We start from the raw sequence: 72,089 nt of genomic DNA, 5'->3' as shown, positions 1-72,089 counted from the left end.
AAGGAAAACTTTGAGATGCAAAGAGCAGAGTTTTGAGATCTGTGAACACAATGTTCTGAAGGCTTTCAGTGAAGTGATTTATATTAGATTTCTATCCAAAAGCATTAAATTTGCAAAATAATGTTCTAGAGTTCATGCCTGTATTTCCATTATTAATGATGAGTCACATTTTCTTCTAGCATAAACTGGCACACCTCCCTTGAAATCAGTGAATCTACACCCTTTTGCTGTGACTGGGAACTGAACTCATTGCAGCAGCTTCTGCTTGTTGATATTGTGTGAAATAAAAGGGTTTTGGCTTGGGACTCAGCCCTCAGGACTGTACCAAATAATCCAGCAATTTTTAATGCCAAAAGTGTGGGTTGGTGGTGTGTAGAGCAAATTGACAGATGATACATGGAGAACCTGGAAACAGTAAAGTTTGCTGCCTGAACTATTTCACTCTCCACATGCTTTGCAACTTTACTCAACAAAACCAGTTTTTTCAATATGTATTTTTCTCTTTTCTCTTTGTTCCACTATCTAGAGATTATATGTTTTATTTGGGATATAGCCACACTGAAAATGTTGTTTTAGTTAATTTTCTTGGTAAAGTGCCCAGAAGTTTTTGCTCTGAAGGAAGAAAGCTTCATAGTGTAAAAATGTTAGTGTTTAAATTTAAGTTTCAGTCTTACAAACATTTACAAACATGCTCAATTCAGAGGTAGGCAGCCTAAAGTTTCTGAACTATAAATGTTTTGCAAGCATATGGTATGAACAGATGATGTAGAACAGGATAATAAGAGTTTATAAGAGCAGACTAGCATTACCATGGCTGAGTTCTAAAGTTATCCAGCTACTGAATCCAAGAAACTGCTATAATTTGCTTGGCCATGTAGAGTGACTCTATGTAACCACTACAACTGAGGTAAATATTTTGCATTTTAAATACCACAACTATATTTTTACAGTTAGTGATGTTTCTTAAAATATGTTCAGGTAGCTGGGGCAGATACAACCATCCTTAAAAACACAAAGGTTCTGACAGATACCATACAAAGGGCTAGGAGCTGATAAAGATCAACCTCCAGTCATTAACTAGCCCCTCCAGGCCCAGAAGCTGTTATATTTCTGGGAAGACTTGTCCTCCAACTAATTAAGAAGTTGACCACAGCACACACTCAGGGATCCTGAGTGGAGAGAGTGGGTTCTCCACACGGCAAGCAGCCTGGCAGTTGGATCCTCTCCCCTTTGACTGGGACCTTCTCTAAGAGGTCCTCAACCCCTCTTTGGGTGGAGAGATTTTCCTACTGAGTGCACATTGTGGTTCATCTCTTCCTAGACAGTTTAACTGGTTGTGTTTCAGTATATTCCAAACTGACATCTGAAGCTGGAGCTTTATTGTGCCAGAAAGAGTACAGAGTAATTGCATTAAATCCACACTTTTCTGGTGGTTGTTGCTAAATGTTTTGTGGATGACTCCACAACAGTAATAAAGACTAAGAAAAATTCTTTATTTGAAGTTGTTTATCACTAACATTAATGGAGTAAATAATACTTTCATTTTATTGAGATGTCAAAAAATGAAATATTTTTGTCCAAGGAGTTCACTCTGCAAAATAAGTCTGTTACATACATTTTTACAGCTGGTCACGTGAAAACTGATTTCCAGAGAATAAGGGAAATATTATGGTCAGTTTTTATTCTTCTGAAATTTTCATGCCAAAGATAATTCAAAAAAGAGCATCATTTTACACTGAAATATAACACATGGTAAAGGAATGACTATTAAAATGGAAGAAACTGTTGCATATAGAGGAAGATGGGAGAAAACTTAAAATAGAAGAAAATGCTAGGAAAGACAGATGTAATTGAGCAGAGTAAAAAAAAGAATTCTATGTCTGAGTACAGTTTGAGAATGGAACAAGGAAAACTAAGAAATTAATGTGATACCACAGGCATGAAAGAAGAAATAAATGAGGAAGTGAATAGGTTACTACTAAACCAAAAAGTGATTCCCACATTTCAGATAAGAAAAAGATCCTAGGAAGAAAGAAGCAAGCCAAAGATGATTCGGCGTGATCTAATTTTTCAACAGGATTGCTGGAGAAATTATGTACTATTAGATTTCAAGACCAGAAGAGATCACTATAGTTATTAATTCTAAACTCTTGCATCATAAACCAAATAATTTATCCTACGATTTCTCAGCGTGAACAGAATATTTGATTGAACCAATATGCATCTTTCAGTGAGATAACCTAGAAAAGTGAACATGCTAAAGATGTATACTTAGGTTATTCAAGTCACTAATAAACTACCATATTAAGCTATTACACTGCTTTGCTTTCAGTTTCAGCCTTTGGGTCTAATTACATTTCCCATTGGATCAAAGACTCTCCTACAATCTTAGCAATGTCATGGACCAATAACATTTTACAATAACCTGAGTATAAGAGAAAACGAACCAGGACATTGGAAAAAAAGATAATGTGGAATAACAGATTTAAGCAAATAGGATCTGAGACAGATCTGAAGGGAAATATGTGATGTCAGTTTTGTGAAATAAATTCTCATCACAGGAGAAACATGGAAAAAGAAATCACATTTTTGCCAGATGCATGAAAAGCAAAACATATGGCTTGTTTGTCTCACATTTTTTGCATATCTTTTCTGTGTTGACAGCAAGTTTTCAAAGATGGAAAGTGCCTTTCATTTCAGTGAAATGTCCATATAATTTTTATCATTCTTATTATTATTTTACCAGATTGAAAAAAAGACTACTTCAAACAGTTAAAAATGATTCAAAATAAAATTAAAACCAAGAATACATTGGAGAAATTCAAGAACAAGCCAGAAAGCCAACAATTCTTTTAATGGAGGTCTACAATTTTATAAAAGGTATCATTTTGGAGGAGAAGCAGTTTTTACAAATTCCTGGCAAAGGAGTTTCATCATTGGAAGAAAACAGTATTTATACATCCCCTTTTATGTCAGGATAAAGGAAAACCTATACAGACTTTGCTTTTATTTCCCCATTTTTTACTACTAATTTTTTTTTTTAAGACAATGAAGAAAACAAATTCAGGGAAGTAGCTTTTTATATTTTAAGACATTTTCAATTTTAAAACAGGGAAAAAAACCAACAAAAACAATTTTCTGTCCTCATATAGCACAATATATCTAGAAAGCAATACACTAATGCTCGTGAAAGGACTACGGTGAAGTCATGACCAACATGACCCAGAGAAGAAAAAAAAAAGAAAAAGAAGTTAAATACTACTTTTTCTGCAGCATGGCCGTGCCTAACCATAGATGCCTGGACTTTGCATATGGGCTCCCAAGTTTGTCTGAGTCAACGGAGGCAGGTTGGCAGCTGAGAATGGGCTCTGCAATACACAGTGTATTGGGCAATAAGTCAGTAAGATACAATGAAGAAATTGGCCATTTTCAAGGCCTGAAATAGTTGTGTCCCTTGAGCAGAAGCCTTATTTTATAGAAGCTAAACATGCATCAGGACATTTTGGGAACATGTCAGCAGGACATCTGAAGTTTCTCCAAACTCAAAGCACCTCCATTTGGATATAAAGCATAGATATATATAGTTCTTCCAAGAACTTTCATCTCAGTGAAATCGCCTTAGCAGCTCAGAACCATTGGATTGCCTCTTCATTTTATCTGGATCTAGGTAATGGAAACAAGGAAAGTAGATGCAATGCTTTCCACAGAGAAACAGTTAAAGGGAAGATTTTCTTTACAAATTTAAATTTCATGACCTGTTCTTTCCTTTTTAATCTTTTACAATTTGTTTTCCTACTGTTCCTTTTTTTGAAATGCATATTTTTTTGTTTACACTTATGTGAAACATCAGCTCTCAAAACCAGGACAACACTTATGAGTAACTGCCACTGTGCCGATACTTCAGCATCCAAATTTAGAACGTCTTTGAAAAAGATTTCAAAGTGATGACACTAATGATTTTTATTAAGTGGAGAAGAGAAATTATAATTAGTAACTAATCTCCAACATATAAATGGGAGACAACACAAAAGAATTGTTATGGATTAAAAATCAAATCAACTACTCAATTCATGTAACAAGGATAGAATTAGGCTGTACATCAGGAAGGTGTTTAAACAGACTTCTAACTTAAGTAAGAAGATTCCCACTGAAATGCATTATTTAAAACCAGGGATGGTCAGTCAGATAAAATAGAAATCAATAGGGCTATTCATGTTTATATGTATATAAATACCTATGAGGTAACTGCAAGAAGGAGTAACATCAAATTAATTCATGAAAATACTTTCAGCCAAATATTTTAACAATGTGCAACAACTATAATAAGAACCTGTTCTGAGAGCAAGTTGTGTAAAAATTGAATAAGGGTTCTGAGATATGTGCTCTTGCATGATGCCTTTATAAATCACTTCTGCAGAACCAAGGAGTCAGCATTCTGCTATGCACAGCTACTTGCCCAGAGAACTTCAAATGAAAAATAAATAAAGAAGAAATAGGGGAAAAAACAAATGTGGAAAAACTCTATACAGCTGAGAAATTAGACAGGCACAGTTTGCACCGGATCATTAGTTATGTATTGGCAAGTCCTGATTACCAAGGGTGTCACCAGCTCAGAAGTCATTGGTCATTCTAATTTAGCCTATAAATATCTAGTCAGATGCTAAATAAAACAGCTATTTTTGCCAATGTTATTTTAGCATCAGATTCTTCAGCTATTTAGAAACTCCTGTGAATATTTTGAAATTTCAGTGTGCAGAAAAACCGGAGAAGCAAGCCCTCAAATAATTCAATTATAAACTGCTATGTTCTTGCAAGAAGGGTTATCTATGTGCAGTAGTTCAATTCTGTGACAACTGGTCACACTTTCTTAATTGGAGCCAAAAAAAAAAAAAGGCAGGTAAGATGCAGAAAGTTAATGGCAACTAAAACACAGTTCATTTGGATTGCAGTAAGAGGTTAATATTGATTAAAAAAGCTTCCACAAATAGAAGTGAGTCATGGAGCTTTGGCTATAAACAATGCCTATTTCAGAGAGCATGGAAGGAAAAGTCCTGCCCCATGGAAATGAACAGAAATGGTATTATTGGACTGAGCAAAGGAGCTTTACAAATAGGGCAGATCATAATACTATTCAAATAGTTAAATGTATTTTTGAGCTTAGGAATTTCCAGAATGTTGAATTGAAAGGAACAAAGTTTACTCAAATACACACAGTCAGAAGATGGGTAAGGAATTCTTTATCCATTCACAAAATAAATGAATAAAGTTTTTTACCATTTCTCCAGATGCATTAGATTAAAAGGAGATCAAGCTGAGGTGACTGTTTCACATTGCTAAAAGCAAATACTCCATTAAAAGCAGATCAACACAGAACACCATTTTCTACACATTTTTCTTAAAGATTTTGTTGTCACCTACTAGGGTGCCAAATACAGATGATGACTGGAAAATCTATGTCAGAAACTAAAGGTGAATTCAAGGTGAGAAGTGTCTTAAGAAAAGAAAGAGGGAAAGAAACACTGAGTATACCCATCCAGGAAATCCATAAGATGAACTGGTATGATGATGCAAACTGATACCAATTTATGCTTTTCCTTTTAGGATAGTTTACTCATTAATAATGAAAAGTTGTGCAATGGGAAAAGTGTTGCATGGTTTGTTGCCAAGTGTTTGACATTCCTAAGTATTTATTAGTTTTCCCTCAAATATTTAGAGAATAGTTAAGAACTATTGAGATTTCATTTTATTGCCAATCCAAGATTTATTTCTAGAAGATTGGAATGTACTCTGCATACAGGAGAGCAAGAAATCTCATTGACAAAAGGTTTTTATGACAACTGAAACAGTATTTTAGATTGAGTGGGATTTGTAAAGGCTCTTAACTATCTCTGTATCAAAGCATGTTACATCTTTACGAATACAGGGAGGATGAAAATGAGGAATAATAGTTAGAAATAAATATCTACTTTAATTATTCATGAATGGTCATTCGAATCAGAGGTCAGAGTTTTGTTCTTTATCCACCAATCCTAATTGGTCAAATAACATCAGCACATTGCAATCAAAGAGTAATATATCAGTAAAAAGAAAGCACATTGTCACTCAACAATAGCTTGGAATAGTGAAGTGGTACAGTGATATAATAAGTGAGGTCAGTTTCTAGCTAGGAGCTGTAATTGTTTACAAGCCCTTCTGGAAAAGCGGGGGTTGATATTTGCACTCAGTTCTTGGTGAGCAGAGATTTGGCCAGATCAGTGGGGAAAAAAAGAAAGTGTTTTTTAAAAAAAGATTTGGCTTCTAGAATGGTTTCCATCCACTACATCAGTGGTGAATGTTCATTAGAACTGAATGCAGTCTTTGGTGCTTATGATTATTGAGAAAAATCTCGATGTAACTGCAGATTCAGTGCTAGTGATTTTAGTCTACAAATGAAATTTTTTATTCTGAAAGGTACTCAAACATAGTTTTGTGGCCAGCCATTTAGTCAGATTCATTAGAAAGACATACTTATTTTTCTCCCTTTACCACCTGGTCACAATATTATTTGCTGGAAGAAGTTAAAAAAAAAAAAAGATTTGAACAACAATGCTGATTATTTCTGTCAGCTGTGGCTCCATAGATGAGCTTAAGCAGTTCATGAATGTAAACTTGGAACTCAGACAAAATCTCAGTGGAACTGTGTAACTAAAACTAGACTTTCAACAGTCCATGCTGTGTTATGTAGTGTTTTCTTATACTTTACATGTAATTGTATTTAGAGTCTGCCTGCCCTCTACTTACCTGCTTCTATTTGTGTCTTCCCTAGTCAATATTTTAAACATTAAAAAAAAAGAAACAGTAGAAATCTTTTTATTTCTGTCTGGTTTATGCATCTTAGGAGCTGAATTTACTAGTGGGCCAGACAGGGATGTACAAAGATGAATGTAGATTTCAGATCTGTTATGTAATTCAGGAAGTATCTATCGGTGGGGAAAATTAAACAATGTCATCTACTCTGAGCTTTATGGGACTTGAGATTCCTTTACCTCTTCTATAGAGAAAGCTGAAGAAATCATGATTAGTCTAAACCTCAGGCCTTGTTTTTAGAAGAAGATGACTCTAAAAATAAAATTTTATTATCAAATCCATATTTGCACCAAAGTTCAGAGGTTTTAGACATGTGGTTATATTGCTTGCACCAGAATCCAAGCTTCTTATAAAAGTGTTGCACAAATCCAGATCCTTGTTTTGCTGAAGTATGAGGACATGCAGGTCCATTCCTCATGCTAACAAATGTGAAATAATGACATTGTCTTGTTTTTCCTCAACTACATACAATTTGGCTGCGCTTCTGGCACTCATCTGCCAGAACAAATTGTTTAAATCAAATCTTCATATGTATACCAATAGAAGTGGTAAAGCTACTTCAAAGTACGTGCAGAAGAATATCTGGCCTTCTGCCTTTTCCCCAGAGAAGATGGGGAACAGCTGTTTGGCCAGTGTACTCTGTTCAACTAAGTCAAACAGTCAACTGCCGAGGTGACAGATGCTGATACGGTTGCTGCAAACTGGTTCAACTGAATTCTTGCTCTGTGGTGGCCTTCTCTATTCAGAAAGTGCAGATACATGGAAAGACACCTTTTTGGATATTGTTTTTACACCAAAATATGCCTCCAGATTCAGTACTCTGTAGTTTAGGTACAAATATCTCTGTCCTCTTCACAGAATCATAGAATGGCTTAGTTCGGAAGGGGCCTTAGAGATCATCTGCTCTAGCCTCCCTGCTATGGGGAGTGATGACTCTCAACTAGACTTGGCTGTCCATGGCTGCATCCAGCCTGGCCTTGAACACCCCAGGGAGGAGGCATCCACAACCTCCCTGTACAACATATTCCAGAGTCTCACCACCTTTGTACTGAACATCTTCCAGTCTAAACCTCCTTTCCCTCAAATTAAAACCATTTTCCCCTTGCCCTATTGCTAGACACCTTTATGTAAAGTTCCTGTAGGATTGCTTCAGGTATTGTAAGGCAGCTCTAAGGTCCTCCTGGAGTCTTCTCTAGGCTGAACACCCCCAGCTACCTCAGTGTATCCTCATAGCAAAGGTCTTGTGAGAACCCACTCTATACTCTTCTAATTTATTTTTGAGGTACTTATCTTTAGATTCTATTTTGCTGAAAAAGGAGAAGTAGAAACTTGTAAAGTGTGAGTCACCTTTTGGTAGTAAATTCTTTTAAGTAGGTCAGATAAATCACTTTCTAGAAGTATTTATTTTTTGTCAGTCTACAGAAGGAGTCTTAAGACTGGTTAATATGTGTGTCCACACTGCAAGCATTTAAAGTTAGGCGGGAATCCCAATATTTGTGCAGAAAATTCTCACAGTAGCTTAGAATAATTTGCTGGAAATAAGATTGACTGGAAATAAGATAAATTAAAGATGATTAGAATTCTTCTTTCAAAAAGTTACATAAAGTACTCATAGAAATCTTAAGCCTGAAAGGTTAGAGAATCTAGTTATTACCACCAGTGTGTGACTGTGTGTGCATGTTCAAATGACAAATTTCTTTTTTATGGTTTCATGTGTTTTATATGGGACCAAATGTTAGTATGCTGCTTTAAATAAATATCCAGCATGTGATATTGACCAGGGGAAGATATTTAGAAACAAGTGTATGAAGTTTTCAGTAGACAATCATACAAGAAATGTACTATGGGAAATTCCTCCTTATCCTGTGCCAGAAAGTGGAGAGTTGAACTGTACAATAACAGATCAGGAAAAAAAAAGAACTAAGTGTATGAGAATCTCATTTAGCTGAGGAAGTTCACATTAATTTCTACTAGAGTTCTTATTTACTCAACTCTCAGAGGAGAATAGAGCATAAAAAATAAACTACTAGCCTATATTTTTGTCTTGCTTTTGTCTGGCTTTTGTTAATTCTCCCATGCAAATGTACATATCAATACCCAGGTTTTGTATTGCCATGCTGGTATTTTAGGATTTCTGTAGGACTGATTTAAATGGATAAAATACTTAATTGAAAAAGTAGTTGGATGTTGGGAGCAGTGACATATTATTAAATAACATTTGCCTTTTTTGGTTGGAAGAATGGCAGAGTTTGTAGCTCCTAGTTTGGGTGAGGTGACAGTATTGCAACCAAGTTAGGGAGAAAAGCTTAACTGTACTCTGCATAAAGACTGAAGCTGATAAACAAATCCCACTTGGATAACAAGCAGACAACAGAGTTTTGGCAGCCTTGCTTTTGTATTATTTTAGCCTTGTGTTGCCTTTTTTTAATTAAATGAAGCAAGGCCGAGAATTCAGATCATGACTCAAGTTATTGCTAAAAGTACTAAATTAGATTAGTTTGGCATTTAAGTTTGACTCAATTTTGAGCAATTTTGACTCAAATACTTGAACTGTAAAGAAGGGAAGCCTTGAGAAATGAGGCTGAGGTTATTCCTTCTGAAAAGTCAAGTCCACATACCAAGCATCAACACAGAAGATTCTTAATGTGGCTTCTGTGTCATTCCTGTGTCTTAGTAAGATAATTTCTTAGTTGTTGCTACAGATAATTTGGGAGTGGGCACGAGAAAGGGAATTAAACCTGGAGGAAATGACAATGGATTATCCATGAGGTATGTGTAGGGCAAAGGCACTATGTAGTTTCAATTCAGTGTGCTACCATGACATTAAGAGTTTGTGTTGTATCTGTTCTTATTCTACACAGCACAGACCATATCAACAAAGGTTTCCCTAAATGGGGAAATTCTCTTTATCACAGGGCTGAGAGGGACACCCAGATTAACAACTTTATAAAATAATTTTCATTTCTTTATGGGCTATGTTGCCAGAACTACAGAGAACTAGAGATCCTAAATTGCAAAGATCCTCTTTTTCTTGTGAATAGATTTCTTTATTTTTTTTATTTTTAATTTTTTTTCTTAATTTGCCTATTTTTCTGAAGATTGGTAGCTATAGAACTGTGGTCTTAATATAAGGTGAATAGGTAGAACATTTAGGGAAAAAAAGACAATGACATAAGGTTTAAAATCTAAGCAGGATCTTTCTGACTTTAGCCTCCCCAATTAAAAAAAAAAAATCATACACTTTATACAGGAACATAATGACCTTTCATTTATTTACCACTATCTGACTACAAGCCTTCTCTGCCTCCAGTTGTTTGCAGAGTGCCCAGCAATGTCTGACCTCACTTCTTACTGAGTCTTTCCTGCTACTATAATACCAATATTTACCAGCCATGATTGTTAAAGCTTGCATGGCCATATGCTTTTTCTGCAAGAAAGTCTGTCTAACTTTGGATGAAAATCATATTTTAACTAATGATTTTCACTTAACTGAATAAATCTAAGGATGTATATTAAAGATTTTGTATCAGGAAGAGAAGTGCCTTATGCTTATGATATATTTTTGACCTTATTGTATGTCATGTTGCTCTTTATGTAAATGACCTTCAAATGGGCATGCAGTTTTACATTCTAGGTTTCTGACAACATGGTATTAATTTGTTACATGCCAGTTATAAAGCCTGGGTCATTACCAGACAGTAAGTAACTGACATTAAGTTGTCCAGTAATAGGATTTTGCCATAGTGGATAAATTTTGCATGTGTCCAAAAGACCAAAGCATTATTATTAGACTCGTTGTATTAGTGGCAGAAGAAAAATTTCAGCCTTCATACACTGGTACTGGTGTAAAAAGAAAAAGAAAAAGAAAAAGCTACCTATCATCTTCTCTTCTTTAAAAGTTCTTAGGGAAAAAAGAAAAAAAAAATGGTGTTTCCTTAGTACTCCCTCCATAACAAAGGTCAATGCTGAGTCTTAAGTCACTAACTTGAAAGATGCAATCTACATGCAAAGGCTGTAACATTTTTACACGACAGGTTCTAAACTTCCTGGATGTAACATATAAAACCATAACTGCTTAAGCACTGATGACTGCATCAGTGGAGCAGATGTTTATTGTTGCAACAATTTCTTTCTTTTAATAGCCTTCTGGTGACGCAAATAAAGCAGTAATGAAAATCCAATCTGTGGAGTTCAGTTTTGTAGGAGAAAAGTAAACAAAAAACATTATTTTTTTCTCTAATTAAGAAATTTTTGTAATAACCAAGATTTCTAAACACAGTAAACAAAAAAGGGAAAACAAATTCAATTTTCAGTATCTGTGGCTTGTGAGGGGGAAAACTGTTCTGTGTAACAACTGATTCTTCGCTCATATTGGCACATTAATGTTCAGCACGACACTTTGAAGCCTGTTGGTTTTTATGCCCAATATACTATTGTAGCTCTTTTCACCTTTCCAAATTATGCCAAAGTTAACCTACTCCAAACAATACTGTTGATTGATAATATGAAAGACAGGATCACACAAAAATTACTTATTTGACTTTAAATCCATCTCTGCAGAGCTGTTTTGGCTTGTGTAGGGAGCAAGTGCTCTAAGAAACAGAAAGCAATTCTAAAGACTTAGCAGGTAAGAATTTGCTTCAATTAAAAGATTCCCCACTTAACAATGAGAACAAAACCAATGAAACAGCCCCCAAAATCCAAACAAAAAACCCCAGAAAAACAATGACATCTACAATTGAACCTAATAGTAGACCATTGGTACACTGTTTTCCTTTATGGTTGGATTCTTAAAATAACTAATTAACTAACTGCATGCATACATACATGCATACATAAACACCTAAAATTGCATGGCAGCAGAAAGGTTCTACTTGTCTGAGTAATATCTACTTCAAAGTGTGTGTTTTGAATTTTCAATGCTATGATAATGGTTGACTAATAAGTAGCATTTTCCATACTTTTTAAACACAAAACTCTGTGCAAATTTCTACTCTCTCTTCAAAAATACAATTATTTTTGTTCACAGACTTGTGCATTTTGGCACTTTTTTCAATTAAAAAAACAAAGAGAGAAAATATTAATGTCCTTTGCCATGTTACAAATGAATGGCAGATGAAATTATTTTTTGGGAGTTTAATTTGGACGGCATTGTGGAAAAAAAATAAAAATAAGTGACAAGTAACTGTCAAAATCTGCAATTACTTTTTAATGCTTAGAATTGTTTCTAAAAAGTTTTTTTAAAAATATACGTATTTGAGAAATTAAGTTATATTCTAACTTATATGATGACAATTAATTCTGTCAGTGTTCTAAAGATAACTTTGGCTTCCTTTTAATAGCTTTGCCAGAAAAAAAAAAAAAGGTATTTAAAAATCCTGTTATATGAATTGCTAGAAATATGAACTCTAGTTTGAGCTGAACATATATCTAGACAGCTGTCCATCTCCTGTTTGAGGCTGGGATTCAGAGGTTAGTTATAGCTGCCTAACCTATAGACCCATACACAAGACCATGAGTGCCATGGATATACTGTGAGTACAGTATACATAGCGTGTTGAGCGTGGGAAAATAGAGGCTGCCTTTTCCAGTAGCAGCCTCATGGTTACAACTCTGATTTTCAGCATGGATACTTGGATGCAAATATTTGTTATCCTAAAGTTTGAAATCTGTTTATCAGAGAAGAAGATGCTAAGATGGTCTGAGGAAGAGGAAAGAACCCTTTATCCCTTTTGGTGATGTTACTCACCATGCTGTCAATCAAATAAGGTATGAAGGTCTAACAGAATGCTAATGTCAGTGATTTATAATTACAGCATCAGGAGAAAAGAAACTCAGCCAGTTTCCCAGTTAAAGGATCAACCCTACCTTGGTAGCCTAGCAGTTGATGTGGGTAGTAGCTATTAGATTTACCTTTTTCCTGCTCCTGGAATATACTAGAGGGATAGTGACTGTGCTAATGTTCCAGTTTGAAGCTGCATCCTAGCTGCAGAGCTCTGGTATGCATCAGACAGTGGTTACAAGACACCATTCTTTGCACTGCCACAGTTAGTGAAAGACACAGCCCAGATCAAATGAGAAATCCTGACAGTACATACAGCAGGCACAGTGGTGGTGGGACACTGCCTTACACTAGATCAGTGCTTGTGGAGGTCACAACCTGGCTCAAACAAGAACTGCCTGATCATCTAACTGCTGCCAAGAGGCAGCTAAACTAACGTTACTGTTGTTTAGAAAACGGTAATCATGAAATTATCCAGCCACTGAGATTCAAAAGTACTCAGTTAATAGAAGCAGCATTGGTGTAGAGCAGGTAGTCTGAGTACCTCCAGTTATGTTCTCTATGTGCCATGTACTATTAAAAATGTGATACTGCATTGTGCACAAAAAGAAAACAAGTTTCAATAGCTTGAGAGAGAGTTTTATACAGAAAATTTCCTTTAAAGACTTTATGACAAGTAGAACTTCAAATGTTTAAATCAAAGGTAGCAACTGAAAAAAAAAAAAAGAAAAGGTTAAAGACAAGCTAATAGTAGTACTAAATCACCTGCATTACTTTCATTATGATAAATCTTCAGCTTGTTCCTGGAGAGACCTAGTGGCTCTGAATGCTCCAGAGTAGAAACTACCTCCACCTACTCAAGAAACTATGTAATGTGTCTTGTGTGCAGGGCCCTGCTGGGTGCTGACCCATGGTGCAAGTTTGCTACCCACATCATCAATCAGGAAGGTTACTCAAACACCAAGGTGTATGGAGAGTCCTGTTAACTCTCTCTCCAACAGAAAAAAATTACTAAATATAGAAGTGTATCACTTTTTTTTTTTTTTTTTGACAATTGTAAACAGAGAAACATGAAAGCCACAAAAACTGTAAATATTTTAATTCTAAATTTGTGTGATTTTTGTATGGCTATTTTTGTGTCAGGACTTGATTTCTGAAGGTGAGGAAAAGGGAATCAGTATAAAAAGCCACTTTCTTATTCATATCAACTTAGAACAATTTCATTGACATTATTTTGCTTCTATAATGTTAGTGCACTCAAATAAAGGATTTGATTCAGGAATTGAAGTTCACATTGAGCTAAGAAAGCTTTCCTTGTTTAACCTTTTATGCTTCATCTGGTTCAGAGAATGTGGGGGGTGTTTTTATTAGCTAAGTGAGCTGGATATAGATATGGTTATGTATGTATCAAGTCTCAAGTCCAAATACAGTCATTTAATAACACCACAGGCAACTTTTATTCAGGCAGTTCAACAGCACAGAAAGAAGTCAGAAAGTCTAAGGCTTTGATGTACTTTCAGGTATTTTAAAAAGAAAGGGATGTTGTGTCTTCTACCATTTTTAAAGATGCATTCTATTATATGGAATGGATTTTGCTGTCCTATGCATCAGTATTACACATACATAATTCCAAAGCTGTGTTGGACTTCCACTGATGCTGACAAGACATTCAGGCCCCAACTTTAAATCCAGTACCTTCCCAACACAGAAGAACTTCCATGTGATGTGTGACTGTAGCTCTCTTTAAATGAATTGTGTACTGATGTGTGGTGTAACATCATTGTAGTCTGTAGAAGATCTGAGCTTCTTTTGCACTTGATCAAAGATGAAACTAGTTGACCAACACATAAGAAATAGATTGGGATATACCAATGATTTTTGGCTAACTAAAGTGAGCTAAATTAATTTTGCAACTATAAAGTCTATATAAAGTCTAAATACTAGGACTTAGTACAAGTGATGGTGTGAGTATTTAAGGATTCTAAGTATTAGTCTGAATAAACAGAATCTTAAAATCTGGATGGCAAACCCAATTCTTTCTCATACAGGGCGTTGTCTGAAAAACACTGAGGAGGAATCCCTCCTCTGGGACATATAACTACTGCACAGACATTTTCCCAAGGGCAGGGTACAGACAGATGGTTGTAAATCCTCTGGCTTTTTTCCCCATGAGTCTTACTCTAGACTCCAGAAGACTCTTCTCATGAAGGTGGATTGAGCAACCTCAGAGCTACAATTTTCTCTACAAGTAGCTGTGAAGTACAGCTCCTGCTCCAAGCAGAAGGGAAGCACATGGTTCTGATGTATTCCCATCTGTCCATCAATTTGTTTCAGAACGGAGAATTTGACTTTGAGGAAATGTGTTTAAATTCATGCTATCCTCTGGTGGATTACAACAGCCATGCCTGTGTTACCTTGTGTAGTAGAGTAAATAATCACTGGAAAGCTGGCAATTATAGTTAAATGGAGGGCAAGATTTTTAGAGAGAAGTAAAAGCTGATGGCTTCCTGGCTCGGAGTTTTGTATATTTCTATACGTTTATTAGTCTGTTGAAATGCTTCCTCAAACCAGAATGATGCAACACATCATCTCTTGTTCAGTGAAACTGTAGATGGCAGAGAATACAGAGAATACAGCTCTAATCAAAGAAAATAAGAATAGACATTGGATCAGATCAAGCAGTCTGGTTATTTTATAGCCATCCTAGTCCTTAAGGAAACAGATCTTTTTCAAACAGATTCTGTTGAAGTGCAGCCATTTTTTGACATCCTAAAAGTCTGCATTTGTTTGATCTTGACCAACAATCTGAATGTATATCAGGAGAAGGAAAGCATACATCTGCCACAACAGGCATGTTTGCAATCATTTTAATGACACCATTAGATTCCGTTTGCCAGTGTTCACTTCTTTCAGGCTTTTATATAAAAAACATGTGAGATAAGTTTACCACCTGTGCACAATGTAACAGCCCATTTAAATGAATAATTTTAATGGCAATACATAGCTCAATAGTTTTTCTCTGTTCACCAGCATAATTGTGGGAGAACAATTATGTTTACCCAGAATACTCTGAGGTTTTCTGGTCCTGTAGAAGGTTTCTTTTTGATTGAGTCTAGGCTATGAATTACTCCACACAGAACTTTATATGTTTGCAGAATACCCAAACACGTTTCAAAGATACGTCACTTTAGAAAGTTTTGCAGTGACAGGTGGGATTAGTTTTAAATGAGAAATCCAGTCTTAAAAGGCATCTGAAAACATCTACACACTATGTTAAGCTTCTGTGGATTTAAATGTTTTAAGAAAATTGAAGAGCTTTGAGAGCTTGTTGTTGTTCCCAGTGATGCCACTGGGAATACCAATAATAGTTTCCTGAGAGCAGAATTTAAATTGACATGGAATATAAGACAGAGATTCTGAAGATATGGTAACAGTCTTCCACGCAGATGTGATAAAATTCCTGTTGTTGTACTGGTTAAGATACATCATGTGTCTTCCTCACTCATATCGTCATTGTACTGCTACTAAATCTCCCAGAACCTGAGGCATTGTCTGTGCTGTATCATGCAAGATAAATGAAGAAGGAATAAAAAGGCTGTCTCAGACACAAAGAGTTTAGCATCAAATCCATGAGGGTGTTTAAACCTCATAGACTGGATATTTATAGTCTAATTATATAACATGTAATTAGTGCTCCTTCTGGAGACAGAACAGAACAGGAGATTGCATGTGATGTTGTTAAAATGTTATAAGAGGTTGTGTGCTACACAATCCATCTTTTTATGTAAAGGAAAAACTGTGATACTAATTCACTGCTTAGATCAGCCCCATTGCTTTGTACAAGGGCACCTATGAAAACTGCATCCAGCTCTGGGATCTCCAGTTCAAGAAGGACAAGGAATTATTGGACAGAGCCCAGTAGAGAGACACTAAGATAATATGGGGACTGAAAGACCTACCTTAAGGGCAAAGGCTGCTTATAAATGTTTAAAGGGCAAGTGCCAGGAGGTTGGAGCCAGGCTCTTCTTAGTGGTAACAGGACAAGGGGTAATTGACATAATCTTGAACTCAGGAGGTTCCATGTAAACATAAGGAAAATATTTTTCACTTTGAGGCTGGCAGAGCTCTGGAACAGTCTGCCCAGAAAAGTTGCTGACTGTCCTTCTCTGGAGGCATTCAAAATCCACCTGGATGTATTCCTGTGTGATTTACTCTAGGTGATCTCGCTCTAGCACGGGGGTTGGACTAGATGTTCTTCCTAGATCCCTTCCAACCCCTACAATTCTGTAATTCTGTGATTCTGTGAAAGCACTGCTCTGCAGACAGCAGTGGTGGATGTGTGAAATGCACACAGGTCACCTGCGCAAATCAACATTCATCTATGTAAGAAAACTTGTCTGGAATCAGCACTGTGCTAACACCTGTTTTCTGTTTGCAAACTGTACAAGATTTTAGCAACATTTTCTAAGGGAACTCTATTATCTACAAATATGGTACACAAAATGCATGTAAAATAGTCATGGACTGGCACCTACACATAAAAACTGTGGGGTTTAAAACCACAACACAACAGGAAAAAAAAAATCAACATCATCATCATCATTTAAAACACAGCTTTTAATATTTTACAGTTTTAATAAATGAAGTTGTTTTTTGTTATTTTAAAATTTGCTTGGTTTCTTTAATTACTAAAAAATGGTAGTTTTTAGTTTCCATTGGAACATTCCTAAGGAAAAAAAAATCCTTTTCCTTACAAACATTATGTTTATTATAGCTAGGCTAAAAAACCAAACCAACCAAGCAAAAAAACCCAAACCAAACACCTAACCAGAGCCTTTTTCATGCCATTCAGTGTTATTTCCTTTCTATCTCATGTTGCCTTACATTCCTAGCAGATAATACCACTTCAGTGTCCTGGAAAAGAAAATGTTACCATATCAATTTTTAAAATTTATTTATTTCCCTGAAATAGTGGCCATGCAGAATGCCAAATGGTGTTTTGTAACTTTCTTACGAGTCTTAATGAAAACTGACTCTCAGCCTTAAAGTAGTAAAAATAAATTGTGGCCAGTAGGACTAGACAAGTGATTGTCCCACTGTACTCAGCAATGTGTGGCTGCACCTTGAATACTGAGTCTAGTTTTGAGCCTCTCATTACAAGAAGGACATTGATGTGCTGGAGCTTGTCCAAAGAAGAGCAGAGAAGCTGATGAACACTCTACAGCACAAGTGCTATAACTAACAGCTGAGGAAACTGGGATTGGTTAGAAAAGGAGGCTGAAGGAAGACATTGCTCTCTACAGCTACTTGAAAGGAGGCTGTATTGAGGGGAGTTAATCTGCTTTCCCAAACTGCAAGTGATAGGACACGAGGAAATGGCTTCAATCTGTGCCAGAGGAAGAGATACCAACCACTGGAACAGATTGCTCAGGGAAGGGTTAAGTCATGGAAGTGACTCAGCTCTTTAAATACCTCCCTGGAGGTATTTGAAAGATGTGGAGATGTGGTGCTTAGGTTAACTAGAGACCTGGCAGAGCTGAGTTAACAGTTGGACTTGATGATCTTAAAGGTCTCTTTCAAACAAAATGGCTCTATTATTTGAATTTAAAAAAAAATTCAAATAAAGAATAATTTAAAGAAGTACAGAGAGCTGTTAGTGGTTACATTTGCAAAGAGAACTGTAAATCATAGCATTATTCAGCATCTTGGGCTGTATGGTGTCTCAGAAATGTCAGGGGCACCGTTTCAGCAAAGCACTTAATTACACAGTTCCACATGTATCTAAGTACCACTGAGCTATTTGAAAATGAATTAAAATAGAGTTTGAACATGTACTTACATTTAAGCACAGTGTTAAGCATAGTACTGAGCTAGGCTTTATAGCATTTCTGTTTTCCAATCAGTAAACCACTCTAAGGATGTTCTTTAATATTTCACAGGTGGGTCGTTAAATAAAACTAGGTTTTTTTTCTTCTTCAGGCAGCTTTAAGTTGTTTTTATAAGGAGAATTTTATATGCACTTCACTGAGGAAGTTCAGCAAGCTCTGCTTTGACTTGTGCAGTGTGTAAACCAGGTGCTCTTCTTTGCCTGCTTACTGTGAATGTATGTTTCATTAAGAAGCTGGATTGCACATCACCACCTCATGTGCAGTAAATGTTACAGTGCAAGTAAATTAAAGTTAATCTCTCTATAAACCATGTTGGCTGGGAGGTTCTCAGTTATCACAGAACCACCAAGTTGGGAAGGCATTTCTGGAGATTATTTAGTCTATCCCATTGCTCTGTCCTGGTTAATGAGAGCAGGTTGTCCAGAACCATGTCCAGTCAAGATGTTAATATTTTCAAGCATGGAGAATGGCCCATCACTGGGGCAACCTGTTGCAGAGTTCATCTAATCTCACAGTGAAAATTTGTGTCCTTATTTTTAGATGGAATTTCTTGTGTTTCAGCTAACTCCTGTGCCCTCCTGTTCCATTACCAGATCCTGATACCACCATCACTCCCACCATCAGGTATTCAGACACCCTCTGAGCCTTCTTTTCTCCAGGTTGAGCAACCTCAGCTCTCTCAGTGTCATTGAATGACAGATGCCCCTGTGTCTTAATCATCTTCATAACCCTTCACTGGATTTGCTCTGTACTGGAGAGGCCAGCAGCAGACCTATTACTCCAGATGGGTTTCACCAGTGTTAAGCAGAGGGGAAGAATCACCACCCTGGTCCTGATGACAATGCTATGCCTAGTGCACACCAAGAGGCTTTTGATTTTTTTTCTACTGTAGGGTTCATTATAAGCTTATGCTCAATTTGCTGTCTGCCAGAACCACCAGGTCCTTCTTATAAAGCTGATATCCACACAGCTGGTCATCAGTGTGTACTGGTAGATGGGCATACTTTTCCCCATAGGCAGGACTTGGTATTACCCATTGTTGAATTTCATGAAGTTTCTGTTGGCCCATTTCTGCAGTTCCATCAAAGTCCCCCAAACACCACAAACCTGGTATATAAGGAACTCCTACAAGTTTTAATCATCTGCAGTCTTGCTGAGGATACACTTGGTGTTACCATCAATTACCTTAAGGAGCAGTTAACAGTTCAACAGTATTTGCCCTAGTACATCATTTGTGACTGGGCTTTAGCTAGAGTTCATGCTGTGTCTCAGTGGATTTACTACTTCTGTTTCTTTCAGTTATACCAGCTACTTATTTTCTTACTTATTTTCTTTCCAGCAGTTTATTATAAAAAGAGAAAAAGATCTTGGAGTCCTCCCCACTCTGATTCAGTGTGCCCCAGGCATGTTTGTCTGCCTGTTTGTTTTTTCGATGAAATCAGTAAACCTTAGTATCCAGCATATGAATACAGAAGAGTTCTGATCCTCCCTGTTCACAGTGTACCAGTTTCAAGGTCCTGTACAAACACACCTGGTACAGCAAAACCCTTTTTCCATAGTCAGTATGAATCATAAAAGTTCTGTGCTTGGTATGAGTTTAGACTCAAAGATCCAGATTCGGGTAAAGCATCTTGGCACATCTCTCTGTATATTGAGGAAGTCTGGGAGATGTGAGGCTGAGTCTGTTCCACATAGTGCTATCTAAAGGCCACATAAAACTTTCACTGGAAAAATCATAAACCAAAATTTTCCTGAAGAAACTGAGATATACATTCTTTCCAGTCATGTGTTTTCTTCTGAGGCAGCAGATAGCAGCTGGATTATACCAGATAACTCTTTGATAATGTATTCTGACTTTTTTTAAAGAAAAGAATATCAGGAGCAAGTTAGTGGGAGACGAAGTCACATAACCTGACCTACCACAGAAGATGAAAAGGAATTTATAGGGGGAAAGAAACCTATTAAAACTATAGTCAATGCAGCTTGTCTCCACTCTATGTAATGCAGCCATATTTTCTTGTGTCCTTTTATTCTATGCTAACTTCTTTCAAACTTTCCATATTTTACAAAATATCTGCACCATTTCACCCTGAGGTGTTGGTTTTTTTCTCTTTTTGCTCCTGCTTTAAAGAACCATAATGATCTTTTTCTTTTTAACTGTGCTTGGCATATGTTGAAAGGTATCTTCTAAGATTTCATTTATGATAGCTCAAAAATGTATGTCTTGCTAAGACTACAAAGCAAGCTAAATGGTTTTAAAAGCACCGCGATGAAAAGCCTGGCAGGGGAGTCTGTGCTAACTACATACACGGATCACAGAAGAAGGTACAAGAGGTCATTTTTCTCTCCTTTTTTTTTTCTTTCTTTCTTTATTTTTTTTTTTTCCCAAGATACAGGATTAGTTCAGGTTGCATTGGATGGAGCCAATTGTACAGTGGCATTCTTTACCATTCATCCTCATCCAAACCCTTAATTAAAGTCTACACAATCAGAACTGGAGCGAGAAGTTGTAGTCCTGTATTGCTCCATGGCAAGGGCTTAGCAAAAGGGCAGGAATCCGATACTTGTTCATAGTTTGCAAACACTATTGCTGAACCACCTGAGAAGGTCACATTTTTACATTCTAAGAGTATTTATTAGTAATGGTGCTTGTCACTTGGAAATCCCCCTAAAGCTTCTTCCTTTGCGTAGGCTATCTGAAGGCAGCTTTCATCCAGCAGTGGTTTAGTGAGAGGCAGACAAAATAACCAACCCACTCACTTGAAGTAACTTACAAGAAAGCAGAGAATCCTCATCCTTTCCTTAGAAAATATCTCAGGACTTTAAAACATAGCAACAGACTCCTGAAAGTCTTGTCTGAGAGATTCTTTCACGTCTAGAACCAGATGAACTTGACTGGAGTTTACATATCTATTTTAATAAACCTCCTATTAGACTTGAAGGGGGAAAACAGAAGTCAGATATTTTTCTTATATCATTTATGTGCAAAACACAATCCCTTTGCAATTGCTGTAGAAGCTGCAGACAAATGTAGAAATGCCAGTCCTGCACCAGAGACCTATTTCAACTTTTATTTTCCTTTCATTTTTAAAAAAGCAAATAAAAGAACTACAAAAACTACCAAACAGTGACACTGTGTTAAAATGCAGTTCATTTAATAAACACAAGCCATCAAAAATGTCAAGAAAGTTTAAACTTATGGATGTCTCTTGAACTTTTAAATACACCAAAGCAAGCAGAGAGGTAAAAGACTCTGACATTGTTATAAATACACCAGGGATTTCAAAGTTTAAGATCTAGAAATGAGTTTGAAAGCTGTTATTGAGTGTGTGCTAAGGTACTCCTTCTGATATGCAACAGTTACTCAGTAAACGTAGCCTTATTAAGGTGAACAGGTCTGCTAAAAATGATTTTCCAAACCTCCAATGCCTAACCTCCAATGCCAAGTCTTCTCATTTAAGGAAGCATTTGTCCACCTAACTAAAGGTTACTCTGCTCATGCAGTTATTTTCCAAAAGAGCCTTCCAGTCCTAAAAAAGAGGTATTCAAATATGTTGTGGTCAACTTTTTTTTTAAAATTGTTACAAAAAAAATAAGGAAATAAAATTCACTTCTCTTTAAAGAGCATAACAATAGAAAGACAGAGATACTTATCTTATATAATTTTGGTCAGATTCTATCTTAGAAATATTATGCAGTCTTATACCTAATTTTTAAATCAGGCCTTTTTTTCTGGCTACCATTCAGGAATTTACCATTTTATAACTTGTGTTTTTTATGTGTATCACCATCTAGGCAACATAACATTGGTCTTCCCCTTAACCACGTTGTTTGACACAGATTTTTAAGCTTGTAGCCTTCACTGATTTGAAAGCTGTGAATAAGGGAATTTCAGGTAAAAACTGAAGCACACAAATTCCCACACCCTCCCCCCTTGCCCCACCTCTAACAGGCAGGAACACCTTCCATTAGACCAGGTTGCTCAAGGCCTCATCCATCCTGACCTTGAACACCTCTGAGGAAGGGGGCATCCACAATCTCCCTGGGCAAACCCTTTCCTGTGTCTCAGCACTCTCGTTGTAAAGAATTTCATCCTAATATCCAGTCTAAATCTCCCTTCCTCAAGCTTAAATTAATTCCCTCTCATCCTACAAACTCTTGTAAAAAGCCTAAACCAACCAAACAAAACTCCCAAATGACAACAGCAGCCAAAGAAAAGCAAACAAAAAAATCACCACCTCACTCTAAAAACAAAGGAACATTATTTGTATAGATAATTCTACAGAGATTCTATTTCTACAGCTCAGGTATAGGTAGCATTCAATGCCTTTAGTGTTGTATAATAAATTGTCCACACATTTGAATGTATTCTGTTATAGAGAAATTTTAAACACAAACTTGAGTATTAAGGAGTATTCAGATACCAGAACGAATGCTTTCGGTGTTTAGAGCAATAATATGCTCATAATAAAAAAAAAAATATTGAAAATTACACTTATTCTCCCATTTATTCTCAGTTAATTCCAGATAAAATTAGTCCAGGTTGTATAGACAAATCTATTTGGTATTTTTCAAGAACAAAATCTTTGTTTGGAACATAATATTACACTTTCTAAGTTTTAATTCATATTTTAGTTGCTAGTAAGACAAATATTATTCAGTAAGGTGGTAACAGTACTGGGATGGAATGTATGGATGAATCCTGTTCATGTGATACTAAAAACGTATATGTCTGCATAAAACAGACCCCAAAAAAGACAAGCTGAATGCCACTACATGGACATATTTTTGTTAATACCCTTACTTTTAAACCAAAGCCGACATACTCATAAGTTAAAGAGTCTTGGTAAGATATTGTCTCTTCATTTCCTGGTCTCATATTCAACAGTCACCATTTCAGATTCATTTATCTGTCTGACCTTTTTAGTATTTTAGAAGTTCAGTGATCAGCATGGTAATGTGTTTTTCCATTGGTGGTGGTGGTAATCTTATGTAAATAAAACTTACTCAGACATTAATATTTACATATAAAAGGAGTCAGTTCAGGAAACACAGAATCAATAATATTTAATGTAGAGTGTCACTTAAGCTTGATTTGGTTTTATGAAGAGAAGAAAGGTAACAATTAATTTGAAATATGTAATTTATCTATTTAGTCAAACCTGATGTAAAAACTCTCCTTATACCATATTGACACCAGTGCTTTAAATGGTAAATATACCATTAGACAAATGTTCCTAGTTTGTTTTATTATTAAAATGTTAATTAGAGCATGTCACGTGTTGTAAGTACATTTCTCACATACTATTGCATAGGCCAGACTATTTATTAATCTAAGAACATATGGGACTACCATTTCCACTGCTTCATGGTAATGTCTTGAATAGACATGACTCTAGCTTCTCCAAGAGGGTTTGACCACAGACTCACTTCCATGCCATAGCGTGTCTTTTCAATTACATCAGAAATTAATCCAACTTATTTTAAAAATATCTAATTTTTGCTCCCTTGTTTAGAAAATTAAGTCTGCAGAATGTTTTATGATGCATTAAGACTTTGGCTGTGATAATTATTGACACTCTTTCTCAGAAGAGTGATTAGAGCAAATGCAATAATAGAGTGGTTTAGAAGCAAAGTTGCCATGCTTGCAGATTAGTAAGTGAAGCTGAACTCTGAATATTACTACCAATTTCTTCATATTCCTTTTACATTGAAACTTAATAATGGCTGTTGTAACACAATCAGTGTTCCTTTTTAGTTTTCTGGCAACTGTTTGGTTTATAAAATAAATTTAATTCTCTATATTATGCTTGAAAAATGTGCTTAATTTCAGCTATATTTATTTTTATTTTTTTAATACCAGTCTAATTTTCTTTTGTTAGACCAAAGTACAGAAGTGACGACTCTTAGATGATGAAATACTTTAGAACAACTCTCCCAGCACTGAAGTTGTTATTCAAGGTTCTCAGCACTACAGTGTTAGCAAGATGAGGCTCTGTGTTATTCACTAAGAGGCATACTCAGAGTGACAGAGTGGCTACATGCGTGGTTCATACACGAACACACCGGTGGTTTATACATCACCAAACAAATTTCTAGTCATGAATGATTTATCTTGCTCTCAAATTGCAAAGTAACATTATGCTTATGTCTGAAAAAATAATGTTTTCTTTGGTATTGTTTGATTGGTAACTTTATTCTCTTACCAACATATTTCCTTCCTCTCATTTATCCCTCATTTTTTCTTCATTTCCTCCCTCCAATAAGGCAAGAATCATGTGTGTGGGATGGATTATCATGGAGAAATAGCATTTTTCAGTAAGTCAGTCAGTTTCATCAGCTTTCAATTATACAAAAAGAGATACTATGCAGTATTCTAATACCATAATTGTTTATAATAAAAAGAAATATTAAACTCTTATCTAGTCTTACGCATAATATCTTTTTGCTGTTAGTGAAAAGGAACTGAAAGACAATGGATCTTCAAGATCAGAAAGGGAGCTTCAAGATCAAAAGTCACCACTGAAGAAGAAACTGAGTCGACTTTCATTTTAGTTGAAGCCACATTTAGATTAGATGTCTAAGAAAATATTTCCTCTACTGGCAAATATTTCTCATGGGCTTAAAGAAAAGAAAGCTCAGAAACATTCCCTTATGTTGACAGATAAAGATATTAATATGGAGCTTGATGCTTTCCATGAAAGTTTGTTATTTTCAGGTCCAAAGTTATGATAGTGGAGGGAAAGAAAACAAACATGATGGGGAGAATGTAGATTAGAGTTTTGAATTGAAAGTCAGAATTGACAAGACAGACTGGCACAATATTACTTGAGCTAACATAGATACTTCAAGTTGAAATCACAGCAGTTTTCAGAAACATATATTCTTTGTAAAAATAAGCTGTCTTCATAGAAATAAAGAAAACAAGACAGGATCTAACTTCACCTTACATCTCAGCAAATGGTTAGTCATTTAGATGTACAGATTTGTAAGATTTTTTTGCATCAGAAAAAACAACAAATCACAGGGCTGACCTTGGAAATCCCAACTTTCCAAATACCACAGAGGTGCCAAATATAAAGAAAGGTAATATGTGTTTTGTTAAGTGTAACCTCAAAAACACTCACAGAAAGCCAGAATAAGGCTACAATTTATTTTTCAGTGGAAATGACATAACTGTGCTTATGTTATTCTTTTATTAGGAAGAAATTTTCTATGTTCAGTGAAGTCGCAAAAGTGCTTTGATCAACCTCTCCAACTTTTAATACTGGACTGCACGTAACATTATTCACCTCATTAGGTCCACTGTATTGAGAATGAATGTATTTCAGTTTTTCACAGAATCACAGAGTTACACAATGTGTAGAGCTTGGATTCCAAACCCTCGCCAAATCAGGATCACCTAGGGCAGGCACAGGAACGCATCCAAAAGGTTTTTGAAAGTCTCCGGAGAAGGAGACCACAACCTCTCTGGACAGCCTGTTCCAGTGCACCATCACCTTCACTATAAAGTGTCTCCTTCTGTTGAGCTGGAACCTCCCGTGTTCTAGATTGTACCCTTTGTTCCTTGTCCTATCACTGGGCACCACCAAGACTGGCGCCTTTATCTTGACACCTACCCCTCAGATATTTATAGACATTGATAAGATCTCCTAGCTGTTAGATTTAATTTCCTTCCTCACCAGTTTCATCCCATATTTCTTATCCTCTTTGTCTTGTTGAGCCCAAAACCTGCATAACTTCATTTAATTTTACGCTGTTTTTCTTTTTACCTAAATATCACATGAAAAATCATACAGATGGACAATATCAACTGCCAAGATGTTCTTACTGCTTATGTGGTGACACTGATTACATTTAGTCTAGCCTGCCAGCTGTCTGATTCAAAGCAATAAAGCTATTGTAGTGGAGATGCTTCTCTTTTGGTCAACTGGTAGCATTGTGATCAAAAAAAAAACCAAACCAAAACAAACAACCCACTCTGATTCAGAAAACCACTTGTATATTAATTTAAGCACCTACTTACCTTCTGAAATTAAATCTGAAAACTTATGAATCAAAACTCATATCAAATAAATTAAGTCTGTAAAGCAAGCACGTGCTTATGTGCTCTCTAGACTAGAATATGTGAATTTCTGTGATGCAGGGATATATGTTAGAATATTATTTTCTTTACTTGTTATTAGATTTAAAATAACTGGAATGTAAGCCACAAGGCAGACATTTCATTAATCAAAAGATACAAGAACACTTGAAAGGTAATTAGGCAAAATGTTTATACAAACCAGGCCTAGAAGAAAGTTTAGATTCGTAAAGTATTTATACTGAAATGTCACTGAATTCTCAGACTGCAATGATTAACATAGATATTTGTAAACAGGATGGATGATAAAACCCTTGTGAAAATAAAATGAAGCAAACTTTTTTTTAAATTCATACACATTTGTTTTTTTAAAATGCTATTTACTCAGAATACACAACAGCTATTCACAAATTTCAGAGATTTGGCACAGCCAAATTGCCTTGTCTAGTGTCCTTCCCTTTCTGTCTATTTACAAAGTGATCATGAAAGTTTCATGCTTTCCATGATTCAAAAGTGGGTTTTTTTTTTGTTTTGTTTGTTTGTTGTTTTGATTTTGTTGTTGTTGATATCGTTTTGTTTTTCCCTCAGGAAATATGCCATGGTCTGCAGGTCATTTATGAACAGTTCATTTTGCAGATCTTCAGTTCACTATGTGGTATTGTTTCTGTCCTAGGTGATTTATGGTTTGTACCTAACAAATACAGTGTGAAATATGAATGCTATGCATCTTGTATATCATTGGAAGTAAGTTCTTGATAAATAGGAGAATTCTCAAACCTAGGGCAAGATTTCAACTGTTTTATATAGACTGCCAAATTCCAAACTACAAGTGAGAAAAATCATCCTCCTTAAAGCATCCAACGTAATGTTATTTGTGCACACATGAGAATGCAGGTTACCTCCTCTGTACACATTTAGGCACAAATAACATTCTGAGGAAGCAAGTAGAACTCTATCTTTCTCTTTGTGACTAGGGCCATCAGGCTGCCAATGTTGTCCAAAGCTCTGCATTACTGCTTTTGTGGCCGGCTTGGAGAAGGTACAGTACTAATCAGCCCCAGCCAGTATTGTGTCAAAAGAAAGAAAACAAGAAATATATGGATGGAAGAAAGAAGGAAAATAATAAAGAAAAAGAAAACAAAATAGGAATGTGTTTTTAATAAGAATAATGCAACACAAATACTGAAAGTCGAATTTATTCATTTTGGAATTGACCCACAGCCCACAGATACCAGTGGTATTCTTTAACTTCAGTGAAAACATCTGGAACTGTGGAAGAGAGGAAGAACGACCCACATCAGAGCACCAGGCTGTGGGTCAGGACCGCTAGCTGCGTCACTTTCTTTGTCCCATACCTTTTAGATCCTGAGGAAACATCTATATGTAAACAGCATAGTACAGTATAGAAACAAATGACCTGCTTGAGCATGTGGCAGCTCTCAAACATAGTAATAGCATCAGGCTGGCACTTAGCATGGCGTGAGGCTGACACAGTACGGTTCTGCTCTCAGAGCTGAGATTTTTCTCTCCACATAAACACTGCTATGCTTCACATGGACATACCACCTTGTCTGGTGATCTCAGATACGCCTAGATTATTGGTTCAATTTGAGCATGTCCACAGGATCATCCTAGAAACCATCACAGAGGTAAAAGTGGTAAAGTAAATCAGAATTCACAGGTATATTTATGAAGGCCATTGGAAAAGATATACTGTGTAAAAAGAGTGCAATATAATTTTCAGTCATGGAGGAAGGATGAAAAGATTCCTAATATTATGTGCAGGGCAAATTTACAGCTGGCTTGGTGGCATTACAGACAGATTTGTGTCACATATTATTGCATGCAAAGCTGGCTGGATTCAAAGAAAGATTATGTTCCCTTATCAGACTTCTCTTTCAAGCTCAGAGAGGGAAGCAAAAGTTTCTACAGAGATCTACAAAATATTTTTAAAAACGTGCATTTCTCAAATTCTTTATATGAATATTTTTTATTCTTTGATTTGAAATACAAATCAGTTGTATCTTGTTTTGTTTTCTCCTGCAGTGTCATTTTTACATATTATGAGTATGCAGCATCAGTGAGGTAACAATCCTGCCAGTTTTCCATCTTTGAATTGAATGTGCTGAGCTTGAAAGTTAAATTCTGAGCTGTTTTGTGTCCAAAAATAGATCCAAGGATCACGGTGTATTTAGAGGAGTGGACAGGTCTGATATGAGGCTATACACAAAGGTCAAAAAGGCTATCAAAGATTAGCCATAAAGAAGGCTTAGATTAAGGCTATCAAATGAAGACATTTCCTTCCTGGATTGACTTTACAGTGGTGTGAAAAGAATTATATGCACTAAAAAAAGAGAGCTCTTTAAGAGAATCTGACCATCTTCGCATGGCTTTGAAGTTTATCATATATCAAAAAATGGCTGTTTTTTTAGCAAGTCTACAATACTTTGTCATTTAAAAATCATTAAAAATAAAACACATCAAAATGGCACAAGCAAGAAGAAAATAAGAAAGGAATCTACTATCTACTCACTGAGAAGATAATGGAGTATGCGTATAAGTATTGAATAAACATTCAGAGGTTTAAAGATTTTTGGATGAAAAAGTAAAACTACACACAACTACTACTAATTTTTTACTTATTAATATTAATCAAAACAATATGGATAAATATATTTGATGTCTAGACAAAGACACCTGGTTTGGGGCAAAAAATAAAAAAAAGTACAGTAATATATGTGATTGCTCTCCTAGAAAACTGTTAAAAGTTGTACCTTCTTCTGCCCTGTTGTGCACATTTATCTTCTGTGGTAAATACATGACACATTTTAGTGGGTCACCAACTCATGCTTTGTAGCTGCAAGGCTTGCAGCTAGTCAAGAAGCATTCACAACACAGTGCTGCCTGACAACATTTCTCCCTTACCCACTACATCAAGTGACAAGGTCGTGCCCCATATTGTGGGACTATCAAAGCTAAGATAAGCATGTACACTTCAGCATTGCCTAGCACCACAGCTTCTCTTCACCTTTCCATACGCAGTACACAAGGTCAGGAAGCTGAAGAGACTTGAAATAGTGGGAATTTGCAAGTCTTCAGTAAGGATAGATCCCTCAGCTAGGGATTAATAGGAGAAACAAAATATAAATTTAAGTTGAATACTGTCACTCTGTATTAGCACTACAACGCTTACATGAAGCTTTGTTTGCTTCAGTACTGTTCAGTGTTGTTTTAGACTCCCAGAGTACTGGAGATGCTGATAATGAAGGGATAATATCTTGCCCCCACTCAAGCAACAAACAGACTGAGGACAGGAAAAGAGTCTTGTGCACTTTTATGGCTAGAGGCATGTATGTGAGGGGTATTGAATTCTACTCTAGCAGTGAGGTGTGAAGCGCTCATGATTTAACATTATATCTTAATGTATTCTTCTATCTGCTCTTTAAATTTGATAGTAGAACAAAAAGTTAATGTGTTCAACTCTCAGTATCCTGAGGATTTTGTAGTCTTTCCTTATTATTTCTGAGGCAAGACCTCTTCAGAGGTCTTAGGTGTTCTTCAGTCTCTTTGCATATCTTGACTTTGGATCTTAGAGCAAACCCTTTCACTGCTTTACCTTGCCAGTTGTACCTCTAGGGCAAAGACTGAAGGAAAATATATATATAACAAGTCTCCTACCTTTTTCACTCTGTTCATTCCTTGGATCCCACTTTCATCACTGAGCTCTGCCCCTTCACAGCCTATGGTAGGGGCTGGGGAATTAACCTGTATTGGTGGGCTGGGACTTACTCTCTACATAGTACTCAATCTCCTAAAAACAGTCTGTGGCTTTCCCACAACAGTCCTCATGGGTACAATTTGAATTTTTACAATTTCATCCTTCTCATAATTTTTGATACCATGATGCTTTGAAAACCCACAAGACTCAGAAAAACTCAAAACAACAACAAAACCAAACCAACCAACCAAACAACAAAAAACCAACCAAATAACCCCCAACAAAACCCCCAAAACCAAACTATAAAAATCATAAGAATAGCAAGTGTTAAAGTCAAGTTAGAAGAGTGCAAGCTAAAACTGATCTAAGAGCAAGGACTCCCTGCAAAATACCTAGTTGTTTCGTCTAGACTGTATCTTTGCTTTAGTAACTCACACTAATTGTGCTTGTTTAACTCCTATAAAAAGTTAAAGCTTTTATAAAACCTTCTTCCCCCAGTTTGGTGTGGGAGTTTCTAAAGCTTTTGCAAAGCCAGGAAAGTAAAAGTGATTGTAAAACACATGACACTGGAGCAGTACACTGCAATCATTGTCATAAGTGTGTCATTCAAAGTGATGGATTGTGTATATATCCAGTGGAAAAGAGATTAAAACCAGTAACATTACCAGAGTTCCAGTTATGGATGCATATTTTTTAATTCTTTCTTTTTTCTGACCCAGGCAATAAAATTTCTTTTGCTAGACAATGGCAAGAAGCAGAATATGTCAGTACACTACATCATTAAAAGAAATAGTTACATGTCATGTCAAGAGATGGAAGAGATGCTGAAGGGTGAGGTTTAACCTGAGAAGTGAGGTTTCCTAGTTGTCTCAGTAGGCTCAGAAACAAAGAACATCTGATCAGCTTCATGTGCTGCTAAAGGTGTAAAATACATTGAGAGAAGTATCAGGCAAAGGTAACGTGAACATGTCTCATGTAAAATTGTGAAACAAGCCTTCTGCTTATGGTACTGATCCAGAACATAGCCATATAGTCCCTGATACATAGAAAGAACCCAAATCCATTTCCACAGAAGCAAAGATCATGCTGATGGGATGGATCTGTTGCCATCTGGACTGGAAGTGGAAGTCATTATTCTGAAGAAATAGCCTACAATATTAGACCTCACTCTTTCTTTGCCATGACATGTATCACTGCATACAAAAGAACTGTAGGACTAATTCTGAGGGTTTCAGAGTGTTGTAAAAACTTCACTAGTGAAGAGTGGACAACTATCTTGGACAGGTGACATTAATGGATTGTAAACAGGCTTAGGAGTAACTGTTGTTGAATCAGTTCCACTCTTGACCTATGTCCTCAGAGCTTTTCTAGTCTAACACTGGAAAGAATCGAGGATGTATGGACTGAATTCATCAAGGATGCGTGAAAGAACTAGAAGGCTTGGAAAGGAGGGTAGTGGGAAAAATTGGTAGGAAAAAACTGATTCTTTCCTCCCAATTTGCCAGTCATAACAGAGATGCAAGTGGCTTTGTCAGCCAGCTGAATGAAATTTACAATATATTAATTTGTAGTAACTTTTCTAATTAATCTGACAATCTGGATTTTAAACTACAGTAAGAAAATTGACATAAACAAAGTTGTTGAATCTCTTAGTTTGCTCTAACTATCAGACTGATTTGATACTTTGAGACTTAGTTCTACAGTTGAGATATAAAGTATTAGCTCTCACTATATTATTTCATTATTGTTCTTTGGCTGTTTCATCCTTCTTTGTCAATACTGTATTTGGCAGTTCATCAGTAGTTTATGATAATCTGTTGACTATTTATGAAATTATCTCTGGTCTCATTTCTATAGCAATTCTAAACAAAGCACAGCTGCTGTGGCCAAAACAGATGTAGAAGTTTCTCAGTGATGCTAGCAAGGCTATTACCTGCTTTTTCAGTGAAGCTATATTGACAAATGGAGAGTTCATCAGTCAGTGACCAGCCATACCATTTCTCTTTGCCTTTTGTAACTTGCTTGAACTCAGAGCAAGAGGTCACTCATCACTCTCTCTGACCATTTGTGCAAGCAAACAAGAAGTATGATTTTTGGAAGTAAATCTTTAGCAACTGTCACATATTTCCCTTCTTTTGTTGATGTTAGTGGAAGAACATGTATAGACACTTGATCACATTAAGCTAACGCAGCTATGAAGCTGGACTTACAGAACATATTATTAGGGCTGAAGAATATTCAGACAATTTGAAGGTTGGGGTTTGTCTGATTCTTGCTTGTTTTGATTTAAATATCAGGTAGGAGGGATCAGATATTACCAGGTGGAACACACTTTAAATGTAAGAATGAAACAATTTTTCCACACACAAATTTATTTTCAGCTACTGGTATATACATGTAATGCTTTTGGATGGGGGAGAAGAGAAGTGCTCCTGCATTTGGTTTTACTGTGATTTAATACTTGTCATAATAAAGTTCATTTCTAACTATGGATGAAACTCACTGAAGAAAGTCAGTTTTGCCCTATTCTATGAATGTCATGTCTTTATATTCCAGTAACCACCTGAGACCTCCTGATCACAGCACACCTACACATATTTGTAAAATTATGATCTCTGCTTAGAGTTTGAAGGCAAAATTAAGTGCTGCAAATGACTGCAAATTAATTGACTTCCTTGCAGGCTTCCTCATACAACATTTGTCTTGTTATATACACCGAAGGAGAATTTGTCCCAGTGCAGGTATATGGCAAAATGACTTCTTAGATATTTAAATATGTGCTAGGGGATGATGTAATCTAAGATATACCATAAATTAAATGAATTATGTTTACAATATATTATACTATATAGAAGAGAAGCAATCACTTGAAAATAGATACCAATGTTTTTTTAAATAAAATAGTCATGTAGCAGTGGATAAAGCCTCAGTCATTGACAAAAACAGTCCTCTGTTACTGCAGAGAATATATGTAATCCCTGTATCTTGATCAAACTTTTATTAAGCACTGTCTTTAAATAAAGAACTTGTTATTTTTCCTGCCATTACTGTTGCTGTATAAAAATTTGACTTTTAGGTGTTAGAAGGTATTGTTTTCTGAGCTGGTTCTAGATTAGGCCTGTATCAAAGTTTAGAGAATATTCAGGCAGTTTTCTCAGCTTTTAGAGAACAAAAGATTCTGCCAACAAAAGATTCTGAGTTGAATATACCATATGTGAGATTAAGAAACCACAGTGCTGGAATTCATTTAGTGTTTCAATGAGCTTTGTTAAAAAGTCCTCACACTACAGTGCTAATGTTACATATAGACTTCTAAATATATGCAGGTTGCATGTCATGTTCAGAGACTCCTTATTTCATCTGTAACTTAAAATATTTTATTTTGATTTAAGAAAAATAATTTTGAAAAATTTGAAGACCTCTTCTCCCTGGAATTCATATTTTCCATGGAGTGAAATTTACCATATGAAAACAATCTACACATCCAGGCTTTTGAATCCAATTAAAAACACTGAAGATTTTTTTTTTTTTTAACATCTAATAGGGGATGCACAGATCAGGGGAGCATCCAGATTTTCAGAAGCTGTTGTACTTTTTACACAAGTAGGGGAAGTGTGCTTTCCTTGAACACATTTAAAATTTTTGTCATTAAAATTATTTGGCTGGCGTCAGAATAAGTCCTAGAAATGAAACCTACAGACAGCTGCCAAAAGCACCATTTCTTCTTGCACACCTATCTTACTCAACTTGGGGAGCCTGGGATTAATTAGAAGAACAGGAATTCTGTTAAACAGAGATTTGTAAAGTAGATCTGTGTTCTTCCTGGATTTAAAACTCATCGGTTCTACTCTCTGGATAAGTATAAAGGAAGTATTCACCTCTTAGTGTATTAATTTCATCTCACCATTGACATACAAGCAACTCAAGCACAGTAACAAGTCAGCCCTTCGTGATGAAAGGATAGTGAATCATTAAAAGGATTGTTGGTGTAATACCATGCTGATGGGATAGTGAGCTATTTATTTTTCTTTTCTACTTATAAACATGTTGACTGATAGAATACTTCTTTGGATTCCTTTGGAATTTGTGGGTTTTTTTCGTGCTGAATTTTGAGGTTTAATTTATTGTTCATTTTAATTAGCAAAATACTTCCTGGCAACAATAAGGAAAATTCAAATGGTTTGGTACAAAAAATAGATGAAGCAGCACTAATTTTGATAAAAATGGACAAATTAAGCAAGTAAACAAAATTTTCCATGAGTCGCCTCATCTGTATCACCAAGATGTTTCCATTTACTGTAAAACTTTAAGCATAAATTCCCACTGAAAATTAATTTCAATTTCTGAACACACAATTCTGTTCTATGTCAATGGCTCTTCCAATCCTTTTCTCAGAGAAGAATAATCTTTACTACCAAGAAAAGTTGAGCTAAGAGGAATTTTTTTTTTTAATAATAATTTCACCTTTTCTTCAGTAGTAAATTGGATGTAAAAAATTGTTGCATACGTCAGTTTCTGCTTTGCTCCTCAGTCGTATTTTATGGAAGTTTTACTGATGTCCTGCCTAGGATCTCCTTGAACAAATTACTGTATACTTTGTTTTAGAAGACGATCAAAATATGTTTCTAGTTTGGAAAGGTTAAGATTCTGAAAGTAGATATCGTAAATCCATACAGGATAATAAGATGCTATAGTGGGTGTTTACATATGTAGAAAGTCTCCAGTTTTCAACATGCAGTTACTCTAATATCAGTGTGCAGTAGCTAAATGGAGGCTAAAACAATGTGCAGCAACAAAGGCACACAGATTCAAAGGTATTTAGGCAAACAAATTGTACTGACAGATTGATTTTTTTAGTGGTATCCAACTGTCTGGCTTTGGACGCTTGGAGAAATCAGAACCGTTCTCAAAAATCAGCACCTAGACTGCTTCCAAAGACAATTTAATGGCTATGAAATTACATTTATGAAATATAAATTAAAACCAGGATATGTGCTCAACAAATGCTTACCCAAATATGAACTATGTTTTTTGAAGATTTTGTGTATGAAAGACCATGTAATTAGGAAAGATTCATGGTGTTCAGGGTTTTTTTGTTTGTTTGTTTTTTACAAAAATAAAAAAAGAAAGAAAGGAAGAAAAAAATTTTAATTACCTAATAACTTCCAGTCATATTTTCAAGATTTTTGGAATCAATACAAAGACAAGGTAAAATAATTGGGTACACAAATAAAAGTCTTTTGGAGGTTTGGACAACTGGAATCCCTTTACCAACTGAGTAGTCACGTGAGAGAACACACAGCTGGACACCATAACAAAATATTCCTAATCCTTTCACATTCATAATTCTATTCGTGTCTTTGTTCTGCAAGCAATCTCTTCTCATGTGTGATCATATTAGTGTGTGTGATCATATTAGTCAGAAAATGTTTATCTTTTTTTTGAGCAATAGTTTTACCTTTTCTTTGTTTTTAAGTTTCAGAGGAATTAACAAAGAGAGGACAGATGATATGCCACACCAGAATGGGAATAAGAATTATTTGGAGCTGTGTTTGTTTCCATTAAATTTCAGGGAAAGGATTTCCTTACACAGAAGAAAGCAAACTCTATACCCTTCCTACATCAGATACATAGCAATCTGGTCTTTAAGACCAGAAACTACAGGAGAAGAGTACTTACAACCTCTTTTAACTTGTCCTTGTTCCAGAATAGTGCAGTACTCCTAACTATCATAATTTCTTAGAAGGCAGCAGTGTGCAGGAAGGCCTTCAAAGAATTTGAAGCTGCTTTTGGTCACCCCAGTGGGGCTGGGGTAGAGGAATAGAAGGTGACAAAAATTATGGATACATATTTAGCTTCCATCATCCATTACATCCCTATCATGCAGTGCAGGTGAAGATTGCACAGCAACATTCTTCAAACCACTGGCATGTTTTAGCCCATTTGTTTGAGGTTCTTAAAAATATTTTTTTTTTCAAGTCTACACCTACAGATGACTTGGAGTGTATATCAGATATAACTGTTTATGCTTCTGCTGCAGTTTATGACACATACTAACCATGACTTGCCTAGATTCTAAAGAAGTACAGACTTCTGCCTAAAGATTGGAGTATCTTCCACAGCATGGAAGTCTTGCTTCTTTCTCTTGCTTGTAATAGGATTTCAGACTTTCAAGGTTTATCTGGCTAAGATGAGCAATGCTTTTTTTCACAGATTAATTGATTGAAAAGTCATTACAAAATTATAATAAGTGAAAGTAATGCATGATTTGCCCCAACTTTTCTAAACAGATACACTCTATAATCTACTTGTTATACTTTGTGAGTGACTTCCACTAAAATATTGTCACTGCAGGCAGAATTCTTTCCATACTGATGTTAATATGTTTAGAATGTTCTTCTAGGTAGCTGTAGCAAGAAAATCTTTCAGCAAAGAAGCTAGACACCATTGCTAGCACATATGAACATAAAAGCTGATTTACATGCTTCATGCACAACTGCAGCATACATTAAAACCAACAGTCAGCAAACTTGTTTGTTTTTCTAACAATTCACAGCCCTTTGGACTATTTAATAGTTGTAAATACTTCACAGAATGTTGGGCTTTAAAGCATACCATGAAATTATATGAAATGTAAATTATACATGCTGTGCAACGTGACTTGACACCCTGAGAAAAAAAGGATGAAAATGGGAGAAAAATCCTTACTGCATGTAGAAATGATGAATCAGACTCCCCTCCACAGCCTAGTGGGATAGTCTGAAAATTCTGTTTTAGCAGATTTAAAAAATGTTTCTCTCCCTTTCCAATCCCCCTTTCTTAAATGTCTTACTACATGGGGACCTAAAGCTGATAAATGCATATTGTGTCCAGTGAGAGATGTTCTTGCATTAGAATTGCTTGATCAGTTCTTAAAAAATGGAACTAAAGAAGTGATTTGTGTTTCTTACATATCAATCTGTTTTTTTTTTCCCCAGTTTTATAAATGGATGCATCATTTGCAATAACTGTGCAGATCAGTATGTGTATAAACAATTTCATAAAGCAAAATACTGCCATATTTTTTTCATCATAAACATGCGTTTTGAAGTATTAAAGCACACAAGTTCCCAATTTAATTTTTATTTCACTTCATCCTTTTTTGCATTAAAACAACTGTTGGAATAGATGTATAAATCATCAGGTATGTATGAAGAAGCACTATTTTTCATTTAGTGAACAAGCAAATAATAGTGTAAATAGGGAAGACCTTACTGGCTATGTAAATAATGTAAATTACTTATGGGAAAAGGAAGAAAAAAAGTAATTTGATGAAGTTGGGTTATGATTGACTTCAAAATGACCAATCTATTTAAGTCTTACCAACTCAAATATTGCACATTATATCTGATTCAGTTGGGAAAAATCAATTAATTTCCCAATGCTTATGCTTCATAACAGTTGCAGAATTTCAGCAATGATTCTGTACTTCTAATCTCTTGATCATTTCAAACACCACTCCAATGAGCTTTTAACTGCAAAGACAAAACTTGGATCAACGTGGATGTTTAAAGAATTCTCCCACCTCATCATTATTGTTATTTGGAGTGAGGAGGCTGCCCTCTTGCAAGAAATTTCTTTGACTAGCCTGACCTTTCTCAGCATTTATGTTTCTGCTATGCTTTTGTTTGGAAAGCCTTTTTCACAATATTCTTTATCTGATCCATTCATGAACAGGGAAAAATATCCAGTTTAAGATTTGGTTATGGAGACACATAACAAAAGAACATTTACATTCAAGTTTATTGGAAACTACATGTGAAAGTAATGGCTACTGAATAACAGTTGTTAAAATAGAGTTATTTCTTAAATCTCTAATATCTGGTTATTTAAATATATGTAAAAACACATTGTTTAGATTAAGATGATTCATTAAGTGAATTAGTAACTTCAAGATACATGGAATCTTGATGAACATTACAAAGGATAGCAGATAGTTTAATAATATTTTCTTTGTTGTTTTAGGAGACTTTGAAAGAACCTGAAAGGAACTGTTATCCCAAGATTTATAATAACTTCAAATGAAATAATTTTGTTTGCTTTGTGAGTTATGCATGGTTCACTATTTCTGTTTTATCTGATATAAATTATTAAGAAAATTAAATTGCAATACTGAAACACTTAGATTAAGGGGTTTTCATATATATATGTGTAAGGTTACATGTATTTATACATATACATATGCATATTTTGTTCTGATCATGGTTAGGTGCAACTATGATTGTTTTCTGATAAACTCTGGAGTCACACATCTTCATTTATCTAAGAAATTAAGACACTGTTATATTCTGAAGAGGTGTAGCAAATAGCCCAAATAAACAAAATACATATTTTAGATTATCATCTCATTATTAAGGTAACTCTTTGGACCAGTAACATTACTGGACCTGGTATACCAGTGAAGATATAAAAATTTGCCTGTCAATGGCCTCTCTGTTTTTTGGTGGTTTGTTTATTTATTTATTTATATTGTATTTTAAACTTTTTTTCCCTGAAGAAATTGCATACCTAGTTTCAATATACATTCCCATTCTTTTGTGCTTAACTTCTGAATTTACTCAGGGTTCGCTTCCTTTGCATGAAAGGAAGAATAATTTACTTTCATATTTTAATCTCTTCTGATCTTCACAGCTGATTAGGCAGTAATTATTCAACTTTTAGCATAACAAGTTCAGCAAGGCACCTGGCTGCAGGCTAAAAACAAAAGGAAGCAGCACTTTTTTTATATAATGAAAATATAAGTGGTGAAGCTCACTGTCACAGAGTGTTATGAAAATGAAAAGTCCAAGTGAGTTAAAGAAAATAAGGGCCATGCTTTCATGGAAGAGAAATATTTTGAGGGCTGCCAGCCAGAAGGATGAGATGGACCTTCAGTCTGGAAGCCAGGGTAGGTATGGAAAGGCAGACTCACTTTATGCTTATACTCCCCTGAATGCCCTCTGCTGATGACAGCCATGGGCTGGACGCTGGCACAGGTCCATCTCTGCTCTGACCTGAATGACTATTCTCAAGTTTTTATCCTATCTTTTGAATTAAAAGGTAAAAGTAGAATGATTCTGCTCAGCCACCACATAGATGATAGTATGAATGACATCTAAGATGGCAGACAGATCAAAAATTATTCATTCAGACCATGGGAACAGGTGACTGAACTAGTGCAACAACTATTGCTTGAAGCGAATGGGGTGTGAACAAATTCCACCTGCAAACACCATTGTATGCTGATATGGACAAATGGCAAACCCCATTTAAAAATACCTGTGTTTACTGTAATAGTAATAGCTAATAGTTTTATATAACACTTAATTGACATTTAACCAAATCTAGTAACAGGACTTTGTTTTCTTATAGGTATGGCTAAATGATGTAATATTACTTCCTGTAGCTATGGAGACCTTTGCTCTCGTTAGTGCTGCTATTCCATTTGACTATAACCTTGAATAATCTTTAAAGAATGTTTTTAGTCATGGGCCCTTCACCTTCTGGTGATTTCATCCAGATACAATTTCCACAGGCTTTACTGGGTTAGACAGAATAAAAGAATGGACCATCTGAATAAAATAAAATGTCACCATTAAATTGGCTTTTGTAGCTTAAGGTATAATGTAATGATATTTTTCCAACAGCTGCTTTCAGTTGAATTTGAAGTTTTGAAAACCCTTTGCATCTGATTCAAGTAATAAAATGCAGGTTGTGTTACTTCCTCCTTCTGTGTCGTATACAATAAGCAAAGCGTTGATATTTTACATGCAACTGGTGGTCATTAGAAATTTTTACTGTATGTTAACGTTATTTGTTGACCTCAGCATTTGATGAATGAGTCACCCAGTGAAAGGTTTGTTTAAAAATCAAGGGGTGGATGGATGTTACTTTGGAATTAAATAATTCATTATTTTTTCTAAGTTCTGTTACTCACAGAATTTTAGTCTGTAGCTTATTGTTTGCATTTTCATTCCTTTAAGTTTTACAATTAGATTGAAACAAAATTAATTCAGTTCTACATATCTTCATGTGTTGCTTTTTATCCCATGAGGTTTTAAGTAGAAACTAGACAGAGATCACTTCATCAAGCACTGAAAAACTGCCATTCTTGAGGTGAGATGTAGCAACTGCTTGTCAGCATATACAATCAATATGCAAGAATGTAAGACAAGGAAGAAAGAATAAGTGTATTATCAGGAATTTAGTGAAGCAAAATTTGCACCTGAGGATGAAGTAATATACCACAGTCCTGTAGTGATAATCTTTTATGAAGCTCATTAAGTGTATGGCAGAGATATTGGAGAAAATCATCTCTAATTCTCCAAAGTCCCTTCCAACATAAGCCATTCTATGATTCCATGATTCTGTGATTCACTTCATCCTTCATTATGTGTTCTTTACTGTTACTGCTGCCATGTAAATGTTGTACAAATATTAGTATTTTCTAAACAAACATGAAAGACAGATAGTTAAAAGGAGAAATTAATCCAGAGACGTGAATGTCAGGTTCAGGAGTGAATACAGTTCTTCCAGCTGCCTCATCTGCACTTTCTACTCCCTCCAGTAATATTGTCTTTCAATATGTCAAACATCCTTGATGTAGCCATTTAACTTATTCAACATTGGCTGCAAAAACTTCATCGCAAGACATTTTATGGTATTAAAATAATAATAATAAGGATAAGAATAACCCAAAACCTAATACAAAGATTTCAAGTAGCAGAGGTTGGAAAGTAGACAACATTTTCAGAGTTGCCTGAGAAGCAGGAGATGACCTGATGAACGAAGAAAGCAAGCAAGAACAATGATAGCAAGATCTCACACAAACTATGGGGCAGAACAGCAGTAAAACAGAAAAGGACAGTAAAGTTAAGGTAAAAGAGAAACAGAAGGAGGCTAAGAAAGTGCATGGAGCAGAATTGAAGGAGAGTTTGTGAAGGAGCACAAAATATGAGTTAGAACAGCAGTAGGAGAGGAATGTAGAATCCAGAAAATTTTGAAAGGAAGAGATTAAAAAGGTACATAAGAGAGTGAAGGAAAATCATGGGATGTGTGAAATGCAATTAGAAATAAAAAAAAAATAAAAAAACCTCAGTGGTGTTTTCCACTTTTGAGGCAAACTATTGAAATTATGAGCATACAGCAACCCTAGTTTCATGGAAAACAACTTATCTCTGGGGATGAATTTTGTCTTGCTTTTTCTGTTACTCGGTTTTCTCTGGGGGACCTGACAGGTTATTCCTAGTTCAGGTTCTTCTGAACAAGCTGGTGCATTTACAACACTGTCAGTTCTTCACTCCAGAGGGAATGCCACTGCATGAGGCAATATCATTACAGAAATTAGTATTTACTCAGCTATCTGTGTCTTAGAGATGGTAGAAAGAGACACAAACATTGAAAAGAAATACTGGCATCTGTAAAGGAGGACTTGAGGGAACTTGTTCATGATTGTGGTTTTAACTAGGCATTAAAAACTGCTGAATGACTGCTTATGCTACAACCCCTCCAAAAAAACCAACAACAAACCCCCACACATCATTTTGTGTCAATGGCAATAAAAACTATAAACCCTTAGCAGACTTTTACCAAAATAAAGATGTCTACATTCCATATTGTTCTGAACTAGATATGTTAAGAGATGTATGAATGTAGCTTAATATTAATTTAGTTTTAATAATATATGACTTGAAAAAAAGTTATTATTAATTTTGCCATAAAAAATTTGGAGTGAAAACAATCTTACTGAATTATCCCTGTATAATTAGAAGTATTTGAAGTGAAATAACTAGAATATGAATTTTCTACAACCATTTTCTCTGAATTTTTAGGAACACAAAAAGTCACACAGATACCTGCCCAAAGACAGGTACCTTAAACACTTCTGTTTGCAGAAAATCTCTATAATCCAATAGCAACTGCTAAGTGGTTTTGTCTGGAATAGAGCTAATTTTCTTCAGTGTAGCTCAAAACATGGTACTATGTTTTGGACTTGTGTCCAAAACTCTGCTGAAAGCAACGTTTCACCTGTTGCTGAATAGTACCTATACAGCATCAAGCCTTCTCTGTTTCTCCTGCTGTGCTGTGAGTGAGTAGTGTGAGGGTACATGAGAAACTGGGAGAAGATACAACTAGGACATCTGGCCCCAACTGCTCAAAGCGATGTTCCATGCCATATGATATCATATTTAGCAATAAAAGTTAAAGGGAGAGTTTTCAAGGTGGCCATCAGGTCATCAGTTGACTGATGGGGAGAGTTTGCTTCTGCATCATTTGGTTTTCTTTGGATTTCTTTTTTTCTTCCCCTTTATCTGTTAAACTGTCATTATTTCATCCAGTAAGTGCCTTACTTTAGCCCTTCTGACCACTGCAGGGCATGACTGAGTGAGTGGCTGTGTAGGGCTTAGCAACCTACTGGGGATAGATATATCTCACAACAGGGATATAAATATTTCCACTGCTCATCTGGAGTATTCTGATATCTAAGAATTATTGTTTTGATTATGCTCATCATGCACAGGAAAAAAAAATCACCTGCCTTCTGAGGACTGGAGCTTTTATAATCTTCATATTAGTACAAGTATTCATTATTATACATTGTAACTGACAAATAGACCTTATCCTACATTTAGCTGATTGTTTCCATTTGTAATACATCCAGGTCCTGCTGTGATGTTCCAGAGTCACCAAAGAGGTAAATCAGATCTTATTTACTTATCTTTAGAAAGGTTTTGAACTTTTTTACTGTAAGACAACCAACCTAAACGAAATTACTCTTTTTTTTCTTTAATGGGTAGAGTAGGAAGCTTTGAAAATTAACACTTCTACTTGCCAGCTCAATGTCATTGTTGGCAGAGGCTACTACAGATATAGTATTGCCTGAAATAAAATCCCAGGGGAGACAAGTAAGAAGTATAAAGATCCAAAATCTAGCCTGAACATCAACAAAAAAAACCTCAGGTAGTAACAGTCTTAGAAGAAATTCAAGGAATCCTCAGGTTCTTTTTTTTCCCCCCGAGATTTAATTTTACTATGTTTCAGGCTGAAAGGCTTAAATTCCACCCCCCAAACTTCCAGAACCAAATCCATAACCAGTCACTTCATACATACAGCCATCCTCACTGGTCTTGAAGGGAGAATTTTTTTTACCTATATCTATCTTTCTCTTTCTTTCTTTCTTTCTTTCTTTCTTTCTTTCTTTCTTTCTTTCTTTCTTTCTTTCTTTCTTTCTTTCTTTCTTTCTTTCTTTCTTTCTTTCTTTCTTTCTTTCTTTCTTTCTTTCTTTCTTTCTTTCTTTCTTTCTTTCTTTCTTTCTTTCTTTCTTTCTTTCTTTCTTTCTTTCTTTCTTTCTTTCTTTCTTTCTTTCTTTTTCTTTCTTATTTTAATTATTATTGTGGTAAAGAATACATTTTCCCCTTTCCATATAAGGACAATTTAAACACAGAAGAAAAAAAGAAAACAAAATCACACCAAAATAATGAAAACCAAGAAGTGATTTAAGAGGTACACCTAAGCTATCAAATAGCTCTTCTTGTTCAGCTATGGTTGGTGATATACAGATCAAGCAGTGAGTTGTTTTCTCCTCTATAAGAGCTTGAGTTGAGATGTCAGGATGGACATCATCATCCAGAGAAGACTATTCTTCAGAGGTCTTCAATTATTGAGAAGAAAATTATCTCTGATCCCCCTCACCTGAAGATCTGAGCTTTAATCAGGCAAAACAAAAGCCTAAGCAGACGACCTGAGCACCCAAGCAATCTGAGTGCCCCACACAACCACTTATGCTATCCATTACTTGGAGGATGAACTCTGCTTGAACCATCATCAATAGTGACACTTTCTTTCAAAAGTACCTGTGAGAAGTTGGCATTTTCCTCACACACACAAAAAAGATCACTGTAAAAAAAGTTTCTGTTGAACTTTTTGTAAAATTATCTTGAAATTATTGAGAAAGGCACTGCTAATGTTGATTAAGCAGTCAAGTGGTTATTAATGATATTATTACAGCTGCTGGTATTATGGATGGATTGTGTTAGTGATTTTTCAAGAAACAGCATCTGCACAAAATGCCTTCTTTGTGAGCAAATAGGAAAAACTCTCAACAGGTGTTAAAAATGGCATATTACCATTTGTGGCACCTAACCTTGTCTCTTTAATGTCAATAAAATTTCTTCATTGCAAAAAATATGGAATTAGTCAGAAATCAAATAGTTCAAAGAACAGAAAGGATTGACAGTGGGTGCTCAAACTTTCTGCCTCTGTTTTAAAAACTTTTTTTATATAGTTGTTGAAGACTTTTTTCCCCATGCCTTTCTGCTTTTATAAACGAGCTGGTAATTTACATTCTTGCAACTGAAACTTAGAATACCCCTCTCTGTCTATGAACACATCATGCAAGAAGGTGTCTGATGTCATGCTATCTGATCTACAGCTTATGTCCAAATATTCTCATACAAAACCCACTGAAGCCTGTGGAAAAAATAGTTCTACTGAATATCAGGGAGGTTTTGACCAAGTATAGAAGAAAAAAACTGGAAGGACTTTTTCAAACAGCAAAAAGCACAACAAAGTTCCCTGTGAACTTCCTGCATTTCCTTCTTTGTTTCTGTGTGAAGGAATTTGACCAAGCGCACTGTTGTTATTCCTTTACATTGACACAACCTTGTATTTTTGTTAATGGATTGTATTTCATACTTATATCCCTTCAGTTTATTCTCTTACCCTAAGATATGCCTTCAACAACAAGTTAATGCAGTGGCTATTATACTTCATATGATTTAAATTTCTCATCTGGTCTTTTATATGACCATGACTACACCCTTTATCACATGCATGAGTTTGGGAATGGAGTGCTACTATATGACCCCTACTTGACACTGACCTCCATTTAACAATTCACCATTAGCCATTACTCTGCACATTTGGTTATTTTTAAAAAATTGCATTTAGATTTCTCTATACTCCCACTGAAATATTAATTTCTATTTAGTAAACACCTCATTAAATTACACACTATTTGATGACAAGACAAATCTGCTATTGTCTTTTGAAAATATCATGTAGATGTACATTTTTTTATCATGTAAAACAATTGGACAAGGATGTTGTTGATAAAGGATCCCTCCAATATGTGATTAATAGCACACTTCTCTTTCAAAAGTAAATTGTACACATAAATTCATATTTCTGGAGAATTGACAAAATAGAGAAAGAAGACTGATAGCTATTAATAATTCTGTCATCAAAGCAAGCTTGATTATTGTATTTACAACATGAACTGCAGTCATCCTTGAAATGATGATGAGAAAACAGAACACTGAAAAATGTCTCACAAAGTTGGCACTACACATGCTACACAAGCCATGAGGGGAATGTGAGCAAGTGACACTGATTCCAACATATTGTAACAGTGAAGTGATTAACTCCACCATAATAATAATGTTCTTTTAATGCATCTTTCAGGGGTGTAATTATAACTAGTATTACTGAAGTGCCAGATGAGACCTATTATTCCTTGTGCCATGTGCTATGCTGCAGACACAATAAGAGCTACTTCATACTATTACAAGAGCTGGATACATATCATCCCCTGCATGTCCATATTTCTGTTTGTATAGGAAAGACACATGCTAAATAAAAACTGTGGTGAATTTCACCTACTTCCAGGATCTAGAAATTGGGAGATCAAGGCTGCCTTACAAAGTACCTTTGCACTGCTGCATAAATAAAGGATGTTGTTTTCCCACTTCATTTTTCCTGTATTTTCATGTGCTTTACTGGGACTGAGAAAGTTGATTTTCCTTTTTCCATCATGAATAGAGACATGCTGTGAGAGTAAACTATAAATTATTTCATACATTGAAAAAAAAGATTAGCAGTTAAAAAACAACTCAAACTATTCAAGAATCTGGTTGGTCAGCCAACAAATTCAGATGGGGTTCCTGATCCTCCACTTAGTAAAATGTTCCCAGTCCTATGAAAGGTAATGGCAACCCTTATTTGTGTTACCTGGGGATCTAGCCCATGAGGCCATAAATCAAACAGGGTAAAAAATACCATTGAACTAAACATAATACATATAATTTAGGCTACCTCCAAGGGCTCCTAAACTAATAAAATCTCATTTGAGAGCAAGGACATAATTAGCTCTATGTGTATCATGTTTAATTTTATCAATGATATGAAAAATTGACCCCTTTAATATCTGTTTTCGTTGTTTTCAGGCTTGACTTGCTTTTTGTTTGTACACTTGCCAGAGGTTTAATAGCATTCCTGTCCTCTGGAGTTAACCTCTGCTGGAAAGAAACATCTCAGTGTTTGCACCCAAGCAGCTGAGAACAGAAGATTGGATTCATTGTTTGTTACTGACTTGTTCCTACATTCACTGTCGCTATTGTAAAATGAAATATTAGACTGCCACACTATTTACATTTTTACATTTTAAAGTATTCTGGAGTAAGCTTTCTGTGTTTCTATTTTTTAGATGCATGACCACAGTGACATTGTAATAACTGTTAAATGTACCTGTCTGAAAAGCAGGAAATTTCTTTTCTGTGCGAAGATCATATTGCTTTCTTGAATTTACCATATTCTTTCCCCCTCCACTACTTTATAATGTGTGTAAAATCCATATTGTATTTGAAAACTTACCCCACTACTGTTTTGCATTCCAGAATTCTGACAATAATGAAGAAATTATTTATAAGTGTATTCAGCATCCTTGTTACAAGTTGAAGTAGATTGCTAAATTGTTTTGTAGATGTGAATTTTAAATGGGATTTAATAAGTATCTTACTATATTTGATATCACCTAATATATATAATTTAGAAGAAACATAATACCCACTCGTGAAACTAACCTAAAGATTGATTGAAATATTATTTTGCATTATGTAGTATGGGGAAAATATTGTTAATTAAAGCAAAAGATTAGGACCAAATGAAATATGAACTCACTGAAACCTAAACATATCAATAATTCCTATGTTTTTATGGTTGAAGCAGATTTCTTGCTTCTGCTTAATCTCTTTGTGCTGTGCTGGACATTGTACATAGAATCTGTGGAGTCAGCAGCTCTCTCTACAGGTGGACTTTCCCAGAGCAAGGTACAGCCCTGACTTGAATTCAAATCACCTGCCTCGCAGCATTTGGCGCCAGAACATGTCCTAGGAATACAGTCCTGGGCACTGATGTTCTCTTCCTGTTTTTTGTTGGTACCACCATACAGCACAAACCATGTTGGGGATAACATAGACCTGACTCAAGAAAGAGGGCCTTCATTCTGCCATATGTATTCCACACTCACCTGTTGGGAAAGTGTGTACAAACCCTATACTTCCCAAAAAGACACATTTTCATGAAGCTGTAGTATAATTTTGGGAAGAAAATAAAATTAAAAATAAAAATAAAGCCAAACAGCAAGAAAAAAACTCAACCAATAAAACAGAAGCCAACAAAAAATGCTTGTTTCTCTAAAATCAATCATATACAACAGCACTAAAACTAAACAACACAAAACTGTAATTCACAGAAATCCATTCTTCTTCATAATCTTTCAAGTTTCACTAATAAAGCCATTCTGGAATTTGGTCTTTTACATGACTGAGTCAAAACCCACTGTGAAATTCAGTGCTTGAAAACTGGGAATATATTTTAACAACACTCTCTGCTTTCTTCAGAAAAGATTTCCAGCTTTAGCAGAAGAGACTGACATTTAAAAATTATTTTCTGAAATGTCTCAGTACTGGTTTCTGAGTTTCTTTTACAATTCCAGTTAATTAAAGGTAAATTAAATTCAACCATGTTACCCAATTACATCCACACTGCCCATTTTATTACATGTGTCTAAGTTGACAGCATAAAGAATTACCTTCAACAGAAGAATAGCAAATTATTCTCTATTTAAACTGCCTTTTAATTCTTTAACACTTGATAAGCACTTAACAGAGGAGGACAAAATTACCTTAAAGAATCAAACCTTCTGTTTTTCAATGGACTTCAGTAACTTGAAGCTTTTCAATTAAGTACACCAGAGCAGTTTATTGCTTTAGCTGGTTCTCTGTACCTTTGAGTCTTCTAAAGTATAAACCCTTTTATGTGGTAATAACATTCCATATAGGTTTTTAAACAGCATAAATGTATTGGTTTAGCCTGTTTATGCTTAACTCTCTACATATGTTAAGTAAATGCTTTTTTCTTAAATGAAAGATTAGAACACTAAAGCATGTACTCTGTATGTATAGACATTGTGGCTAGTGTACAATAAAATCATTCATGATGCATTAATTAAAGCTATGTCAGCATTTTCACCAAAAAAAATAAAACCAACTCCATTTTCCAAGTGTTTATAATTCAGCCGTAAAAAAATTATGTTGGACTTTTCCCACCAAATCTGAAGGCCAAAAAACTACATCCGTAAAGAAGTTTACAAGTTTTGAACACTTGTCTTGCAGGTGCAAAACTGCAAACCAAATTTGATTCACAAATGAATTTTGACAAGTAGCCCCTGGCCTTTCTAAACTCAAATATATCCAAAACACTGGAGAAAATCAAGTTCATAAACCACTTTCTGTGAGATTGCATTAATTGTTGCAAACAGATGTTGTCATCCGTCATCACATTTGTGACTGGTCATGAAAATGCTGGTAAATAGTAGCAATAAGTAAATTTGTAGCCTACAAGATCTTAAATCTAATAATGTGAAGTGTGATTGACATATTCTTTTATGAATCCAAGTGCATATATGTTTAACTCTTTGTAAAGGTGTTAAATCAAAACCCTATGCTAAATCCAAGAGCTATGGAGGTCGGTGTGAGTTTGGGCCAAAATTTTCTCTCTAGGGACAGCAGTTATTGGTGTTTTTTTGCAGATCACATACAGCATGGGCATCAGCTGTGTCTGCTTTCCACAATACCCTGTTAATGTGGCATAAACTGGGTGTGAAGGGAGTCATTGCACTGATAACAGAGTAGCTCACTTGACATGTCATTAAATCTTTTTCTCTCAGTCTACTAAAAATGTCTGCCAAGGTTGGTCTCTTGGATGGAGTTTCTTGTAACAAGACAAATAGATTGAGGCACCACAAAATAATTGCATGAAACAACAAACAGGGCTTTGCTTGATTTATCCCTGCCACCTCACATATGTGCCTATCAGCTTGTGGAAATTTGGCCTATGAAGACATGGAAGCACTGATACATGGGATCATCATCTTCCCTGGCGTACTGTGTTGTTGCGGATGCATAAGGAGTAATGACAAGAGATGTCTGTAGTACTGGCCATCTGCACAGCCTTCTCAAAGCTCTACTTCCTGAAAAGGAAATGAACATCTGTATTAAGGGTGAGGTTTTTCCACTACTAAAGTTGGAAGTGTGATTATCTTTTAAGAAGTGTATCCACTATAACTCCCCTTATGTCCTGTCCTGTCCAGTCCTGTCCTACCCTATCCTTATAAATCATCACGATAGCACTGTATCATTTTTCAGCTGTGCACTAGTGAATGGATTATCTTCCAGGGATGATTTTTTTTTTTGTCTAGCTGATCAAAGTGAACAGAAATAGGATTTTCCCTACAGAGCAAAAAGCTCTGTAAACCACAGAGCACTCAGTACCTTTTCACACCTATTCTGCATATTATTTGCCTTGGAGGGTCATGAGGCTTCATATAACATCTCTATGATTCTAAAACATTACTATTCAATTGTTTTCATCTTAAGTAGTGTTTTTAAAGCATGATGCTTGGGATCATGAGGTGAATGCCCAATTTTGTGATAGGGCGGGTTGGACTAGGAAGACTTTGGGATGATGATAGAAGAATCTGGATGGGATAGAGGTGGTATTGCTGGTGGCATACTTGTCTGTAACTTCTGTGTCTTTATAGAGACTTTTGTCTTTTTCAAAATCTTGACTAGGACAGTAGATATGCCTTGCACTATCCTCATTGAGTTAACTACAAGGTTTAATTTGGAACAGCAATATATTTGGGCTTATGAATAAACTAGCTTTTTAGGAATTTTATAAAACATGCTTTATAAAAACAGGTTCAGTTGCCACAACATTAAAAAGAAAATCTCTATTTGTGTGCATGCATAAGGCCTATGATTTAAAAGCCAATACTAATAAAACTGTAGCACATAATAGTTCTCCAGATGGTAGGGTCTATTGGCACTGCGAGAAAACCTACTGAGGAATAAAACCAACCTTAATTTGTAACATGCATGTTTCTTTAATTTTCTGCAATGTAAATTTTGAAGGTAACACTAAAGTTATTATACAGGTATGACACATATCTGTGATATGAACCATGTGAATTTGTTGTGTTGATATTTCAAAGACTGGTATACATTGATGGAACCTTTAAACTCCAGAAAAAACTCCTGGAAATCTGACAAACACATTTTTGGTCTCACCTCTTCCTGTGTGTAATATTTTTGGCCAATTTGTCCCAGTTTTACACATTTTTAATTTCAAAGTTGTTCAAGGAAAAAAAAATCATAGGTGGTGTTACTTTAAAACTGTTCACAATAAAAATTGAGCCCTGCTGTCATTTCCAAAGAAACAAATGAGATAACACCTGAGTTAAATCTAATATAGTAAATGTAACATAAGATTTGGAAAAAAAACCCACAGTCTAATCCTATTGTTGTCTAGTTGAATCTTTTTCTCATTCTTAAATGTAAAGGGATAAAAATAGTAATGAGAAATAAATTTTTCTGATTCATGTTTTCTTTACCACTGTTTTCTAGGGTTTAACACCAGAATATAAGCTACTGATTCAAACCTACACTCCTTGTGCATGCGATTTGTGCATATCATGGGGTTCATATATCTTTATCACCCTTTAAAGAACAGGAATTAAAAAAAAAAAAGAGAGAAAGCTTTCCCATTAATCATTTCAAGACAACAAGCCAACTCACTTTTTAGAACAAGGACAGAGGCATTTTGCTCTTAAAATGCACTCCTTTACTTTTTTTCTTGGTGGGTTTTGGGATTTTGTTGTTGTTGGGTTTTTTGTTGGGTGTTTTTATGACATTTGCAGTCCAATGCTTCATAAGAAGAAAAGGCTCATGTGTAGCTTGACTCTAGACAAGCATGATTTTCCTGCATATTCACTTTCATTGTTTCTGACTCTTTGTATCTACTGCCATTACCATCTAAGCTGCTCACCTCTGTTGAAGTTCAAACTACTAGTAATTATGAAGAAAACCACTTGGCATACTGGTACTAGAGCATCAGAGGAATAAATCAGAATGACATCATGATTTCATAGAAGAATTTTATGTGAACACCTTCAAGTCTATATGTTAAGAATTATCAACAACCAACAATTTGGCACCTCATTACTGTGGTACCATGGAAATAACTACGGGAAAAGAACAGCATTATGGTGTTTTAACATATTCATTCTGATACAGAGCAGCAAGGCATAAAATGCATCATTATCTAAATGCACCAGAAAATTTGATTTTTTTTTCTCTCGAGGCAATTTAGTTTTAATATAAACAGAATCAAGAAATCTTTTATTGTATTCAGATTCCTCAGATATTGGTTTATCTTTAAATCCAACCTACTTGGCATTAAGCATTATTTTAATAGTATGTGTCAGACATTCACTAGCAAAACCTAATTATCACTGGACATAAGCTTTCTAGATCAAAGGCTTAGTTTCCATGGCAGTAGCTAAAATACCCTTTTAAGTTACAGCTCATGTATCAAATCAGCATTGATACTTATTTAATATAAGAAGAAAGAAACCCAAATTATATTAATTTCTACCTAAATTCTCAGAAGTTACCAAGACTTAGGAAAATAAAGTTTGCAAATCTTCAGTGTATTTGTGTAAATAATGCATGTGATTTTAATGTAAATAACACTAGCAATGCTTGCTAACCATGCCTTAGCAGAACAAAGATCTGAACTAGCTTAGAATTGGTGTTTTTTTATGAATAATAATAATAGAGATGAAAAAAACCCAACAACAACAACAACAACAACAACAAAAAAACACCCAACAACAACCAAAACACACAAACCTTTCTTTAGTGATTGCTTATGGAAAATATCTTGGATTTATAGAACATTCATGATTTGAGGTTTTTATGTAACCCTAGATAATGTCCTGGTAACGTTTTGATGCTCATGAGTAACACATTGTTATGCCTATAAGCACTTTTTCTACATCTTTTTCAGTTTAAGACTCATTAAATCTTTAGCATCCATGAGTAATAGTATCAAAGAAGATAATAAGGTATTCATTGTGTCACACAAGACCTATAGCTTCCCCTACACTAGCAAATGGGAATAAAATTAAAGCCTTCTGTAGAAATGTTAACTATAGAAAAAAAAAAGATTTGCTTAAGAAAAGACTAGCTTCATTTCAAAGTGGGGAGAAAGCATAGAATATAACATTTTCTGTGAGTATACCTCTGTGTGCTTACATGTGTATGTATATCAGAAAGATGGTGAAAGAGAGAAAAGAGGTAGATTAAGTGGTTATACTGCATGCACTCAAAACTCACAGTCATAATAAACAAATGGGAAGAAAAGGTATCAAATTATGTGCATTTGTAATGTGTAACAGTTGCTCTATTGCAAAAATGCAATAGAAAATACATTCTATTTTAGCTTACATGTAAATGCATATGTCTGAGTTAAAAAGAAATATTAAAACTCAATTTTAACACAGTATACATGATCAAAAACACATGACACTTTTCTAGGTTTCTTGAATTAAACTGGTTAGCAAACTGGGATAAATTTTATGAGGAAAGTTTATGTAAACATATGAACTTATCTATGGTTAACATCTTCATCCTTTTTTGGTTTTATCCCCAAATGCCTAACAGAGTAAAAAGTTGCATTAAAAGCAAAGTATCACTCAAAATTTGTTAGACTGGAAAAAAATCAGTAATTTGTTTTGATCTAAATACTAGCAGAGTACTTGATGTGAATATCATAGGAAGAATGTGCCCCATAACCCTATCACCTTACTTGTATTTGGTTGTACCTTAACCTCATAACTATGCAAGAATATCTAGGACCAATTTTTAGATTGTATTGTTGCATATGGATTTTTGCAATGTTGTATTCGAGATACATACATTATACAGCTGACATAAGTAAGCAGGAATTTTTTGTGAGTTCACACTTGCACTTTGAAGCTGTAAAAGAAAAGTACTGCTGATTACGGTTTTAAAAGTCTAAAAGCCATTTTCCACTGGGTTAAATTTAAGAGAGAAAAAAATACGTGTTTCTATTTATTAGTTCTTTGAAAACGACTTTCTATTAATCACAGTCTGACCTTACCATTAAAGAGCAGTTGTTGGAGCCAAAGAATAACTGCACTGCTCAAGTGTATGAATTGAACTACTCCAGTGTTCAGGCACTAGAGGAGGCACAATGAAATTAGATTCTCTCCCTGTAGGGGGTAGACGTTGACCGCTGTCTGATGCCAGCAACTAAATATTTCTTCTGAGATTATTTTTTTTACCTTCCCAAATTTCCAACTTCATCCCTTTTAAATGTCTATATTTAGAACCTTTCAGTTAACAGACTGGATGCTTTTCAGCCGCAGAATTAGGCTAATGGCTATCATGCACAAAGGATAACTGTAGCAGCCTAAAGCCATGGCTAATTAAGAGGACCATATATACTTGTCTGTCCAAGAGTGAAGAAAATTACTCTTCTGCAGAAAGGGATACTACTGAAAGTTTTTTATAGGGTAACTGTGAAGTCATTTGTTCCACTTCCAGTGTTGACGACAGCCACCAACCTGGGTAAGTAGTTCAGAATAAATTAAGCCTAAAGTAAGAAGTGTCAACTCATTGGATCCTCCAGAAAATAAACTCAGACATACTTCTGGTATGACTCTTACACTGTGTCATCTACTCGAGACACCAACAAATCCTTTTCATGCTGCCTATGTTTATTTCTCAGATATAATATTTTGTATATGCAGTGGACACATTCTTTTACATTGGCTGGCATTCCACCTGAAAGTCCATCACAGCAAGCTTCTTAATGTGCTTCAGGATATACAGTACAGTAGTAAACAGACTCCCAATAGCAAAGTAAAAGTCTGGTAGAAGGCTCGAAGAGTATGTGTGTGCTAGGATCAGATCTTGACTTCAAGTTCAAGCACAGTTTAACAGTGAACCTGAAGTTGTAAATGCAAAGTAAAGGCAATTTTAAGGCTGCTTTAAACCAAGCATGAAAGACTGTGGATTCAAAGTAGAGATTCTATACATCTGGTTTTAATATGCCTCTTGCATTTTAGACAAGAGACCTTTTTTGTTTTGTTTTGTTTTGTTTCAATCTTTACTATCACTGTAGTTGATGTTTGCTACTTTGCAGTTTGGCAACGATTTCAGTACATTTGAATCAATGGTTTGGTAAACAAAATAATTCTTCTTTCTTTTTCAGGTTAGTTACTTTTAGTTTTTAATGTCTATCATTTCTAATTCTTGCTTCCTTCTTTCTCTCTTCTGCTCCCCCAGACCCCTCACCATGTTAAAAAAAAAGAGAAAAAAAAAAAGCTTTTGAATGATTAACTTGCTTTAAGGATTTTCATTTCTGTATTTTATAATAAAATTATTATTATTCTGCTCAGTAACCAGATATTGTACAGACACACATCTTAATTAGATATGGACCTATGTGTTACTCATATCATTATGTAGCTCAGTTGTAGATAAGAAAACTGCTTAAGACCGGCTGTATGGTCTGAGCAATCAGGCTAAAGAAGCAGGACAAGGGCATGGTGTACAATGAAACAGAAAGAAATACACAGGGGATCAGTATGCAAACATTATTCTGCTTCATTTCTGCACCAGCCTTTAGAGGATTCCCTCAAAAGTAAACACAGTTAATTCATTCCCAAGTAGAAGAAGTAAACACAAATTTTCCACTTACTGTGTGCTCTGCTTTGTCCGTGCACTGACGAGAAGAGACAGTTCACCTAGATCCAGGTTGCTTTCTTAATACATGTAGGCTGGAGTAAGCTCAATGACTTTTTAACTGTGCAAAGCGCAACTCATCTCATTGCTGCTAGACAACCCTTCAGGACACTGTACTGAACTTCAGCACAAGAACACAGCATCTATTACGCTTGAGACTCTACCATTTCACCTACACCTGGGTGGATCTATCAAGCTTCATCTCTATTAGGGCAGTTTGACTATGTGGTTTAAAAAAAAAAAAAAAAAAAAAAGGAGGGGGGAGAGAGGGTGAGCAAGAGAGAAAAAAGGGCTTGCCGTTGTCACACTTGTTTCCTATTAAAGAGCCTTACGGTGGATTGAGTAATTGTGTACGAAGGTAGTCTGGCTGGCAGATGTGTGCAGCCCCAGTGGAGCACTAGATTCAAGGCAGATGGGTTGTACCAGGGCGCAAACAACACTGGAAAAAGAGAGGCGTGATTAAAACAGCAGGCCGCCGGTTTACAGTGCTAGAAGTGGGGATAGCATGAAAGCTCCCAGGAACTAAAGCTCCCTAAAATGGGAACTGTACAGACACAGGCTGACTGCAATAAAACACACCTGATAAAATGCGGAAGATGATCAAATTGACCAAGTTATGCAATGCTGCAACCATTCTGATTATTAATGAGCCTCTTTCCCCTCCTCCTCCTTGCAGGCACTTACATTAGAATTACTCAGTTGCAAAGAACATGAGGATGGGTTTATTCAAAACAGAATCCTGGGCTACTGTATTGTCTGAGGCATCTTTTGGAAATGGATTAGAGTTACTTTGAGGACTTTACATTGTCTATCAGGTCTGGTTTCTGTTTAAAAGAAAAAGAGAAGCTGAGTGGTGGGAGTGAATCTGCCGTTAGCAGTTATTTCTGAGAATGGTTGAAACAGATTATCAGAGAAGCGAACAAGGAATCTTTATTACAAACTTCTGTCTGATGTGCATAGGGCCAAAATCTGCCCCAGTATAACCTCATCAGTGTATGCCAGGTGTGATTTTGTCTTGCTACTTCTCCCAGGTTATTGAAAATTTGCTACAGCAGATGGTTGGAGAATCCCTGTTATCACAACGGTTAGTAACAGTACACGTTAAGCTCCTGTGCAGACAGGACAGAAGGGCTGCTTGGATAGTACTGAGATGATCTCAACAGCAGAGCTCCCACATGTGAGCTCATGTGTGCACCAGCTATATATTGTGAGGTTTAAGTAGGACCTAAATAACGCTTGCCCACTTTTTCCTGAGCTACTTATCAGAAAAGATGAGCCTCAGACAATTCCCACAGTGAATTTCTACTGTGATTTTTTTCACTAACAGTGAAAAACACCACAGTACAGATGCTTGCATCTGAGCTGATCAGTCTGGGATGCCTTTGTGGTCAATTGAGAAACAGGCACTGCTAGAAGGCAACAAGTCTGAGCCTCTCTAGTTATCCTAAAAAGGTCAAGTGAATCACATCCTGTTCCTATTGATTGCATTTTAGATTCGAGTTTACTAAGGTAAATCCTCTACTCTGCATGTTTTGTCCTCAACCAGTTTAAATTAGCATTGATCACTATAGTTGTTATGTTTTTTAAGAATTGAGATAATGATCATATAGCCTAAAATAATATCACTGCACTATTCCAGGATACCGTTGTAGGATACTATAGTACTTATTTATTGAGTATAGGGAATGCTGGTCCTTAATATCTACCAGCTGTTTTATCAGACCCCTCAGACAAGAATGGTTTATATACAAATTCCTATGAATATTTCCTATATAAGCTCTTGTTATTAATTTTTCAATAAGACTCATTCATATCCAGGTAACTGAAACAGCAAAGGGAATGTAAAAAATGGCAAATATTTTCCTTTTCATAGCAAATGACCTCCCCCCCCCCCCCTTCTGCCCCCCCCCATATCCTATAATTATTTTACCACAATGGGAGCTTCACAAGAATATATTTTTCATTACTTCCCCAGTATAAGAAGCTAGATAGTAGGAGTGTTCTTCTCTGTTAATGGAGTTTCATAGCCACACAAAAGAAATGAAGCAAAACTTAGGGACTGAACCTTAAAATCCACACATGGGAGTCATCTGCACCCACAGTTAGAAGACATCTAAACATTAAAAAAAAGTCTTAAATCCTGAGTCTGGTAGTAGCAGAATGTCTCAGAACACTGAACAGTTTTTTGTCCAATTCATTCCTATATTTTTGGGTTCCTTGGAAAGAGGAAGATTTGCCTCAATAGTCAGGTAAGTCAGATGGGTCTACAAATGGCAGTAGCCTGTGTATAACAGAGAAGAGTAATACTGTTTTGTTCTAACAATGTCTATACTCTCAGTTACCTCCAGATCCAAAATTGCTTTTACATTTTTTCTTAGCAGTGATGACTTAGTTATATAAAGTACAGGTGAAAATTAGAAGGGTCTGTGCCTTCTCTGTGCTCCTTATCCAAATATTGGGAGTCGCTGGAAGATAGCATTCTACTACCTTGAGAAGTCATTGACACATCTTGAGTTTTTCCTCATCTATTTATGTAGAAATTAATACATCCCTTACTGAGAAACTGACATGGGGTTCTGACTTGTCCTTTATATTTTAAATAACATTTTTCTTGGGAAATTTGTGTTTTACCATTCAGTTCTGTGCATATAATTTTATTCAGCTTCTGAGAAGAGAACCTTCCAGAATGATAGGGTTGGTTCTCCTCCCACTTATGCCTCTACAGCTCAGCAACTTTAGGATTAGCCTCTTCCTGATCTTTCCAAGAGTGTTAGGATGGCTCTGTCGTCTATGAAACTGCTACATGACCACCCACTATTAAACAGATGTTCCCTGGCTCGAAATATAAATATAGTCTGGAGCGTGAAGCTGGCTGTGATTTATTTAGGTAACTGTGACCTTCTATGGAAATATTCTCACTTTTTTTCTTTTTTTTCTCTTGGAGTAGAAAAGGGCTTTTCCTTCATATATAATTATATTGAGATTTACCTGAGTTACAGCATGTAGAGAATGATGTCTTAAGAACAATATAAATGGAATTAAAGAAAGTAAAAAAAAAGAGAGAAATTTTCAGAAACTGGGTCCATATCCTTCCTTTAGTGAAATGATTCATGCTACAGCCTCTACCTCAGCAAACTCAACGATTGTCCTGTTCAAAAAACCTAACATTCAGTCATTATTTCCCATAGATTATCTCTAAAATATCTCAAGAGATTGTAAGAGCTACCCCACTGAATTACTGGTATTGCCAGGGACCTGGTGCTCTGGCAGTGGACTGATGGCAGAACTGTAGTTGTAATGGGAAAGCAAAAGGATACCAAGTAGTGATGGGAAGATGCTCAGTGAGTTGGCTATGAAATAACAGACTTGACTTGAGTCAGTTGTCAGCCCAGAGATTTCATTGACACCTCCTTTCTGACAAGAAAAGCCTAGTCTTTTTGTTAGGAATGGGTAGAAACCTCACAGAAATTACACATCTCTTAAGAGGGTGGTGCCAACTCCTAGACTTGATGGTTATTTCCTCAAATGAATGGTTGAGATGCCCTCATCATGCAATACCTCTGTGTAAGTCACTCTATGTGTGTATTAGATTAGACTCCAGTATCAGAATTGCAGATTACACACTGAATAAGTATATTTATGTCCAGAAAATCTGTGGCATTTTTTGTTTGTTTGTTTTGTTTGTTTCATTTGTTTGTTTGTTTGTTTTTTTTCAGAAGAGATGAATTCATGGGGAAAATAATGCATAAAGTTGTAAAGGAGGAAAGATGAGATTTTGGGGAGCAGACTGTTACATTGCTAGAAGAATTCATCCTACCCCATCTGTTCCCAAACTGCCTATGATGCAATAACCTGTCTTTAAGGATCCATACAGCGCCACATTACTACAAACGGAGCACCTCTGACTTGGGTTGGGAGATTTAAACTGCCCTCAAATTGATATTTGAGCCTGGATAATGAGTTGTGTCAGCTGGATGCAAGTGAAGGAGGGAGGACAGTGCCCATAACCTTGTTTGGACCTTGCTGCTCTAGGAAGAGTTCAGGGCAGGGGCTGGACTTTGGGGACAACAGTCTCACCTTTGTTAACTACTTAAGTGTCCCAAGGTACTGTTTCAGAAGGTCTCCCCTCAGACAAAACTCTGCTCATTTAACTCTCTTTATGCAAACTTACAGTTTTAAAATGAGAAAACACTTATTCTAAACACCAAGACAGGGCAATTTATTTTCTCAGGTTTCTGGCTGAGGGCTTGAGATGATGTCACATAAGAATTTTAGCAAGAATCTCTAGAAATCAAACCCAGAAACTTTCTATTGTGAGACTGTTCGTGGAAAAAAGATCAGAATTTTGTAGTAAGATAAATAGTGTAGTAGAAATAAATTGCACTGAAACTCATGATTCTTTCTGTAATTACAAAATGTGAATATTCACTAGCACTGCGTTGTGTGTACCAGGGATTGCACAGCCCTGATTCAAAAGTGGCAGGAGGTGGTGAAGGGGAGAGGATACACAGGCATCATGTAACCACATTGCATGATCTGGGACCATGCCCACACCAGCAAGTGATAATGGGGATTGTCACCTCTGAAAACAGTTACTTTAGACATGGAAGAACTTCAAATGTAGAGATCACTAGGGTCAGAGGTCTAGGACATGCTAGAGGGAAAACAGATGGTTTAAAAGGTTTGTGAGCTAATAGAACAGAACTAACCAGTTGGTGTAAATATGCATTTGAAACTAACCAGATGAGTTGGGAATTGCTAAGTGTGCTCTGGGAGGAGTAGAAAAGGAGAGAGGAGAGATGGTAATTGCAGTCGTCTTGCCCTGTTATGAAAAGAGTTTGCCTATGAGAGGTAACAGACCTGGTTCTTTGCCCAGATCTTGGACAATCTGATAGTTTGGCAGTGCTGATAGGTGCCATTGCTTCCCCTCTCCCGAATGAGGAGGGAGGAACTGTGGGCTGAAGGCAGCAGGGTTTCTCTTTTGGCAGTAGTGATCTGTGACACTGGCTCATAGCATCTCACAAAATCTCATCTTAAGTTTTAGTCATTTTTTACTGCTGCAAAAGATGGGCTGAATATTACCCAAACCTAGCGCTTAGCATTATTCCATCAGAATCTTTTCTATTGGTTTTACAACCACAGCAATCGCAGATTTTGGTCTATTTCTGTATTAATGCCTTTAAACACTGAATGAAGAATTCATCTGTGAATTAAACTCACTGGTAACAGAACATAAAAAAAATATAGAATGCAGGACTTTCTAATATGTTCCTCTGTATTGCTGTGTCCCCTTGAAACAACTGATTTTGTTTTGTAGAGAATTTATAGGTGCACACTGTTAATTTTTTTTTTCATCCATATTAAAAAGGGAAGGAAAGAATGTTAACAGGGAGAACATGTTCATAAGTTTTTACTACTGTCTCCTAGTGGAGGTGCTTAGGGAATTACATCATGGTGACTCGTTCCAGCAAGAACATAGACATGTCTTTTGGGTTGTTTTTTCAGCAATTACCTGTGGTTACTGGTAGGTAATAAATATTTCTGCAGTGACTTATTGCTGTGCTTCTTAACCGTGCTGATAAATTTAGCTTGCTGTGCTCTTGCCACAAACCAGTTGCATCAAGAAATCCAAAGCTCAGATTTAAGAGTGAAACAGTAAACAAAGCAGGATGTTTTAGGATTCATTCACCTAATCCTCCTCCTCCTCTTTCAGTAGCCCTGACTAAACATATTTCTTTTCTGTAAAAGTGGGTGAAATGCAGACTAATAAGAAAACCAACCTTATCTCAGATTGAATCAACAGAAGTGTGGCCAGCAGGTCAAGAGAGCTGATTCTCCCCCTCTGCACCACTCTGGTGAGACGTCACCTGGAATACTGTGTCCAGTTCTGGAACCCCTAGTACAAGAAAGATGTGGAAGTGCTGGAACATGTCCAGAGAAGGGCCACAAGGATGATCAGAGGGCTGGAGCACCTCTCCTATGAAGACAGGCTGAGTGAGTTGGAATTGTTCAGTTTGGAGGAGAGAAGGCTCTAAGGAGACTTTGTTGTGGCCTTCTAAGATCTGAAGGGGGCCTAGAAGAAAGCTAGTGAGGGACTTTTTAGGGTGTTGGATAGTGATAGGACTAGGGGGAATGGATCCAAGCTAGAGGAGGGGAGATTTAGATTAGATGTCAGGAAGAAGTTCTTCACCATGAGGGTGGTGAGACACTGGAACAGGTTGCCCAGGGAGGTGGTAGAAGCCCCATCCCTGGCCCTGGAAGTTTTTAAGTCCAGGCTGGATGTGGCTCTGGGCAACCTGATCTAGACAAAGGTGTCCTGCCCATGGCAGAGGGGTTGGAACTAGAGGATCCTTGAGGCCCCTTCCAACCCTGACAATTCTGTGATAGTAGGATGGGTTTGGCTTGTACAGAGGAACCTTTTCTTTCAGTCCAAATTTACACATATCACTCTCTACCTCAATCACAAACTTGCGGAAAAATAATTCTGCAGACAGGAAGATCTTCAGTGCACACCTGCAGCCTTGCCCCTGTATTTTTTTTCTGATACAATTTCTAAATTGGAAAAAAAAAAAAAAACAATGGAAGATCGTGGGGTTTTGGGGTGATCTTGGGTATATTGCTCTATTTTATTGCCCCTTATTCTTACCATCTGTCAAAAGGTAATCATACTGCCCTCCAGAAAGGTGGCTTGAGATTTATGGATGGCAAATGCAGAACAAGCAGTAGTTTTTATTATACTACAAGGTGGGACTTCCACAGACTTAGTTAAATGTCACAGAATGCATACTTCAGTAGGGGTTTACATATTTTTAATGATAATGTACTTTTCTATAATTCTTACATCACAGAAGGTCGAAAAGGGAGAAAAACATTAATGACCACTTTCCCATTATTTTAAATTAGCATAGATCTACTGAACTGTATCAGGCTCTGTGAGCTAACAACTGGGATTTCCTCAGTTTTACCACATATAGAAATTATTTTTCTCTTTGAAGATCCAATTCTTTGATGTCATCAAGGGAAAACTATTTTTTGGTCCTTTAAGTCATGATATTAGTATTTCTGTAAATAAAGATCTTAATATATAATTCTTCCTTCAACCTACTTTACAAATGTTACATATGTGGAGCTGCTGAAGTTTATGAAACAAGAAACTTGAATTGTGATTGTCTGGCTTATTTATGTGCAACTGTTAAATAAGACTAAAGTAAATCTTGAGGTCTTTTTACAGAGGAAATTTCATGTGGAAGTGGAAGCTGTTTCTCATTGTTCAAATTCTTATTCTACAATAATTTCACATTTCAGAGTGGCATGTTACATGTGTCATTTTATTTATGTCATGGAACCCTACAAGCAAATGCAACCTATTTAGTAAGTCCAGATTTTTCTATGACCACAACTTAAAAGCACAGGAAGTGCAGTTTCTTTAACATAACATTTACCTCTCTCTCTCTCTCCATTCATAATTTAGTGGCCTGTTACTGCCCGGGTTCCCACAGAGATTTTCCATTTTGACCCTTTCTATTTGCAGTGTCTATCTTATTATTCTCTTGTTTCTACTGACCAACTCTCCTTCAACATCCTCCCACTCTGGCCTCCACATTCAGGGTTTTCCCTAGTTGGGATAATGAATAATTCCTGTCTGGAGCTGCCAAATCTTATTTTGGAAGCAAAACGAAAAGCTTGAGGTTTGGAGCTTACTTCAAATTCAACTCAGTCTCCAAGAAGTATTGGTGGTTTGATTGAATGGGTTCAGATTCATCTCATCTCTGCTCAGATCTCATCACAGCTTCCTGACCTGGATCGCTGCATTGGCCATTTGCTCATTTGTCAAACTGAGTAATCTCTGGGCTATGCTAATTCTCAAGGTATTTTACATTGTTATCACTGTATGTCACCATTCAGACTTTTTATACAAGTTCCATTTCCTACTCATTTATTCAGTTACCCGTTCTCCCCTTCCTTATGTCCCAGTATATTTTTTTTTTGTTTTATGCTCTCATTTTTCCTTCCTGTGTGAATATTTAAAGTCTTAAAACTTTAACCTCTTCCTCACTAATAATCTTGCTTTCTCTTCCTCTGGATTTTGAATTATTTTCCCAAGTTTTTCTTATTTTTTTCCCTATTTTTCTTTTCTTTCTTTCCACTCCTTTTTTTCTATCTTTTTCCTTACCCTGTCTTTTCTTTTTCTAATGAAAAATTAAAGTTAAGTCTAAGCTAGATTAAAAAAAGCAGTTGCCAAAATTCAGAGCATTTATGAAGGAAATAAGGCTAGTGTACTAGAAAAATTAAAATCATTGTATATTTCCTCCTATTTTAATTTTCCTCTCTATAGGTTTTTCAAATGGGTTCTAGCCTAAGCTTTTACACTGAATGCTATTTCATTCCAATGTTAGCCTGACCAAATTCAAGTCTATCATTTCAGAATAGTAGCTGTCTTTTCCAGGCAACAGAGATGTCATTAGTATCTTGATTTGCTTACATTTGCTTTTTATTAACTTTTTTAATTCTTTTTGTGTTTTCTTAAATTTAATTTAATTGACACCTTCTTTGCAATGGAGAGTGTGGTATTCCAAGCTCAAGAATCTCAGATTTTACAGTCCCCCAGGCTCCTCTCCATTCTTACCTGAAAGTTTAATATGTTCTGTCTGCTTTGCTAGTTGCTTCTAAGTCAAATTGAAGCATCTTTACTTTATGTCATTGAGTGACATTAAGTTAATTTAGACCCCCCTGTGTCAATGCATGTATAGCTGAGAGGGCTATATCCCTATTTGCATTAACTTCTCATTTTTAAACATTGAATTTGATCATACCACATTTAAATCAGTATATTCAGTCATATAGTTAGTTACATCTTTTTATACAGCCTGGAGCTGATTCTGGCTGGGATAGAGTCAATTTTCTCCCCATGTGACCTGCCCACCCTTCTCATCCTTTCCTCTCCTACTACCTCACACAATCAGTGCATCCATGAAAAATAGGACACATTTAATCATACTTCCTTCTTTGAAAGCTATTCACAGCAGGAACTTAATTTTCAGAGTCCAGGACAAATGAAATATGACTTTCTAGGGGCTATATTATATTTACCCTTCATAGAAATACTTCTAAGACTTACATGTATGATAAATACTTCTAACACCTAAACGAGGATGATTCTAGGGAAATATGAAAATAACAAAGACAAAACAATGAGCTCATTGTTCCTTGCCACATTCTGATAGAGGCTGTCTCTGTGGATAACTGGATGGTTTAGACTTGTCTGCCAAATCTAAGCAGCCAACATCTGTTAAAATTTCCTCTACAGAGATAAGAAAAATGATGGGCTATAAAGTAATGCTCTTCAGGCATCCAGAACATCTATTTTAAGAAGGGTTTAATAATCCAACAACATGCTTAGTGACTAGGAGAAAAGTCTTTTTATACAGACAGCCTCAGAAGTCATCATATTCTTGTCCCTCCTTCGCTCTTCCTTTCCTACTTGCCCAGAGCACTGTATCCATGTCACTTCCTGATCTCTAACCTATTTTAGGCAAAATTAACCCTGAAAAGTAAGCTATAATTCCTCATCTCCAAACTATTCAGACATAGCTATATAGCTCAATCAGCTTTCAGGTTTCTTTCCTGTTTTGGGGTAAAAATACATTTGCTTCCTCTTCTTGCAAGCAGGTTGTGAAAATACCCAGTGATGTGTTTCCTAGGATTGTACATCACCACCAACACAATCAGTATTATATTCGAAAGAATCTGTCTTGCATATTAATGGAGCCGCAACGTTCAAACAGATAAAAGTAAGCATTAGAATAATTCATTGTAGAGTGTCTTCTGCATTTTTCTCTTTTTTCTGCTCCCTCATAAGCTCTTGTGCACATACTACACAGTGTCCAAACAAATTGAAACCTCCTGCTTCAGCTAGTGTCTTGGCAAATTTCTCTCTTCCTGGAGTTCATTCAGGATTTTCCTGACTTTGTCTGCAACAGAATGGCACCCAGATAAACCTCTACCTCTCAAGCCAGACTTCTGACACATTTTCAAAAGCAAAGGCAACATTTAGAAAACTGTGACTAGGCATAACTGTTTAAAGCAGTCATGCATCTTTCTTCATTGGGATTGATTTAAGGCTTAATGCACTCAGTGGGAAGATCCTCACAGAGATCAGGGGCTATTACTGGCATCCCTTTCATAATGCAGACCCAGAAATGTTTCAAAATAATGCCATTACTGTTATTGTAAATTAATACAGCTTGTATTTTCTTAAAAAAAAAAATAAAGAAAAAAAAGAAAAAAAAAATCATTCCATGCTTACTTTGAAGCTGGATGAGGGCCAAGAACTACAAAATTAAGGACAGAGAAATGTGTTATACTGAGAAATGGAGTAGCTCTGATCAGTAATCCAGATATCTGCTTCGATTGCTTAAGATCAAGTTTTGATAAAAACAAGGTTGCTTCTGCTCAGCTCTGATGTGGTTTCAGATGGATGTCAGAAAACTCAGCACATTTTTTTTTAATTTTTTTTTTTTAAGGGAAAAAGGAGAAAGAAATAAAAACCAGGACAACTGATCCTCCCCAGGATAAGCCAAGACAAAATTATTCTTTCCAGAAAAATGGGATTTAGTTTCCAAAGTTGTGGTTTAATCTATTGCTCTTTTTCACCATGGCTGTATTATGTTCACCCACCAAGATGTAATGTTACTGGCACTGCATAGTATTCTTCATAAAGCCTGTGGGATATGCTAGGTATAAATGTCAGTCAGTCATATAAAAGCTTCTTTGACAGCCTGATTCTGCTTAGCCAGACTTCCCAGAGCAGCGTTAACAGCTAAGTGAGGTGCAAAAGTGTGTGTGGAACTTAGCCTTACAGATTAAATTCCTGATGGACATTGATGAAAGATAAATATAATCAAATGAGGCTCTCAACTGTGCTAGTGATTTAACCCTTTTATTCTTGCCTCTGAACTACTATGATTTTGCATATTCCCTATATTGATGTGCTTACTGATGGTCATTACTTCAATGTATTAGTATTGCTATTCTTACTGTTGTTAGTGGTGTTGCTACTGGTGCCATTACTGGTGCTATTGCCATGTCTATTGCTCTTATTACTGTTATTGCACTTGTTGGCACCCTTTTGTAGATGATACACTTAAAAATGTTGCTAATACTGTTATATGCAAATCATACCAGCTTCTAAATCCTTAAGGATGTTTTGAAATCAAAGTGGATCCAGTCTAATAAATTATGACTTCCAGATCATGTTCAGTGCATATTTACCTTGCGATAAGAAAAGAAATAGCTTTAATTTAGTTGTCGGCTATACTGATAGGTGTTAGAAAGAAATGGGTAGATGTCTATGCTGTTGGGGCTGGAGGGTGGAAAAGCAGTTTGGAAAAGCTCCCCCCACTACCCTAGGCTTTCTGACCATGGAAATATTCAACTCACATTTTATGGTCATACAAACAAGTTTGGTTTATTTTACAGATTAGGTTGGGTCAATCCTATGGACGACTATTCCCTCAAAACTCCTTAAAACCCAATCCAGACATAATTTAATTATCTCTGACATTTTGTTGTTCCTCACACAATACCCTTTTAATCACCTGTGAAAACAAGCCTCATAGCACTGTTTGCAAATTTTTCATATTGTTATCTATGTCCAACATGTCATATCTAGCAGTTTGTTCACTCAGCATCACCTCAGGCCAGGGCCAGCTCTGCAGCCCAGACAATTGCCTCCAGTTCTAACAATAACAAGTGATAACAAGGAACAATGTGGACTTCTGCAGCAGCCTTACAAGTTGATATGGCAAACCAATCACTCACATTAACTTATAATAATTAATGGATCTACTGTTTCCACATGGACAGTTTATTCAATGGCATATAAGGAGATACAAAGATGGGAAAATTTCAGATCAGAAATGTCATTCCAAGTCTGCTTCAGAACAGTATCAGGTTCCCTGAATAATGCCTGTGGGTATTGATGCCATTCTTACACTGAATATAAATTTGCTCCAAAACTCTAACCTCCATGAAACCACAGGGGTGTGAAACAACTTCCCTCCATCTAACCATGTTCTAAATATCCCAGGTGAAAACAGCTCCTTTCATCTCATGCCAGACACTGTTTGTTGTGAGAGGTATTCCCTTCTGTTTTTCTTATCTTTAACTCCTTTCTAACACACTTTTAACTGCTGTTTCCTGTATGTCAGCAAACAATAATTCTTTGTCCCTTGTATTTATGCATTTATGCTGTATGTGTATAGTTTTAACGTGTAAAGTGAGCCAACATAAGCACAACACTCATTAATCAACCTCTGGTCCCTCATATTTTCTTTCACCTCAGTGAAGTCCTTTCCAATTTGTCTGTATCCTCTTGAATAGTCCCTATGTGGTGGCATAATTCTTTATATTCAAGGACTATCATCTCCCTGTGACATAATGAGATGTTCCTATTCAAGTTAACCATTATCCCATTTGCTATGCATTCCTACCTTAAAGGTCTTGGAATAAATTCTTTTTTTTCATGTGTTTTAGCCATCTCCTGTTTCATTGTGTGTATATTTCTGATGAATTTTCACTTGGTGCATCAGAGTTCATGTCTAACTGAAGCTTATTTTGTCATTTCTTAACTGATATTTCTGGATTCTCAAAATATTTTATTCCTATTATTTTTTTAAATTTCTTTTTCATTGGTGTTATCTTCTGTTTCCCACTGTAGCATACAGGAATAGGCTTAATATTATAATTGCTTATTTTACCAAAAATTAATAGTTTCACAAAAAAACAATTATCAAAGAAGTCAGCAGAACATGAAAGGCAATTCTACTGAACTATATGCCAGTCTCACTTCTGTGCCTGACAAGATCATGGAACAGATCTTCCTTAAAGCTTTGCTAAGGCATATGGAAAATGAAGAAGAGGTGATTGGTGTTAACCAACATGGCTTCACCAAGGGCAAATCATGACTGACAAACTCACTGGCTTTCTATGATGGAGTTACAGCATCAGCAGATAAGGGAAAAGCAACTGATGTCACCCACCTGGACTTGCAATCCCAAGCACAAATGTAGGCGGGGTAAGCAATGGCTCAAGAGTGGTCTCAAGGGGAAGTACGCAGGGATGTCAGCTGATGTAAAACTCAACATGAGCTGGCAATGGTCACTTGCAGCCCAGAAGGCCAAACGTACACTGGACTTTATTGAAAGAAGTGTCACCAGGAGGACAAGGGAGGTGATTCTGCCCCTCTTCTCTGCTCTTGTGAGACAGCATCTAGCGTACTGCATCCAGTTCTGGTGCCTCCAGCACATGGAACTGCTGGAGTGGGTCCAGAGGAGGGCCACAAAGATAATCAGAGGGCTGGAGCACCTCCTCTGTGGGGACAAAGCTGAGAGAGTTGGTGCTGTTCAGCCTGGAGAAAAGGGGAGACCCTATGGCAGCCTTCCAGTACCTGAAGGAAGCCTCCAGGAAAGCCAGGGAGGAAGTTTTTACAAGGGCTTATAGTGACAGGAGGAGAGGGAATGGATTGAAGCTCGAAGAGGGCAGATTTAGACTGAACATTAATTAGGAAGAAATTCTTTCTAGTGAGGGTGGTGAGACAGGTTGCTCAGGGAGGTCATGAATGCCCCATCCCTGGAGGTGTTCAAGGCGAGGCTGGTAAGACCTTGAGTGCCCTGGTCTAGCAAAGGTGTGTCCCTGCCATTGGTAGTGGACTTGGAACTAAATGATCTTTAAGGTCCCTTCCAACCTAAATCATTCTATGAACCATGAACCTATACTCATAAAATAGGATACCATTTTACTGCTTAACAGCCTCACAATTCTTACACAGAAAGAAGAGCGTGTAACTAATTGTTTTGTTTTCTCCTGTTTTAGCTGTTGGCAATTATCCATTTCTTTAGCAGGAAATTCTGGCAGTGTTGTACAGGTTCCTCCGTGACCAGTATTGTAGACGCTGAATTTATAGCAGCAGACTAGCAGAACTGGTAGTGTGAAAAAAGTAGCACAGACTTTACAGAAGAAAAATGTTGTAGAGCAAAGATATCCCAAGAGCTCAGCTGATGTTAGGATATTTGGCCTGTAGAAAGAGTGCTACACCATAAAGAGCAGTGTGACTAATAAATGGAGCTGCAAAGTTGGTCATATTCTTAACACACTATGTGGGTTTTTCTTACTTTTTGAAACTATATACTTATTGTATTTTTCCCAAATAAAATATATTTCTGGTTTCACATTCTTAGAACTCTCGCACTGCTTGCAAGGGGAGAAGGAACACCTGTAAAAGGTTAGATTATTAAATTCCTAAATGGTGGTGGTTTAGGTGAGGGGACCGAGCCAGCATTCATATTTATTTTAGAAGGAGTCCCCTAGACCTGTTATTGAACTCAGTCCTGGTTACTACCACTGACACCTGGCAGGAGGGCTACATGTGCAACAGAATTAAATTACAAAATTCCTGAACTTTGATTTCTCAATTCTCCTTAAGAGTGTAGATGGACACTTCAGACTCCATCTGAAATTGGAAGATGTTGTGCCTGTAACTTATAATATAGTTTGACCTTCTAACTAGAAATTGTCTCAAAACTTTTTTCAAGAAAATGTCAGCTTGCTATCATGAAGAGATTGACATCTGTGAATCAGTGTCAAATGCTCTTCCATCAAGGCTTAGATAGATTTTCTGCTTGACAGCAATGAAAGTGATAAGAAAAGAGGTACATAAGAACCCTAGACTTCAGAGTTCTTGAGTACTACTTCCATGTAGAAGTATGTTGCTCTTTGGAGAGTGTCAGGATTTATATATGTACTTAAATATGAATACATACACTTAGCATATGGGGTTCTTTTGTGGTTTTTTCCATTTTTTTTTGTGTTGGGATTTCTGTTGTTGGGGTTTATTTTTAATTGTTTTTCAAATATGACTATAGTAAAAAACTCAGTAACTTGTATGTTATATAGATTGTACTAAAATATTCAGTCTAGGACATCCAGAAACATGGAGAGTCTAGGACCCTGACTTGGTAGCCAAGATCTGGAAACCCTCATAGTCATGCCTGAACGCAGTGCTTCTGTCTCAGCAAGGTGAAGACAGTTAGCTGGTGCAATTTGTTTAGGAAAATAAAGTCCAAGTATTTATAAAATACCTAAGTGAGGTATTTTGGAACACTTTGTGGATATAAAATGGAAATAGACTGAAAGAGATGCAGACTGGTTGATTTAACTCCAAACTTAAGAATCAATGTATTTTACCTGTTATACTGGTGTAAATCTAGAGCATCCTAAGATTGTTTGACCAAAGAAAAATCCAAATGACAATCCAGAAGAAAATCATGATGAAGCCCTAATTGAATCAACACATATGGAAAAATAATATAAAAGCTACTCATTGTTCCAAAATACACTGGATTCATTAGTGGTTTACCTCATCCATTTTTTGCTTATTGCTAAAGGTCACAATTAGAAACATATTTGCTTATTTTGCTACTGCTTAGATCCCTGTTCTTATTATAAAACTGAGACAAGAGTGCTTTGTTTTTTTAAAGAACTTTCTCTCACTCCACATGGTGTGAATTATTAACAAGCTGTACTTATTTTTACTACAGACTTACAACTGTAGAAAATTGGGTCCAATCTACCCAAAAAGTCATTAAAGAGAGTCATATACAGGCCTTGTGCAGATCTTCTGTGCATATGGAATTTCAGAGTAAATCCTGAAGTTTCACAGGTTGACTTATCTGAAAAACAGAGAAAGGTAAAGAGACAAAGATTTAAAGCTGGAGACTAATTGTACACTGAAGAGTTTATTTTCTAACAATAGAGTGGAAAGCAACTGGATCCAGATTTCATGGCTGTTTTCATTCCAGTTATTGACTGGAGCACCTTTCTGTTCCATATTCATATAAATTACAGTGCAATGGGTCAAAATAACAAGACACGCTTTGGAATTGTGCTAATGCATCTGCAAATTTAAACAGAAACAGATGGGAAATGGAAGATAATTCTGCAGCTTACTAACCATTCAGATACAAAAGATCCCACCAACATCACTCTTTGTAGTGCAACACCCAGGCAAATAGCACTTATATGCCCTTTATACTCCCTCAAGTTATAGGAGCTGTGTCCGTTTCTCCCCATGAGTCATGTTGGAAATCCCTTTTATGCCATGTAATTGAAAATAATAAGGTTAAATGAAATACAGTAGCCTTAAGAGTGAAGAGGGCTAGGCACTCCTGGGTCTTGTAAACTTTTTCAATGCAGAGCAAATACCTGAATTAGTGTTTCAGAAATTAGAAGATTTCAAACAGCTTTTTAAATGAAACCATATATGTGCATTGCAAGTACTGTTCAGTTTTCAATTCCTTAGGTAATGATTTGTGTTTCTCTGGAAATTTCATAAGTATTGCATTTTAAAAACTATCAATATCAAAACATCTTTAAGTCTCTATGCAGTATACTATAACAGAGCTTGGCCATGTGGGGCTTAATTCATTCCTGAATTTATTTTCGTGTGTGGTTTAAATAATAAAAAATTGAGTTTCATCAGGTGGATACTTCAAACAAAATTAAAATATCATTATTATTAGCTTTCCAGAGTTGTTTGCTATCGTGACTTCCTGGACTGTAGAATTTCAAACATCGTTGCAATGGTAATGTCAAATAGATGTCAGCAAACAGAGAAATAAAGAAATAGTTCTTCCAAGAATAAAGTGCACTTAATACTGGCAGAACAAGCACTTAAAAAGTGATACTTCTGCTAATCCTTGAAGACTGTTTTTAAAAAAATCTTAGGGGAAGAAAGAGAAACAGT

Source organism: Indicator indicator, chromosome 3, assembly GCF_027791375.1.
Source record: "Indicator indicator isolate 239-I01 chromosome 3, UM_Iind_1.1, whole genome shotgun sequence".
In the NCBI taxonomy this organism is placed as follows: Eukaryota; Metazoa; Chordata; class Aves; order Piciformes; family Indicatoridae; genus Indicator; species Indicator indicator.
The sequence above is the reverse complement of the archived record's forward strand: the minus strand, read 5'-3'. Positions refer to the sequence as shown.